The following is a 72,089-nucleotide window of genomic DNA, read 5'->3' on the forward strand; positions in this document are numbered from 1 at the left end:
CTGAGGAGTGCGCTATTTACTTAATTTCCCAGTTTGTTCGCATGTATGTATGTATGTGAGTAGACGGGTTTTCGTCAAAATTTAGTTGCGACTTCCGAGCTTCCGTTTTTGGTGGCTTGTTGTAAGCATGTTAGATATACAATAGGGTGTATAAAAAAATCCATTTGTCGTAGCCCCCCTAATTTTTCGTCATGTTCTAGGCATTTGTTGATCGATCAGACTGTTTTTATACTCAGCTGAGCAGAGCTCACACATTATATTAATTTTGTTCGCATAACGGTACTCTGTAACGGCATAAACTAATCGAGATAGATATAGACTTCTATATATCAAAATGATCTGGGCGAAAAAAGAAGTTCATTTAGCCATATCCGTCCGTCCGTCTGTCTGTCCGTAAACACGATAACTTGAGTAAATTTTGATGTATCTTAATGAAATTTGGTATGTAAGTTCCTGGGCACTTATCTCAGATCGCTATTCAAAATGAACGAAATCAGACTATAACCACGCCCACTTTTTCGATATCGAAAATTTCGAAAAACCGAAAAAGTGCGGTAATTCATTACCTTGACCTTATGACGCAGAATAGAAAATTAGCAGCTGAGTATGTAATGTTCGGTTACATCCGAACTTAGCCTTCCTTACTTGTTGTTGTAACGGTTTTAACATTCCCTTTTAAACTTGTTATACTCAGTTGAGCAGAGCTCACAGAGTATATTTAGTTTGATTGGATAACGGTTAGTTGTACATATATAAAGGAATCGAGATAGATTTAGGCTTCCATATATCAAAATAATCAGGATCGAAAAAAAATTTGATTGAGCCATGTCCGTCCGTCCGTCCGTCCGTCCGTTAACACGATAACTTGAGTAAATTTTGAGGTATCTTGATGAAATTTGGTATGTAGGTTCCTGAGCACCCATCTCAGATCGCTATTTAAAATGAACGATATCGGACTATAACCACGCCCACTTTTTCGATATCGAAAATTTCGAAAAATTGCGATAATTCATTACAAAAGAGAGATAAAGCGATGAAACTTGGTAGATGAGTTGAACTTATGACGCAGAATAGAAAATTAGTAAAATTTTGGACAATGGGCGTGGCACCGCCCACTTTTAAAAGAAGGTAATTTAAAACTTTTGCAAGCTGTAATTTGGCAGTTGTTGAAGATATCATGATGAAATTTGGCAGGAACGTTACTCCTATTACTATATGTACGCTTAATAAAAATTAGTATAATCGGAGAAGGACCACACCCACTTTAAAAAAAAAAATTTTTAAAGTAAAATTTTAACAAAAAATTTAATATCTTTACAGTATATAAGTAAATTATGTCAACATTCAACTCCAGTAATGATATAGTGCAACAAAATACAAAAATAAAAGAAAATTTCAAAATGGGAGTGGCTCCGCCCTTTTTCATTTAATTTGTCTAGGATACTTTTAACGCCATAAGTAGAACAAAAATTAACCAATCCTTTTGAAATTTGGTAGGGGCATAGATTTTATGACGTTAACTCTTTTCTGTGAAAATGGGCGAAATCGGTTGATGCCACGCCCAGTTTTTATACACAGTCGTCCGTCTGTCCTTCCGCATGGCCGTTAACACGATAACTTGAGCAAAAATCGACATATCTTTAATGAACTTAGTTCACGTGCTTACTTGAACTCACGTTATCATGGTATGAAAAATGAAAGAAATCCGATTATGACCACGCCCACTTTTTCGATATCGAAAATTACGAAAAATGAAAAAAAATGCCATAATTCTATACCAAATACGAAAAAAGGGATGAAACATGGTAAGGTAATTGGATTGTTTTATTGAAGCGAAATATAACTTTAGAAAAACTTTATAAAATGGTTGTGACACCTACCATATTAAGTAGAAGAAAATGAAAAAGTTCTGCAGGGCGAAATAAAAAACCCTTAAAATCTTGGCAGGTATTACATATATAAATAAATTAGCGGTATCCAACAGATGATGTTCTGGGTCACCCTGGTCCACATTTTGGTCGATATCTGGAAAACGCCTTCACATATACAACTACCACCACTCCCTTTTAAAACTCTCATTAATACCTTTAATTTGATACCCATATCGTGCAAACTCATTCTAGAGTCACCCCTGGTCCACCTTTATGGCGATATCTCGAAAAGGCGTCCACCTATATAACTAAGGCCCACTCCCTTTTAAAATACTCATTAACTCCTTTCGTTTGATACCCATATCGTACAAACATATTCTAAAGTCACCCCTGGTCCACCTTTATGGCGATATCTCGAAAAGGCGAACACCTATAGGACAAAGGCCCACTCCCTTTTAAAAATACTCATTAACACCTTTCATTTGATACCCATATCGCACTAACAAAGTCTAGAGTCACCCCTGGTCCACCTTTATTGCGATACCTCGAAAAGGCGTCCACCTATAGAACTAAGGCCCACTCCCTTTTAAAATACTCATTAACTCCTTTCGTTTGATACCCATATTGAACAAACGAATTCTAGAGTCACCCCTGGCCCACCTTTATGGCGATATCTCGAAACGGCGTCCACCTATGGAACTAATGATTACTCCCTTTTAAAATACTCATTAACACCTTTCTTTTGATACCCATATTGTACAAACAAATTCTAGAGTCACCCCTGGTCCACCTTTATGGCGATATTTCGAAAATGCGACCACCTATACAACAACCACCACTCCCTTTTAAAACCCTCATTAATACCTTTAATTTGATACCCATATCGTAAAAATACATTCTAGAGTCACCCCTGGTCCACCTTTATGGCGATATTTCGAAACGGCGTCCACCTATAGAACTAAGGCCCACTCCCTTTTAAAATACTCATTAACACCTTTCGTTTGATGCCCATATTGTACAAACAAATTCTAGGGTCACCCCTGGTCCACCTTTATGGCGATATCTCGAAACGGCGTCCACCTATGGGACTAAGGATTACTCCCTTTTAAAATGTTTATTAACACCTTTCTTTTGATACCCATATTGAACAAACAAATTCTAGGGTCACCCCTGGTCCACCTTTATGGCGATATCTCGAAACGGCGTCCACCTATGGGACTAAGGATTACTCCCTTTTGAAATACTCATTAACACCTTTCTTTTGATACCCATATTGAACAAACAAATTCTAGGGTCACCCCTGGTCCACCTTTATGGCGATATCTCGAAACGGCGTCCACCTATGGGACTAAGGATTACTCCCTTTTAAAATGTTTATTAACACCTTTCTTTTGATACCCATATTGAACAAACAAATTCTAGGGTCACCCCTGGTCCACCTTTATGGCGATATCTCGAAACGGCGTCCACCTATGGAACTAAGGATTACTCTCTTTTAAAATACTCATTAACACCTTTCTTTTGATACCCATATTGTACAAACAAATTCTAGGGTCACCCCTGGTCCACCTTTATGGCGATATCTCGAAAATGCGACCACCTATACAACAACAACCACTCCCTTTCAAAACCCTCATTAATACCTTTAATTTGATACCCATATCGTACAAACGCATTCTAGAGTCAACCCTGATCCACCTTTATGGCTATATCCCTAAATGGCGTTCACCTATAGAACTATGGCCCACTCCCTTATAAAATACTCTTTAATGCCTTTCATTTGATACACATTTCAGGGTTTCCCTCGGTTCATTTTCCTACATGGTTATTTTCCCTTATGTTGTCACCATAGCTCTCAACTGAGTATGTAATGTTCGGTTACACCCGAACTTAACCTTCCTTACTTGTTTTATATCTAAGTTGCCGTGGTCTTTAACCGATCCCGTCCATTTTTACTAGAAATATTTTCTGCTATAAGGAAAATATGTGTACACAATTTCATTACGATATGTTAATTTTTCTCCGAAACATAGAAAATTGCTTAGCCATAAAAGGGTCGGTGGCACACCCATTTTCAAAAATTTTAGTGTTTTCTAATTTAATGTTATAATTCAATTTAGAAAGTAAAATTCTATTGATAAAAAGCTCTTTTTCGGTTAGATATAGCTCATTATTTTCGTCCACAACCCTTTTAAAAATCTTTTATATAAAAGTGGGCGTGGCCTTAACCGATTTCGTTAATTTTTCTTCAAAGCATTCCTTATAGTAAAGACAACCTCTCTGCCGAATTTTGTTACGATAGCTTTAAAGATTTTTGATTTATGATTAATAATATTAGTAAAATTGATTTTATCACAAGTGGGCGGTGCCACGCCCATTTAAAAAATTTTTTTCAAATTTTTATCAAGAGTCGAAATGTCAGTCCACATGTCAAATTTCAACATTCTAGGTGTATTATTTAGTAAATAATCAGGTTTTTGTGTTTTCCAAAATGTTATATATATAAAAAGTGGGCGTGGTTATCATCCGATTTTGCTCATTTTCAATACCAATCTATTCTGGGTCCAGATAAGCCCGTGTACCAAATTTGGCGAAGATATTTACTCAAGTTATCGTGTTAACGGACAGACGGACGGACGGACATGGCTCAATCAAATTTTTTTTCGATACTGATGATTTTGATATATGGAAGTCTATATCTATCTCGATTCCTTTATACCTGTACAACCAACCGTTATCCAATCAAAGTTAATATACTCTGTGTGCAAAGCACGCTGAGTATAATAAAATGGAAAAAATTACTAACAAACTGCACAAATAATAAGTCACGTAATCAAAACGTATACAAAATAAAAAATTAAAATATCCAAAAAGTTAACAAATTCACCAACTCAAATAATAATGGGTTATAGAAATGGCGAAAAATCAATTGGTAGGCTATGGTATCGCAAAATTTACCAATTGCACTGACTTCCATAAGATCAGCTGTTTTATATGGATATGGATATCGAAAGTTCGCCACGGCCTTAAGCTAACACCCGATTGTAAAGCGCTCGTAAAGTATTATACGAAATTCTTGTTTAGAAGAGACGCATTTGATTACTAAAACTCATTTTGTTTACGCAAGAAAAAGCTAAGCATAAGGAAAGGCAAGATGAAAAAGAGGATTGAGTTGCATAATAAAATGCAGACAAGCCAATTCCTTCTAGTTTTTAACTAACCGTTCTGAATTTTTGCAAGACTAAAAAGACTATGCGGTGCTGTTGTTCTCTGAAACAAGTTCTGCCAGACTCTCGTACTAAACCAGTTACAACGTTGTGCCATCTTCAGTGTCTTTTTCGTTCTGATCAGTTGTTGTCGTTTGTCTTTGATGTATATATAGTTCGCGAGAGGAACGAGTTGGCAAACGGCAGTGAGCCGGGATCTCACGAAATCTCCGTTTTTAGAGATGGCTCTAGACGGAACAACAGAGTCGGCAGCGGAATATTTTCAGAAAAGCTCAAGCTAAGCGAGAGCTTACGCTTACCCGACCACTGCAATATTTTTCAGGCTGAATTTATAGCTATCTGGGAAGCAGCCCTCTATCTTGCTAACCTACAGGTGACCAATTCTATTTCAATTTTCTCGGACAGCTAAGCTGCCATAAAATCCCTGCAATACAGTAACACCTCGTCACTAGTGGCGTTGAAGTGCAGAGAAACCCTCAACAAACTAGCTGATAAATGCAACCCGTGCATTATATGGGTTCCTGGCCACTGTGACATCTCAGGAAACTGCGCTGCGGCCTTCCTCTAAACAGCTGCAAGCACTGCTTGCGATCTCTATTCACGGATCAAGCTAACGCCAGATGGGCTATGGAACCTACATGTAGAATATCCAAGCAAATCTGGCCTCAGCTGGATGAAAAGAGATCGCAATCGATGATACTGTTAAACCGTATCTCTATAAGCCCGACAGTGGGCCTTAATACAGGTCACTGTCTCATGTCCCTCATGGTGCCTATATGTGCCTACAGACAAATGACTTCTGTCGCAGCTGTAGGGACGACGAGGAGATAGAAAGCGTAGAGCACTATCTGCGTCACTATCCCGCACTGTCAAAAACTAGGTACCGATGCCTCCACAGACACTCCTTTGGGGGTCTTGCGGAGCTTGAATCTGCAAAAAAAAAACGACATCTTGCGTTTCATCAGGCAAACGCGCTGGTTTAGCCTCACTGGGGTCTAAAAATTCTTCGGAAGTAGGGAAATAGGAAATAGGTTCCCCCTCGTGGTAGCACAACGGGCCACAACGACTGACGTGAGTCTCCGCTTGGACAGCGGAGGCAGCCACTTCAACCTAACCTAACCTATATAAAGTTCGCAGGTGCATAAGCATGTATTGTCAAATTGGATGTTTGTGTATGAATTTGTTCGTGCTTGTTATGTGTTAATCAGAAACGGGGGTAGTTTTCACTGATCCACTTGCGTGGTTAGTTGATTTTTTTTTTCAGTTTTCAGATACGGTCTAATATGTACGCTCATATGTACTACTAACAAATATATATGTTTTCATATATGTATAGATAACTATCCCACCTGGCTTTCTTTTCGGCAGCTACGCTTTTCCTATGATATAAATGGCTTTGCGCGCTTGCCAGAGATTTATTTAATATCCTATCGTTGTAGCTGTGTTTTAACGGGTACTCGAGTACTTAGCTTAATAAACTTAAAACGGATGAGAAAATCTAAGTTTTTTTCAAATAAATATATAAAAAACAAACGCCGTAAAGATGACTAGAAGTGGGTTTTATGTGAGTGTAATAAAAGAAAAAAAAGTTTGTAACCCGTCAGTGTTGACAGTGTTAAATGTGATATACATCCAATGCAGAGGTAGAACTTCTATTCAAATTCATATCAACCGATCCTATTAGAAAGGCCGTAATTTAAAAGTTTTGTTGACGTTTCTCAGACATTTTGTTAAAAAGATTGTATTCCAGCGATCTCATTAACAGTTAATATCATCATAATTTATTTATTTAAGCTAATCAGCATACAAATCTTATAGGCTATTTAGACATATATATATAAACAATAATACTACATTTCAAATACTTTATTTATAAAGAGTAGTTAAAGAACTTAAAAAGCGATCTTTCGAACCTGAAAAACTATCTCGATAAATCTAGCAATTCTGTTGAACTCAATTAAAGCTCAAGTAATTGGAGCATTTTTCACATAAAGAGCTTTAGAAATACCAACATGGAACTCGGAGCTACGCAGAGCTATAGCTGGAATGTTTATTAGAATCCTTTCAAGGAGCACGGGACAATCAACAACACCCCGAAACAAATCAAAAATGAATGACAGCGACAAAATTGTTCTCCTGCTCTGCAATGATTTTAAACTAATCAATAAGCATCGCGCTTCATAAGTCGGAATAGGCTCCGAGAAACGTAAGTTGCGTAATGCAAATTTTAAAAATACCTTTTGGATGCGTTTAATTCTTACAATATGGCAACTGTAGTATGGCGACCAAATGAAGCAGGCATACTCAAGCTTGGAACGCACAAATGCCGAAAATAACTGCTTAAGCGTATAAGGGTCGGCAAAATCGGAGCTATGACGCCTAACAAAGGCCAGCATGGCATACGATTTTGAAATGCAAAGGTTAATATGGCTTGCAAAAGTAAATTTCGAGTCGAAAATTACTCCTAAGTCTTTAATTTCACTTACCCGCGACAAGGGCGTATTAGATATATGATATGAGGTATCAATGATATTCATACGTTTCGAAAAAGTAATATGAAAACACTTACTTATGTTGAGTGTTAGCCGACTGTTTTTACACCAGTTACTTAATTTATCCAAATCTAATTGCATCAATTCGGAATCATGAAGGCTATTGATTATAGAATATATTTTAAGGTCATCCGCGTACAGCAGAAATCTTACTGTAGAAAAGCAAGAGCAAATGTCATTTATAAACAAGACAAAGAAAATTGGGCCCAGAATGCTTCCTTGTGGAACACCGGAGCAGGCGACGAACGGGAGAGACCTAACATTGTCAACCACCACCATACAGTGACGATTATATAAGTAGGATTCAAACCATCTCAGGAAGACAGAATGGAATCCCATCAGGGCTAGTTTTTTAGTTAGAATTGAATGTGCAATCCGATCAAATGCTTTAGAAAACAGAATTGTAACAGAAAAACTATAATGAAGATTTAAAATCTTTTCACCAAAAGTAATGCCGCTAAACAATACAAATTGACGGCTGAGTATCACCCTACTTCGATTCGAAAACGCCCTACCGGAGAAAATTTTTCAAAAACACTATTTCAGAATTCGCTTCATCGCCCTATATTATTGTGTTGCAGTGCTTCGACCTATCCAATAGGCGCGATCACTGACAAATTGTCGTCAATATACTCTTAACAGGAAAAACTTTGCTGTTTCAACAGTTCCACATTGCAATTGAAAAGATGGTTGTTGTCATGTGGAGACAAGTTACCAGCGAGACATACATTGGATATGTCGGGGTTGATTTGGAATAAGTAAGAGTTCATCCTATAACAGTATCCAGATGGAAGTTTAACTAGAATGACGCGCGTCTCCCTGGGAGGTTGCTTTCCTGACGTGTCTCTGAGGGCCTTTTTGTGCTCCATTCGTTCATATGGCTGTTTTCTTAAGTTCCGAATTTCTTCATAGGGTTTACGGAAAGACAAGGGAGATAGTCTGCAATTTTATAGCACAGCTTATAAATGGATGGGGCAGAACCTGTTGTGATTATCGTGCAATCATTGGCGTTGAACACAATGGTAACTCCTTCTGGTGGGGAAGAGAGCTTTGATATGTAAAAGTTAAACAAACTTGGAGATAGGACCCCACCGTGCGAGAACGTTTGTTTAATTCTTCTGGAACTGCACTGATGCTTGCCACACATATAATTTTCAGTCCACCTTTTGAGGAAGAGTAGACCCTCCCAAGCCTTGCAGTAACGTGCTATGATCGACTGTGTCAAAGGCTTTTGATACATCTAGCGGTTCGAGTACTGTTCTATGGTGAGGTTCTTGGTTCAGTCCGTCGTCTGGATTTGTTGACCGAGGAGTGTATTGCGTATTGTCGGCAGAAAGCGCTCGCACATTTCTTCGCATCCGATACCACTTTATCGAAGAGGATGATTATTTTGTCATTGTCATTCTGTTCTGTCAAAAACACTCTATTTCAGAATTTGCTCCAACGCCCTATGTTGTTGTGTTGCAGTGCTTCGACCCATCCAATAGGTGCGATCACTGACAAATTGTCATCAATATCCTCTAACAGGAGTTCCGGGAAACTTGCTGTTTCGACAGGGTTGAACCAATGAGATAAGAGTGTTAGAGGCGTTGGTTCCACATTGCAATTGAAAAGATGGTTGGTGTCATGTGGATACACGTTACCAGCGAGACATACATTGGATATGACGGGGTCGATTTTGAATAAGTAAGAGTTCATTCTATTACAGCATCCAGATCGAAGTTGAACTAGAGTGACGCGCGTCTCCCTGGGGAAGTTGCGTTCCTGATGCGTCTCTGAGGGCCTTTTTGTGCTCCTTTCGTTCATATGTCTGAGTTCTTAAAAGCCGAATTTCTTCATAGTGTTTACAGAAAGACTAGGGAGATAGTCCGAAGTTTTATAGTACAGCTCATAAATTGATGGGGCAGGACCTGTTGCAATTATCGGGCAATCAGAATCGGATGAACGCTTTCACTAAGATTTAATTTTTTTAATACCCCAGCTAATATCAAAAACGATTGAATTTGAGCTCACATAGGCCGTTTTTGAAACAAATTCTGAAATCGGGCTTTATTCAAAAGCTGTCTGAAATAGAGCATTTTCGAAACGACAGCCGAGATAATATTCCAGTTAGCAGTCGATATACCATTGCGAACACGAAACTAGCAGTGAATATTTATAGCAAATTTTATCAAATAATTACATCTTAAGCTTATTATACTATACTCAGCTGAGCAGAGCTCACAGGGTATATTAATTTTGTTCGCATAACGGTACCCCGTAACGGCATAAACTAATCGAGATAGATATAGACTTCTATCCGTCCGTCCGTAAACACGATAACTTGAGTAAATTTTGAGGTATCTTAAAGAAATTTGGTATGTAAGTTCCTGGGCACTCATCTCAGATCGCTATTTAAAATGAACGAAATAGGACTATAACCACGCCCACTTTTTCGATATCGAAAATTTCTAAAAACCGAAAAAGTGCGATAACTCATTACCAAAGACGGATAAAGCGACGAAACTTGGTAGGTGGGTTGACCTTATGACGCAGAATAGAAAACTAGTAAAATTTTGGACAATCGGCGTGGCACCGCCCACTTTTAAAACAAGGTAATTTAAAAGTTTTGCAAGCTGTAATTTGGCAGTTGAGTATGTAATGTTCGGTTACACCCGAATTTAGCCTTCCTTACTGGTTTTCGTTAATTTTTGAAAACTCTTTAACGAATTGTCTTACTAAAACTTTGCAACCATCCTCAATGTTTTCAAAAAAATCGAGAAGCGTTCACAAATTTGCATATTTTCAATTTTTCATTTAGAATTTTCAGAGTTTTTTGAGTTTGCAGATTTGTAAAAAATAAATTCCCCCAGCCTCCTCAGATACGCCTGAGGTGCGCCTTTGTTGGCAAAACTTTGTAGTTTCGACCTTTCTAGTAGGGGAGGTCGATATAAGTGTATGGTTTGTTCATAGTTCGGAGTAGAGCTTACGATTTCTTCTCGAACACAAGCGAGATTTTCGAGGCCCGAAAAATGGAGAAGTCGGGGTTTACTACTTGTGGTTTTGCAGACATTTTGGCTTGTGCTCCAGAAGAAATCGTAAGCTCTATATAAAACAGCCAATGAATCGACTAAGTTGAATGTCGAGAAGTTCGCGAGCCTTACGAGTAATTCGAAATTCGAGAATCTCTGGAGCCTTACGAGTAATTCGAGAATCTCTGGATCCTTACGAGTAATTCGAGATTCGAGAATATTGCGAGAAGGCGAGATACGCGAGAAATCTCTTCTCGAACATGTTCGAGAAATCGTAAGCTCTAGTTCGGAGTACACAATCAAAAGCATTTTAAGGTATTTCTTGTCTCGTTTTCAAAACGTTTAAGAGCGTATCATAAATGACACACTGTGCACTACGGGGTTTGATAATTTAATAATGTTTAAATAAGAGTGTCTTTGTTATTCATTTCCGTTCTGCAGTTCTCATGCTATTTGCTATTCCTGTTTACCACCATTGTTGTAGCTGTGCCTACAAAACTTTCCGAGAGACAGCAATCACCAACAGTAGCACGCAGTGCAGCAACGACAACAACAAATGCAAGAGTTACAGTTACACCAAATTATCCTATTGAGGATATGCAATTAATGCAACCACATTTCATTACACTTGAGGATTTTGAATCATTGTTGCGACGTGCCGGTGAACTCTTCCGACCAAATAATTCATACCTTGTAGATGATAACGTTGCCGCCACTTCCACTGTGCAACAAAAAAATACATCCTTAATTGATAAAACCAGAGGCACGACCACGCCCTATCGACAAATTCAAACGCCTGCAATACAACCATTAAATTTTTATATGCCTTTATTCGAACAAGAAAATCTCAAATTGGATGCTAAAAGCAAGCGCATGGAACATATTGCACCACCACCAGCACCAACCACAGGTGATGATCAAACCAATTATTATGCTGCGAAACCAAAAAAATTACCCAAAAAATTCTACGCCAATACTAAGCAAGTAAATTTGAAATGGTTGAATGCCTTCGAGAATGAAGCTCTTACCAATTCTAATGGCCATTTGCCAAACGCAGTTTATTTATTACATGACGAACATAGTCGAATTAATTTTGATGATTCTTTCTTTGGTGTGGATATGCAAGTCAAAATTCCAAATAATCAACCACACAGAGAAGAACATTCGAGCAGCAGCAGAGGTACGCATGCGCAAGAGGATGAGTTTTTGAATCAAGGCGAAGAGGTGGGAGAAGATTTGATGGCGAGTGCAGCTAGACAAATGACGCATAAAGTGCATGGTGGTTAATATACAAAAACGTAGAGGTGTTTACAAAACAATTCAGTCATAATTTATTATTAAAGTTTGTAAGATTTTCATTTAGCATGTATGTTTATGTATAAGCGCGTGTGGTGGTCTTACATATATGTATTAAAAATAAATTTCACATTTTAAAAAAACAATCCGCAAACATTGACTGATGAATTGTAAAAGAAGATGATACAAAAATTTTAAGGACTACCCATGGTTCAATTATATGGTTGGCTCATCTCATCAGCTGATTTTATTTATTTCATTGCATGGCCGAAGGGATTGTCAAAAGGAGATGGCAATCTCAAAATGAAACCAACACATTGCACAGTGTTTCGTGTAGAACAAGCTAGCTGGACAAAAACAAAGTTCTTATTCCAAGAAAAGTGTAATGAGAAATGAAAGAAAACAAACAAAATAACGGGATTTTTGTTTTTTTTTGATATTTTTGCTCATATATATTCAGCCCAATTCTAAACGAAAATTCCGTGCGAGTTTTTTCCCTTCTCCCATTCCTCGTATTCTAAATAAAAATTCCTTGTGAATTTTTTCACTTCTCCCTTTCCTCCTATTCTGAACAATGTTCGAAAAAGCGGAAACCGGTTATGGGAGTAAAGTAGGTATTATGAATGTGAGGGAGAGGGAGAATTCTTTGCCATTTCATAGGAGTTTTTTCACTAGTTAAATTAAAGGGAATGCATCAAAATAGTTAAAGGAAATTGGTTATTTTAAGAAAGAACACTTATTTGTACAAATTTGTGCTAAAATATGTATTTATGTTCTACCACAATATTCTCACTGTTAATACAACAACAACAACAATCACAATTTGGCATATGGCGAAAGGCGAACTCAACTCGACTTGGCCGCCAGAAAATTGCTTTGCAGAATGAATGCAGGCAACTCCGGCGGATTTGTGTTATCCCGCCGGTCTTCTTCTTATGCTCCTCTGTTGATGTTGCTGTGGCACCAATTCATTACTCATTTCAGTGAAATGATGAATGAAAATGCAATAATTATTTCTTAATTTCAAACAAATTGGCAATAATAATTAAACTTTTCAATTTTTTAAACAAAATAAGAAATGCACAACGAAATTTCAATTGACAAAACAGCTGACTTCGAAAATTCGAAATTCCTATTCCCCAATTATTCTTCTCCCTAGGAGAACAGAATTGGAGGAATTTTTCCGCGGGAATAAAAAAATCCGCGAGAACAAAATTCTGCGAGAAAATTTAGAATTGGTCTGATTGAGTAATTGAAGTAAGAAGGCAGGAATGGCCGTAAAATGCATTGATTAATTTGTAAAATTCTCGTTGAATATTAAGATTGATGGTAGCGTGCTCCGCCTATCATACCGTATGCCCTGGGTTCAACTCCCGGGCAAAGCAACATCAAAATTTTAGAAATAAGATTTTTCAATTAGAAGAAAATTTTTCTAAGCGGGGTCGCCCCTCGGCAGTGTCTGGCAAGCGCTCCGATTGTATTTCTGCCATGAAAAGCTCTCAGTGAAAACTCATCTGCCTTGCAGATGCCGTTCGGAGTCGGCATAAAACATGTAGGTCCCGTCCGGCCAATTTGTAGGGAAAAATCAAGAGGAGCACGACGCAAATTGGAAGAGAAGCTCGGCCTTAGATCTCTTCGGAGGTTATCGCGCCTTACATTTATTTTTTTTTTTTATTTCTTTTAAGTGAACACTTTTACATAATTTTTTTGATGGATTCTAAGCTCGAAGGTAAGTAAATTTTTTTAATAGTAATTCTTTCACAATTAGAGTATTTTCAATATATTTAACATTCCGTTATTAAGAAGAAAAGGTATTTTTTCCCTAAAAAAGGTATTTTTTCCCAAAAAATGATGCGGATTATTACCTTCTCTTGTAGATTTACCTTTTGCGGCTAATACCTGTAGCGGGTTGTCAGTACGGCAAGAAATGCTTCTGCTGCTCTGATGCGGTGGTTTCCAAATCGAAATCAATCAACACTCGAGAATACTTTAATTCTTAACAACAAATAACTTTATTAATTCAAATTAATGTACTCAAAAATATTGGCAAGTATTAGCAAAAACGATTATTCGATAGCGAGCGGTATATATAAGAAAACAAAAAAGTTACATACATCCGCGGACATCCGGGCTTAATTTTACATATGTTATAGTCGCAAGTATTCTCTAATAGTCGAAAGAAAAAACCATTGCGAATTCTTTGCACATCTATTTTTAATTTTTTTTTTGTAGATTTAGTTATCTCTACATATCAAATAGGATGTATGTACGTACCAGCTCCGACGAGATATTTGAACCTTTAAAGCTGATCTACAAACGGCAAAACCAATTCCCTGGTACAGGGAACAAACACGTAGCCATAAAAAATACAAAAATAAACGCGAAAGGTCAACAAGATCACACCAAAAGCAAAAAGGCGAAGATCATTGACTTCAACCTGCCACAACCTACCGCACCAGTCACCAAGTCATAAAAACAGGTACATACAATGGTTTGATGAAGATAAACCAAAACCAGGTTTCGGCAATACCAATGACGGCAACACTGCGCTTCCCAAGGCAGTCGGTTCTATGTACCGGAGCGACTCGGGATTTTTCCCGACCAAGGACTGTCATTTCAGTGTGACCCCATTTAATTTGTTTCGTCCCTCCCACAAATTGTTATCCTCCCAGCAGCTCCTTGCAGCAGGACTGCTACATATTCTCTTACTCCGGGAAGGTATCGAACCCAATCCGGGTCCGTCTCCTGACCCCGGTCCTGAGAAATGGTTTTGCTGCATTTGCCAGAAAAGAATCTTTTTAGGACGGTCATACTCTGTTCAGTGTGTCTCGTGCAAGGGATGGTTGCATCGGACAGGTTGTTCTGGGCTTGATCCCAAAACCCGACGTCCACGTAACTTTTATAAATCTTTTGTGGCTCCTTGCTGCTCACGCCCAAGGGCGTCCCGTAGTCTACGCCTAAGCGCCCCTCCACTACCTTCCAGCAGCCTCGCTGCTCAGCAAGCCACAACAAGTACCCGCTGCTGCTCGCGCCCCATGGCGCCAACAACTCAAACAGCTGATACCACTCATAACTACTACCTTCGTAGTAGAGCTGGTAGCAATGCTGAGCATCAGCCCCTGCCCCGTCTTCTTCTCCCCCCCCCCCCCCCCCCCCCTCTTTTCTGGCAGCAATCGTGCAGGTCAGGGAAACAGACTCTTAGTCCCTACCTCCGTTTGCACCGTCTGCCAGCACAGAATATATAGGTTTGCGACATCCGCTCAATTCAGCTCCTGCCTTGGGTGGTGCCACTTTCCTAGATGTTCTGGTGTCCGCGACGGAAACCCCTCGACGGGTTTCATCGCGCCATGTTGCCAGGTCGCAAACCCAAATCATCCGGGTACCCCAATGCTTGCCCAAGGGCGCCCAGTCCCAAGGCCACAACAGCAATTGCGTCCTGGCCTTCCACAACCTAGGCGTAGTCACCCGTCACTTACCCCTAGAGTGGCGGCGTCACCCCTCATGCACTTCAGAATTCTGCAGTTAAACTGTAATGGACTAACTGGGAAGATTACGGAGATAGTCGATTTCATGAAGCGGCACAACATCCGCATTGCTGCGATTCAAGAGACTAAACTCACAGCAAGATCTACATTGCAGACCTGCTCTGGGTATAATGTCCACAGGAAGGACCGCGAGAGCGGAAATGGAGGCGGCCTCGCGTTTATTATACACCACTCTGTGCAATATCATATATTTGATCCTGGCATCGACCGCAGGGACAATGTCTTAGAACGTCAAGGCCTATCTGTCCGGTCAGGCGATGCAAATCTAGAAATCATCAACATCTACATCCCTCCTGCCACCTGTTGCCCCAGTGGATACCGCCCTAAAATCGAGGCCTTACTCACTGGCAACAATCGCATTATCTTAGGCGATTTCAATGCCCATCACGACCTATGGCATTCAAACTTGCGGGCGTACAGTAGGGGTGAGATGTTGGCGGATCAAATAGAAGAAACGACGTTCTGCACAATAAACGGAGACGCCCCCACACGTATGGTAGGAAGCTGTCATAGCTCGCCAGATATCTCAATCGTGAGCGCAGAACTCGTAAACTGCGTCAACTGGCAGCCGATGGTAACATTGGCATCCGACCACCTGCCCATACTTATTTTGTTCGAGCGTACCGCCGACTTCATCGTCACCGAAAAACGCACTTTCATAAACTTCAAAAAAGGAAAGTGGGAAGAATATAAACCTGCAACAGACAGCAGCTTTGCTGCCCTCCCTATCCCGACTGATGCCCGCCAAGGGGAGCGTGCCTTCCGTAAGGTCATTGAATCCGCCTCGGCACATTTCATTCCCGCCGGGAGAATTCCCGAAATCCGGCCCCACTTCCCGGCGGAGGCCGCGAGCTTAGCGAGGGAACGCGACCTTATAAGACAGCTTGATCCAGGCGACCCCCAAATAAGGGATATAAACCAACGCATCAGATTGCTTGTGTGTTATTTCCAAGCACATTTGCAGCTAGCCCCTCATCAGCATGGCTTCAGAAAACTCTATAGCACTACCTCCGCGCTAAATGTCATTAGCACCCAGATAAATTGCGGTTTGAATCAATACCCCCACCATAGAACAGTACTCGTAGCGCTAGACCTATCAAAAGCCTTTGATACGGTCAACCATGGCTCATTACTGCAAGACCTCGAAGGGTCTACCCTTCCCCCATGTCTTAAAAGGTGGACCGCAAATTATCTGGGTGGTCGGCAGGCATCGGTGCAATTCAGAAACGAAACATCAAAACCAAGGAGAATTAAACAAGGGGTGCCACAGGGTGGTGTCCTATCCCCACTTTTGTTTAATTTCTACATATCTAAGCTACCTTCACCACCGGAAGGAGTCACAATCGTTTCCTGCGCCGATGACTGCACAATAATGGCCACAGGTCCAGGCCCAGAGATCGATGAGCTATGCAATAAAATAAACGGCTATCTCCCTGATCTCTCCAGTTTTTTCGCCTCGCGAAACCTGGCATTGTCACCGACTAAATCTTCCGCGACCTTATTTACAACATGGACGCCCCAAATTTCGACCATATTGAACATCCACGTCGATGGCACTACGCTACCGACTGTCCTACACCCCAAAATCTTGGGTGTGACGTTTGATCAGGATCTACATTTTGGTGAGCACGCAACCGTAATTGTTCCGAGAAATCAGAGCCGTAATAAAATCCTCAAATCCCTTGCTGGCAGTACCTGGGGAAAAAATAAAGAAACGCTCATGACCACATACAAAGCAATTAGCCAGCCGATTACGTGCTACGCGTCACCCATATGGTCGCCAAGCCTAAAAACTACCCACTGGAAGAAACTACAAGCCTGCCAAAATACTGCTCTCAGAATCGCCACGGGCTGTCTTCTTATGTCCCCAGAACACCATCTGCATAATGAGGCGAGAATACTCCCCATCAGGGAGAGAAATGAGATGCTGACCAAACAGTTTCTGTTGAATACCCAGAAACCTGGGCATGCCAACAGACATCTGATTGACGAACCAGCACCGCCTAGGGGCCTAAGGAGTCATCTCCGTAAGCATTTTGAGGAAATACGGCACCTGAGAACCCAGCCGTATGAAGCGAAAAAACACAAGCAGGTCCTTGGTGAACTCCATAGACAGGCGTCGGACCTTTATGTCGGGAATTGCCCGGTGAATCCAGTACTTGAAGAAAAATATCCAGAACTCGCGGAAGAGGAACGCATACTCCCCAGGGAAACGCGTGTCACTCTTGCTCAACTTCGTTCTGGATACTGTAACAGGTTAAACTCTTACCTATCCAGAATCAACCCCGACATACAAAATGTATGCCCCGCTTGCAATGTGTCCCCACATGACACCAACCATCTCTTTAATTGTAATGTGGAACCAACGCCTCTAACACCCCTTTCCTTATGGTCCACCCCTGTTGAAACGGCAAGTTTCCTTGGACTCCCGTTAGAGGATATTGATGACAATTTGTGATCGGTCGCGGCTATTAGGTGGGGCGAGCATTGCTACAACAACAACAACAACGGCAACACTGCTCGTAGGTTTTTCGAAAATTCTGAGGCTAGTGCTGAGATTACGGGATTGGATATAACGCTCATCAAAAGATTCGACACTCCTTCGCGCATTAGCATATGGGTACAATATAAATATCAAAAAATTTGAAAAATTTGCGGTCGAGACTAAAAAACTATACATAGATCTCTATCCATGGTTTAATATTCCTGTTAAAAATAAAAAATAAAAAATAAATGTAAGGCGCGATTACCTCCGAAGAGATCTAAGGCCGAGCTTCTCTTCCAATTTGCTCCTCTTCCGTGCTCCTCTTGATTTTTCCCTACAAATTGGCCGGACGGGACCTACATGTTTTATGCCGACTCCGAACGGCATCTGCAAGGCAGATGAGTTTTCACTGAGAGCTTTTCATGGCAGAAATACAATCGGAGCGCTTGCCAGACACTGCCGAGGGGCGACCCCGCTTAGAAAAATTTTCTTCTAATTGAAAAATCTTATTTCTAAAATTTTTGATGTTGCTTTGCCCGGGAGTTGAACCCAGGGCATACGGCGTGATAGGCGGAGCACGCTACCATCACACCACGGTGGCCGCATATGCCTGTTACAGTTCATAAATTCTTAGTGCATAGTACTGATATTATAAAATCAGCAATTTTATCTATTGGTCAACTTTCCGAGGAAGCACAGGAAGCCCGTAACAAAGATTTGAGACGATTCAGGGCTGATAACACACAAAAGCAGTCGCGTGAAGCCACGAATAGAGATCTTATGAATATGTTGCTTATAACATCGGATCCTTTAGTTAACAGTTTTAGGGAGATACTTAAGAAAAAATTTTAAAGTCTGACTTCAGAAGTCTTAAATTTACTGTCCCCCGATAATGTTGAGGAGTCAATAAATACCCCAGTTGTTTCAAGCTTTCACAGTAGTGTTGCTAAAATTGCCTTCTATACATTTATATAAATTACACATTTATATAAAGGTAATCCTTAACATTTTTATATCATCTTTTTATTTTCAATTTTTTAGTAGTGCCTACAAAAAGGCAATTGCAACTTTAATTGGTAATTTAAGTAATTCCTAGGTGAAAATTATTAGCTGTGTTTTTTTTCACATCTATATACGTTTACGCTTAAACTTTATATGGACTGCTAAGCGACAAACTTAAATACACCTCTGAAATTGCTACGCATAAAATTAGTACTACTAAATTTCAATACGCATTATACTCAGATGTAACTGAAATATGTGTCTTATGTTTCACCCTCTGCACTAATTCTATGTATTCTATGCGCGTTAACTATTTATCACAACTGATTCAGCTATATGTTATACACTGAAATACAACAGAGGGTTGTGTCTCTGCTTTTCGGTACACCATGTGCTGTAGCTAGTTGTTTAACCACTGCCGCTAGATGGTCCCCTAAGCATTATCTAAGCGCAAACGAAACATATACGCGTGTAAAAACAACATGGCTATTATCTATATTTATTTGTTCAAAATAGCAAGATTTAAGAGAATTATTGGAATTTCCTCTGGCAACACTGGCGAAAACAACAGAATTCCATCTCGTTTGCCAGCTACTTATGTGCACAGCTGAAAATCGTGGTGAAATTCGCATACGCCTGAAAGTCTAAAAGAATCGTGGTGAAAGTCGCGTACGCCTAAAAGTATGCAAGGACGTGCATTGAGTTGGGCCTTCAACGAGGTGGAATTCTACAACGCATGCAACACTCAGGAGGCTAGCCATGAAGGTATGGCATAATCTTCTAAATAGTTCGACTTGTGCGTTACGTGGTTCAAATTTTTTGATCAAACATTGCACTGTCACCGAGTTTTAAACTATATTTCAGGTTTCAAGTCTCTAGATATCCAGGAAGTTAGTTAAAAATCGCTTGCAAGACTCCCAATTTAAAATTATTTTTCTCAATATCTCGATCCATGCGCCACCTAGCGGAATTTTTTTGATAAAATATTGCATTGTCACTCAAAAATTGATGCAAGATTCCCCCGTTTTTAAAGGATTTGCAGTTATCTTGACTAGCGCGTCACTTAGCGGAACTTTGTTTTCTATAAGTTGTATTGTCACCAGGCCTCTAACTGAGTGCCAAGTTTCAAGTCTCTAGGTAACCGGGAAGTTAGTTAAAAATGGATTGAAATATTCTCTAATTAAAATTTGTTTGTTTTTCTGTAGTTCACCGACAAGTTACTCAAAAATCGATAGCAAGATTCCCTTCGTTTTTCAGGGATTTGTAGTTATCTCAATTAGCACGCCACCTAGCGGAACTTTGTTTTCTATAAATTGTATTGTCACCGGGTCTCGAATTATGTGCTAAGTTACAAGTCTAGAGGTAACCGGGAAGTTAGTTAAAAATGGATTGCAAGATTCACAAATTAAACTTAAATTTCCTAACATCTCGATCCATGCGCCACGTAGCGGAATTTTTTTGACAAAATATTGCATTGCCACCGGGTTCCGACTTACCGCTCAAGTTTCATATCTCCAGCTCACCGGGAAGTTACTCAAAAATCGATTGCAAGATTCCCTGCATTTTTTCAGGGATTTTCGTTTATCTCGATTCGTCTGCCACCTGGCAGCATTTTGTTTTCCACGAATTGTAGTGCCATCGACTCGCAAACTATGTGCTAAGTTTCAAGTCTCTGGATCACCGAGAAGTTAGTTAAAAGTCGATCGCAAAATTTCCATTTTAAAATTAATTTTCTGTATATCTCGATCCGTGCGCCACCTAGCGGATTTTTTTTCACTTGCATTGTAATGTCTCACAGATCTGAACTATGTTCTAAGTATCAAGTGTCTAGTTCAACGGGAAGTTACCGAAAAAGACTTTTCCTTGGGTCCAAAATCGTATGGAAATGAGGAGACAAACATGAAAGCGACTTAATATAAAGGTAGAAAAATGGTAACCCATTCAGTCGTGTTTAGCCGTTACATTTCGTTACATTTTTCTTAAAAAACGCTGGAAAACTTCGAATACAAATTTTTTAAATTTTGTTTCATGTTTCTTCCCTGTTTTTGATCGTTTTACTACATTTTGGGTTACAAAAAAGGTTTTTTTTTCAGACGCATAGCTATTTCTAATGAAATCCGAAATAGTGATATTGTCCTTTTTCGAACTGGCAGCCGTGACATTCCTTTCAGCGGGCGATCTAGTCACGAGCCATGATTCAATCACAAGAGGTTTGCTCGGCTGACACATTTTTTAACAATTGCAATTTTGCTCCCAAATCGAGTTGACATCCGTTAACTGTGTTGTTTCTTTGCGATTTTTCGAAAAATATTAGTAGTAGAATAGGAAGCAATTAGTTTACATATACCCGATAAGTACTGAACTGCATAATTAGAAATTTTTTTTTAAATTTTAGGATGAATTTATTTACCATGCCATAGTCTATTAGTGTGGAACATAGGTAATTTTATGAAAAGTGAGGACACCAAGAAATCGTGCACTATTAATATACGAAACCTAAACAATTCAAAATTCATCGTTCAACGTCAAAAACTCGGCTAGTAAATCGATTCATGTAAGAATGTAATAAGTAAATAATGGAGATGCCATAAAATCTACTCATTGAGCGAGTTAACTTATTCATTCCGTATGTTTGTAACATTCGTCTGCATTTAATAATTTGTTGAGTCGTTTAATATTTGGAACATTATGTATATACTTATTTGGAATCTGTTCCGAATATTCTAAATTAACGGTTTATCCGGAACACTTCCATTAATACTTAAACGGAAAAGAGCTTTCCGAAATTTCAGAATAGAAAGGTAAATACTCCCTTTGTAGCAGGACCGCACAAAAGCTTAACTCTTCCGCCAAAGTCAAGGCCGAAATATAAAGTTCTAAGTCAATAAGCCATTTTCTTAAATTTTTTTTTCGTCATTTCATTGCGGATGCTGAGTAGAGTATCACCCTATGCCGGCTGCCAATTCGAAATCGCCCTATCTCAAAATACTTTTCAAAAATTTCCCATTTCAGGATTTGTCACAAAAACGCTCCTCTTTAGGTTGAAGAACGCCTTAACTCAGAATGATTTTTCTTAACTCCCTCTTATGTCAAAATGCATTGAACTTATGCTAAGATAAGGAGTTTTTGAAATAAATTTTGAGATATTATATATTTGAATAAAACCGTCGTACGGCATACTTCAATCAAATCCTGAAAGAATGACCAAACCAAGAACCCTCTATATCAATTCACGAAATATTTAGTTGAAAATGAATTATTTCCCTCAAAACCTTTTGGCATTTTCACATTTATTATCACTGCTAATATACTACTAAAGATACTTTTCTACAAACATTTTCGCTGAGGGGGGATTGAATTATTCCCCCTTTTCCTTACTGGGTAAAAGCAACCCGTCCAGATTTTTAAACTTGGGAGTGTCAAAGCTCTGTCATAATTGGAGAACAAACCTGTAGTAATTGAATCATAGTCACGAGCTACAGTTGTGAACAAGAAAATAGCAGCAAAATGTTTAACAAATTTTATCAGGTGTTCTTTTTTTATTTATTTTCGTGAAGTTTAGACGAATGATTACAAAAACTATTGTCTGGTTTTTTAGTACGAGAGTAAACTCTAGTTTAAGTTGCCTAAAGTTTAACCTTCCCAAATTGTTCAATGACATAAAGTTTTGCTACTCATCTCAGCTCTTAAGCGGACGAAAGGGCACGGTTATACTCTAATCAACTGTAACACCCTATCTCAGAAAGCTTTTGAAAAACTTCCCATTTCAGAATTCGTTTGAAGAACGTCGTGTCTCTGGATTTATTTCAAAAGCGCGCTATATCATATTAAAATGTATTGAATTTGTGCTGAGAAGGCGTTTTTAAAACAAATTCTGAGATAAGGCGTTTCTGAAAAAGATTGTGTATAAGGCAGTTTTTCAAAAGTTTTCTGAGATAGAGCGTTTTTGAAGCGGAAGTCAATCTAGTGTGATATTCCACTCAGCAATATAGTTAATAATATTATTACAGCGGGTTTTAAGCTTTTACAAAACCTGTTATTATTATCCGGTTCGGATTTGAGCGTTTTCGAATAAAAATAACGGTTACTGTTTCAGTTTAAGTTTTTGACCCAATCATATACAAATTTTTTTGAAATTATGAGGTTATTATTATTACTAGGAGTCGATATACTAGGACCTTTATTAAGATCTATTGTTAACTAAGCGTGGGGCAGTTGAGGGCGAGCAGTTTAGTGTGAGTTATAAGGGAGTAATTTGATGTGCTTGTAGGCGTATGAGTCGTGGCACAGTGGATGACGTACCCGATTCACACGTTTGGGGTTGCGGGTTCAAAGCCCACTGCAAGCAAGCATTTTTTTAATTTATTATCTTTTTTATTTTATAAATTACTATTTTAATGGACTGTATGTTATTTTACTTTGTTTATGGTGTATTTAAAATACGGGACGATGCAAAGCATCGGTACAGCTTATTTATGATATCTTTATTTTAATGTATTTGTTTGTTATTTTTAAATTTGTTTAGAGAGAGGTCACTATGTACCTGTTACACCTTGTATTTATTCATTGGGGGGCGAGCACTGGGGGCTCCAAGGTATTGGCTGCGGGATGAGTCATCTTGTTTTGCTTTGAAAAACCCCTTGTATTTATTCATTGGGGGCGAGCACTGGGGGCTCTGAGGTTTCGCTCTAATGAGCCACCTCATCTTCTATTTGAAGAACCTCTTGTATTTATTCATTGGGGCGAGCACTGGGGGCTCTGAGGTTTCGCTCTAATGAGCCACCTCATCTTCTATTTGAAGAACCCTTAAAAAATGTGATATGGAGGCGAGCACTGGGGGCTCTGAGGTTTCGCTCTAATGAGCCACCTCATCTTCTATTTGAAGAACCCTTAAAAAATGTGATATGGAGGCGAGCACTGGGCTCTGAGGTATTGGCACCCCATCTTCTACTCGAAGAACCTCTATTTTAAATTAAAAACTAAAACTATATCTTTAGAATATTTCACTAACAAGTTGAGAATTACAAGCACACTCAATGGCTAATGAAACAAACGAAAGAAAAAAAAGTCATAGTTTAAGTCGCTTAAACAATTGTTCTTGACCATTGAGCCTATTACTGTATGTGGAGGTCTTTAATATATTTAACTACCTCTTCAGGGTTTTTACTCCATATCAAGAGGGGATTAAGAGCTCCGCCACCTCGATGGGAGAGTATCCGCCTTGACGCATTCGCATAGAATATAAACTGGTGTTTAGTTCTCCAGCCTGGTTGATATTCTTGTTGCCGGAAGTATCAATAATTTGGCCTGTATTTGCTATGGGCATTCAACACAGGGTTTTATGAACTCCTTTGCCTCCCAGTTACAAATGGTTTCCCTAGTGTGTGCCTTTGTGGGTCTACAGAAGGGCTTTGGACTACAAAAGGCTGCTATAGCACCCTGCTTAACTAGGTATCCCACCTAGTTATTACCTTCATGAGCTTGATGCTCGGAAACCCACCCTATTAATACTTTGTTTTTGGCTCCCAGATCATTTAGGACTGCAATGCCTCCATCCACTAGCTTGGCAAGTAGTTTTGTAAGAATGCAAGGCACGCAAGGCTGGCTGTCTGACATAATGATACTGCTCAAGGATAAGCCTCTCCGTATACATTCTCTAGCGTAAACTTTTATTGCATGGATTCCTGCCAGAAAAGTAGTGGGGAAGCATCCCAATGTTATCGATTTCCTGAAACTTGGCCGATAGATACCTGCTCCCGTTTTTCCGTCATCAAATTTGACCCCCATTCGTGGACCAGACCACTGAGTCAAAGTCAGTATATGCATTCCTTGTTTCCCAAAGAGTTTTGTGAACAACGGATACCTCATTGCATCACTAGCATGCTTTAAGTGTTCAGGGAAGGTTTATAAAAGGTTCATCGATTTGTATATTTATAGTAGAACGATTTAAATGCACTTTTTATAAAATTCTACAGACCATTGTCTTTCAATATTTTGTTACTCACACACTTGAGTTGCTACGAACCAGTTAGTTTTTGTTGGTTGACATAGGCATTAACAGACTCCACGATTTTATCTAACAATCCAGATGCGCCAAATCGGAAAAGCTCAGGCTGCAACCAACGTGCACCTACAGTTTCTTTAACCAAAGTAAGCCAGGCAATTGCATCGGCCATAGTACGCACTCCACCGGCAGGTTTTAGTCCAACCAATATGCCTGTGCGTCGATTAAATTCTTGTATTGCATAAATCATAGCTAGACCAGCCGGTAGTGTGGCATTTACCGTCTCCTTACCGGTGGATGTTTTTATGAAATCTGCACCAGCCAACATACATGCCATGGATGCTTTGTATACCTGTAAAAAAATATGAAAACAGTTTTTAATTTGCAGATAAACTGAAATGGCAATATCTTTTACATTTTCCATATCCCCCAGTTCACCAATGGCTAATATAGTTTTCAAATGCGCCCTCTCACCACATGCTTTGCGCATTTCGCATACTTCACTATAAACACCTTGCCAATCGCCCACTAATGCTAACTGTCGATTAATAACAATATCAATCTCAGTGGCTCCCGATTCAATAGCAAATTCAATCTCAGTTAAACGCGAATCCAAACCATATTGTCCAGCCGGAAAGCCAGTTGCTACAGATGCTATTGCTATGACATCATATTTCTTCAATTCCTTTAACTTTGCTGCAGCATCAGCAACACGTGCTGGATATACACATACGGCGGCGGTGTGTATGTCAGGCAATAGTTCTGGCTCAACGCCAAGTTCTACTAAAATGTGTTCAGGTATTGGAAATGCAGCACGTTGACAAAGACTACGCACGTTCGCAGCTGTATCATCGCCACCCAAAGTTGTGGAATCGGTCAGGGTGAGTGCTTTCAAAGCCCATACTACTTGGTTAAGATTTGTTACACTTCCGCGCTTGGAAATCTCGAAAGCGATATGCTCCAGCTGACGATGCGAGATAGCACAATCGAGAAATGACTCCTCTAAAAATTGAATGTTTCAATTGGTTTAATAAGATTTATGACTTATTCTGAATTTATTATACGTACCAAAGGGTAAAATTTGGTTGACTTTCATTGATAAAATTTATGGTATTGTGCTTCAACCTCCAACGTTCACCAGTTGATGATAACAAACAAAGATGACATCAACAACATCAACAAATGATAACAAATATACTTAAGTGTTCTCAGTTAGAATGTTTCACTCCATTATTAGTTGTACTAAAAAGTACCTTTTTGTGGAATCTTACGGCTCTGTTATATTGTATAGCACTCTGATGGGAAATGGACCAGACTCATATACATATGTAATAATAATATATTGCTAATAGAAAATGCTCGCGATGTGTTTTGAATTCAAAATCAAAACAAGACAGCCTATAAAATTTTTGTGATTGTTGCCGCATAAGTGTGACAAGAAAAAATTTAAATTTAGGTTCATTCGATTATTGAATACAAAAACATAAACGTTTAATATATATCGGCACTCTGATGTTTGGGAATGTACTCAGCCTTTTGTAGTAATATAGGAGTATTACTTATATGACCAGACCCCTTTTTTTAAAGATATTTCGGCAATTCAAAACAAATTTGTATTTATGTGCGCGTCTGTTGGCCCTCCGTCTAACTTTGTCAACCGTAGAATGCATTATGTAATGTCGGAAGAAAGCGCTCGCGCATTTTTTCGAATCCGACAGCACTTTATCGCCAAAGGCGATGGAAATTTTGTCGTTGTGATTAGACGGATTCGATAGGGACTTTACGGTGGACCAAAGCTTACCCACACCGGCAGAGAGGTTACAACTCCTTAGATGCTGCTCCCATTTCGCCAGCTTGTGTTCATCCACTAGCAATCTGATGCGTCGGCTTATTTCCCTTATTTGGGGGTCGCCGGGATCGAACTGTCTTATAAGGTCACGTTCTCTCGTTAAATTTGCGGCCTCCGCCGGGATATGAGGCCGAATTTCGGGAATTCTTCCGGAGGGAATAAAGCGAGCTCAGGCGGATTCAATGACCTTACGGAAAGCCCTTTGGCGAGCATCAGTCGGGATAGGGAGGGCAGCAAAGCGACTGTCTGTAAAGGATTCGTACTCGCACCACTTTCCTTTTTTAAAGTTTATGAAAGTGCGTTTTTCGGTGGCGATGAATTCTGCGGTACGCTCGAGCGAAATAAGTATGGACAAGTAGTCGGATGTCAATGTTACGATCGGTTGCCAGTTGACGCAGTTTACGAGTCCTGCGCTTACGATTGATATATCTGGCGAACTGTGACAGCTTCCTACCATACGAGTGGGGCGTCTCCGTTTATTGTGCAGAACGTCGTTTCTTCTATTTGATCCGCCAACATCTGACCCCTGCTGTCCGCCTGCAAGTTTGAATGCCATAGATCGTGCTGGGCATAGAAATCGCCTTAGATAATGCGATTATCGCCAGTGTGTAAGGCGCTGATGTTAGGGCGGTATCCACTGGGGCAGCAAGTGGCAGGAGGGATGTAGATGTTAATGATTTCTAGATTTACATCGCCTGACCGGACAGATAAGCCGTGACGTTCTAAGACACTGTCCTTGCGGCCGATGTCGGGATCAAATATATGATACTGCACAGAGTGGTGTATGATAAACGCGAGGCCGCCTCCATTTCCGCTCTCGCGATCTCTTCTGTGGACATTATACCCAGAACAGGTCTGATGCGGATGTTGTGCCGCTTCATGAAATCGACTATCTTCGTGATGTTCCCAGTTAATCCATTAAAGTTTAACTGCACAATTCTGAAGTGCAGTGGGGGAGACATCGTAGCTTTAGGAGTAAGTGACAAATGCAGTTGTGGCCCTGGGATTGGACGTCCCTGAGTAAGCATTGAAGTACCCGGTGTATTTGGGTTTGCGGCCTGGCAACATGGCGCAATGAAGCCCGTCGGGGGGTTGCCGTCACGGAGACCAGAACGTCAAGGAAAGTGGCACCGTCCAAAAGGTGATAGGGACTAAGAGCCTGTTTCCCTGACCTATACGATTGCTGCCGGAAAAGAGGGGGAAGAAGACGGGGGCGGGAGCTGATGCTTGGCATTGCTACCGACTCTACTACGTAGATTGTAGTTATGAGTGGGAGCGGCCGTATGAGCTGGTGGCGTCGTAGGGCGCGAGCAGCAGCGGGTACTTGTTGTGGCTTGCTGAGCTGCAGAGCTGCTGGAAGGTAGTGGGTGGCGCAGAGGCGTAGACTAGACTACGGGACACCCTTGGGCGTGAACAGCAAGGAGCCATAAAAGATTTATGAAAATTGCGAGGACGTCTGGTTTTGGGATCTAGCCCAGAAAAACCTGTCCGATGCAGCTATCCCTTGCACGTCACACTGACAAGAGTATGACCGTCCTAAAAAGATTCTTTTTCAGCAAAGGCAGCAAAACTATTTCTCAGGACCGGGGTCAGGAGACGGGCCCGGATTGGGTTCCACACCTTCCCGGAGCAGGAGAGTATGGCGCAGTCCCGCTGCAAGGAGTTGCTGGGAGGATGACAATTTATGGGAGGGACGCAACAAATTAAATGGGGTTATACTGAAATGACAGCCCTTGGTTGAGAAAAATCCCGAGTCGCTCCGGTACATAGAACCGGCTGTCTTGGGAAACGAAGTAAATTTGGCAATTTGGTAACTTTCTTTGTTGGTGTTTATTCCAACCGCTTAGTTTTTACCGTTAGTTGATTATCATGGAAAGTCACGGTAAAATGTAACAGTGTTGGGTTGTGAACTGTTTTAAGAACCAGCAATAAAACTACTAGTCTTGTTATCAATCAGTCCGAAACACTTCTTTCCCGAACGCATGCTCTTACCCCAAACTTTCCGCGGCAGCACTACAAGCATATTTTGGGAAGATAGTATGAAATATAGCTTCTGAGTCCACCCCACAATCCTACCCTAAATTCATGTCTATAAGTTAGCTGTTTTCATTCTTTCACTTTTGCTATCCAGTTTGTTCCAATGTATTCGCTATAAGTATGTATGTGTTGGTGTAAGTACATTTTCTTTCGATGTATTGAAATTATATAAAAAGCCAAAATGCTACCAAATGTAATAATAAGCTCTTATCCAACGGTGGCGGCCACCGTGGTGTGATGGTAGCGTGCTCCGCCTATCACACCGTATGCCCTGGGTTCAACTCCCGGGCAAAGCAACATCAAAATTTTAGAAATAAGATTTTTCAATTAGAAGACAATTTTTCTAAGCGGGGTCGCCCCTCGGCAGTGTCTGGCAAGCGCTCCGATTGTATTTCTGCCATGAAAAGCTCTCAGTGAAAACTCATCTGCCTTGCAGATGCCGTTCGGAGTCGGCATAAAACATGTAGGTCCCGTCCGGCCAATTTGTAGGGAAAAATCAAGAGGAGCACGACGCAAATTGGAAGAGAAGCTCGGCCTTAGATCTCTTCGGAGGTTATCGCGCCTTACATTTATTTATTTTTTTATCCAACAAAAATAATTTCTTAAATATTTTATCATACCACATTGGGCTTTCATTTTTGAAATAATTAGAAGTTAGAGATTTTTTTTTATAAAATATGTACATATGTACGTTTTATTGCTTTACTTACAATCGCGCTACCTTTATATATTTTTTAAATATACAATTGGCTAGTATTGCTTTACTATATAAATATTACTGCATAATACTAAATACTGCTAAAGCTTGATTTATAATCACTTCGAAGACTACCTTTTACAAGGACATTTTTCTACCAATAAATAAATATACAAATTATACATAATTAAAACTCCAAGCACCATTCGTAAGCAATTAGTATAACTTTCGAACTTAAAATAATGACAAACTAGGCTCATATTAAGCTGGCTCGAATTTAATAATTTTAACTATGTTTATGTTACGAATTATAAATAATATGCATAAATATATTTTATTATAGCAATTTTGTGTGAACTTATTGTGTTATTTAAGACTTAAGTTATACTTAAAGTTTTGTACATACATATATGATTATGCATGTTGCGAATTTGGTTTAACTAAGATCGAAATTAAGTACATTTGAACACTGAATCAGATGTGTGTGTGTGAGAGTGTTGCACGAACAATATCCAAAACTTTTCAACGATGTTTAGCCCACTGCTCCCAATATTCCTTCTTCTGCATCTCATATAAACGTGATATTGTGCGATCGAAGGCGAACGCCTCTTCTTCACCGGTGAAATAGTTGGCCGCTGATTCTTGCTATAAGAGAAATGAAAATATTACTGACGATTTCTCGACTATTCCTTTGACCTATATTTATGGAGAGATTTAGCTTTCAAAACATAGTTATTGACCTTCGAGGTTGGACCCGATTTAATATATTTCTTTTTTATTGTACAAAAAAATGAGTAAAGCTTATAAGGATTCAAAACTTAGATCACTGAAAATATTAAAAGGCACATACGGCAATAACCTCATAACTATGAAGCTAACTTCGAAAAACAGAAATATAACTGTTTTGCTTTATCACAGACAATGACAATGCTCCATTCAAGCCCTACATCGCAGCGGAAAATTTTAAAGAAGTAAATCTAATATCCAGTTCACTTGCTTCAACAATGTTTCAAAATTTTCCAAAAAAGGGATCTGAAAGTTCATTTGAAAACTTTTCCACACGAGCGTTTCAAATTGAAGTCTTTAACCTCTGTATTCTTCTTTTTATACTCAGCTGAGCAGAGTTCACAGAGTATAATAATTTTGTTCGCTTAACGGTAATTCGTAACTTTATACTTCTTTATATCAAATTGATCTGGGCGAAAAAAGAAATTCATTTAGCCATGTCCGTCCGTCCGTAAACACGAAAACTTGAGTAAATTTTGAGGTATCTTAATGAAATTTGGTACGTAAGTTCACCTCAGATCGCTATTTAAAATGAACGAAATCGGACGATAACCACGCCCACTTTTTCGATATCGAAAATTTCGAAAAACGGAAAAAAAAAGGGATAATTCATTACCAAAGACGGATAAAGCGATGAAACTTGGTAGTTGGGTTGGCCTTATGACGCAGAAAAGTTATTAAAATTTTGGGCAATCGGCGTGCCACGGCCCACTTTTAAAAGAAGGTAATTTAAAAGTTTTGCAAGCTGTAATTTGGCAGTCATTGAAGATATCAAGATGAAATTTGACAGGAATATTACTCCTATTACTATTTGTGTGCTAAATAAACACCCACTTAAAAAAAAAATTTAAGTCAAATTTACATACCATATAAATAAATTAGCGGTACCCGACAGATGATGTTCTGGGTCACCGTGGTCCACGTTTTGGTCAATATCTCGGAAACGCATTCACATATATAACTAAGGGCCACTCCCTTTTAAAACCCTCATATTGATACCTTTAATTTGATACCCATATCGTACAAACACATTATAGCGTCATCCCTGGTCCACCTTTAAGGTGATATCTCGAAAAGGCGTCCACGTATAGAACTATGGCCCACTCCCTTCTAATATACTCTTTAATACCTTTCATTTGATACCCATATCGTACAAACACATTCCAGAGTCCCCCCTGGTCCACCGTTATGGCGATATCCCGAAATGGCGTCCACGTATAGAACTATGGCCCACTCCCTTTTAAAATACTCTTTAATACCTTCTTCAATTTGATACCCATGTCATATAAACCCATTCCAGAGTTACCCTAGGTTCATTTTCCCATATGGTGATTTCCCTTATTTTGCTCCAAAGCTGTTGTTGTTGTTGTTGTTGTAGCGATAAGGTTGCTCTCCGAAGGCTTTGGGGAGTGTTATCGATGTGATGGTCCTTTGCCGGACACAGATCCGGTACGCTCCGGTACCACAGCACCATTAAGTTGCTAGCCCGACCATCTCGGGAACGATTTATGTGGCCACATTAAACCTTCAGGCCATTCACCCCCTTGTTGTTGTTGTTGTTGTAGCGATTAGTTACTCCCCGAAGGCTTTGGGGAGTGTTATCGATGTGATGGTCCTTTGTCGGATACAGATCCGATACGCTCCGGTAACACAGCACCATTAAGGTGCTGGCCCGACCATCTCGGGAACGATTTATATGGCCACATTAAACCTTCAGGTCATCCCTCCCTCCCCACCCGCAAGTTCCATGAGGAGCTTGGGGTCGCCAGAGCCTCGTCTGTTAGTGAAACGGGATTCGCCGCTCGAAGGTGAGGTTGACAATTGGGTTGGAGAAGCTATATATTGCGCTACACAACCCCTTGAATCCCCATTCGCCCCCTCTCCACCCCAAGTTCCATGAGGAGCTTGGGGTCGCCAGAGCCTCGTCTGTTAGTGAAACAGGATTCGTTGCGGATAGGTGAGGTTGATAATTGGGTTTGGAGAAGCTATATATTGCGCTGTCAACCTGAAGGGTTGCGCTACACAGCCCCTTGAATCTGGTATTTTAGTCGCCTCTTACGACAGGCATACCTACCGCGGGTATATTCTGATCCACTAACCCGCTGGGGTTTTGCTCCAAAGCTCTCACCTGAGTATGTAATGTTCGGTTACACCCGAACTTAGCCCTCCTTACTTGTTTCAGTACGATTTTAAATACCAGTTAAGGTTCTTTAAAGTTTTATGAAAATAGCCAAAGTGGTTATGTTCACTTTTAGTTTAAACTCGCACTAAAAACCGGGCCTTACAGCTATTTCAAAAATGGCTGATAGTTTTTTTTTCGGAGTCGTATCTTAAGACACTTTACATACCGATCCATGTTTAATATTTAAGTCGTCCATCAATGTACGCTCTGAATCCGCTAGTGCTGTGGGTTTTTCGCTAATATCAAAGAGTTTTTCAAGCGGTGATTCAGCGCTGATGACAACACGCACTCTGTTATCGTACAATGTATCAATGAGCGTAATAAAACGACGCATTTGAGTCTTTTGGAATAGGGTCATCTTTGGTATATCACGTATTAGCACTGTATGAAATAGTTGAGCTACTTGCAGATAATCACTTCCAGCAAGAGGCTAAGGAAAAAAAAAAGTGATAATTATTTAATTTATTGCTTATTAAAATCAACTTTTAATTACCCGATCACAAAGCTCTTCAAAATTGCTATCCAATACACGCCCGCAAGTTTTTTGAAAAGTCAAATCACGACCAAAATGTGTTATTATGCGTGGACGTACAATATCATTTTCTTGCGTGCAAAGAATTTTGAACATGCGTTCCATTTCTCCATTAGCATCTGTTTCTGACCAACTGCAATTGTGAAAAAAATAAAGATTTATAGTGAAGAGATTTTAGAAGTTTTGGTTTCAATGTGCCTGTAGGCATATGATAAAAAATATATTTATTTTAAGAGTGAATAAAAGCGCAACGTAAAAACATGTACGTAAAGGTGCGGCAAAAAAATAGAGCGGCAGTAAAAGCTGAACTTATATATTTTCTCCTAAAACAAGTACCCATCGATTTATGCAATAAAACATGGACTTATCGTGGTTTTTCGTAAGAAACAGACACACCACTTGGGGTGGGGAGGGAGGGATGGCCTGAAAGTTTAATGTGGCCACATGAATCGTGCCCGAAATGGTCGGGCTAGTACCTTAATTGTGCTGTGTTACCGGAGCGTACCGGATCTGGATCCGGCAAAGGACCATCACATCGACAACACTCCCCAAGCCTTATCGCTACAACAACAACAACAACAACCTGATCATTCAATAAAGGGCAGTTTCAGGATCACTTCGAAACTATTTCGAGTCTGTTTCGGGACAATTTTGGGGCAGTTGAAGCAGTCTTTCGGGTGTATTTCAGGATTTTTTTTGGTATTTTTTCAACACAGCTTCAGGCTATTTTCAAGACTATTTCGAAACCATTTTTGGACAGTTACAAGATCACTTCCGAATCATCTCGAGTCTAATTTGGCACCGATTTGGAACCATTTCAAGAGAGTTTTTGGGTTATTTTATGATCCTGTAACTGCCCTAAAATTGTTACGAATTGGTCTCGGAAAACTTTCGCAATGGTTTGAAGGTTTCCCGACGTACATAAAATAATCCCAAAGTGGGTCTGAAATTGTTCCTATTTGATCCCGATATAGGCTCGAAATGATTCTGAAGTGATTCTGTAACTGTCTGGAAATGGTTTCCAATAGTCTTGAAATGATCCTGAAGTTGTTCCGAAATGATGCCTAATATAATCCGGAAACGATCCTGAAACTGTTCCGATATAGTCTCGAAATGTTCACGAAACGGTGCCGAAATAGTCCCAAAATGGTCAAAGAATATATAATGCAGCTCCATCTCTTTCAAAATTTTATCGAAGTCCATCAATCCTTTACGCATGGACAAAAGTGACCCTTAGCTCCACGAAGGCTAGAGGTGTTTCTCATGTGGACAGTCAAATGTGTGATCGGAATCTGCACTCCTTTCTCTGTGACCCCTCCAAACATCAATTCCTCTCATATCTGCTATTTCCAATTAAGAGCGCCACCAAAAGCGAAATAATGAAGGAATTTAGTTAGTGAAATATTTGTTATTGTTGTAGCAGTGCGTCAATTAAATTTGTTGGGTCCCTTCCACAAATTTTCTGATATTGGTAGTTTTTTTATAGTATAAGATGAAGCTAACTATAATTTTATACATACACAAAATAATTTGTTGAGCCCGATTGTGCAATGCGCCTGTAATCAATCCCACTATTCAGTTCGCTAACTATGCAACGATGTTGCAATATACCGATGAAAGGTAGAAAGGTACTACGCTGCAAACCGTTTTTGTACAATTCTTGAGGATGACGATTACTTGTGGCCACCATCACAAGACCATCATTAAAAAGATGAGTAAACAAACGCTTTAATATCATGGCATCAGCAATATCAGTAACTTGAAATTCATCAAAACAGATAAGCCACGATTCGGCTATAATTTGGTCAGCTACTGGTCGTGTGGGATCATAAGGTGCTGGGCTTTCCGAATTAAATGCACGTTCGTTAGGTCCACGATGTTCTTTTGCTGCGTGTATACGTTTATGTACATCCGTCATAAATGAATTGAAGTGAACACGTTGCTTTCGTTGTATCTAGAGAGGTGAAATTTAGATAATGCAATTTGAAACAACTTACAATGCAACTTATACTTACGCCCGTGCAAGCATCAAAGAACATATCCATGAGTGTAGTTTTGCCACCGCCAACGCTACCGAAAATATATAGTCCTTGTGGCACCTCATCACCTACACTCAATTCGACGCCACTTCGATTACTGGTTCCCTTAAATAAAGTGCTAAAAAAGCTAACATCGCTTACACTTGAAACCGGTTTGTACGACTGTATGCTATTATATAGGGCTTCTAAGCGTTCAGCGGTTGCCTTTTGTTCTGCATCTGGCAGCAGTTCTTTGTTGGCAACACCTTTTTTGTACACCCTTAATGGACTTATATTTCTTTTTTGCGTCAGAAATTGTGCATGTGATGCAATGAGCAACTGTTGGTAATCAGCTCCTCCAAACCTCAAACGTGAACACACTCCCAGCCACTTAAGCATTTCCCCAGAGAAATGATTTGGTAATTGTATTGTCAGCACTTATTAAATTTAGTTATCATCAAAAATTTAGTTTATTATATCTACAATTTAGTTATATATGTATGTTTAATTTTGTTTGTCACCTCGTCATTGTTATGTAAACACCTTCCCCTAAACGCGCGTAAAATTATGACTTTGACAATTTAGGCCAAATGCCAAAATTTACAGCTGTTTTTACATATGATTACAATAGAGTTGCTTTGTAAATACTCATGTGCAACAGTGGCAGGCAGATAAGTACGGAATATGTTACCTGTTATGTTATTTAAACAAAATACGTATCAGCATGTTGTTGTTGTTATCTATGTTGATGGTCTTTTGCCGGATGCAGATCCGGTACGTTCCGGTAAGAAGCACCATAAAGGTACCAGCCCGCCCATCTCGGGAACGATTTGGTATGACCACATGCAATCTTCTAGGTCATACCGCCCTCCCACCCCATGGATCCATCAGCAGTTCGGGGTCGCCATAGCCTCGGCTGTTAATGAAGCAGGATTTGCCACGGGTAGGTGAGGTTGACAATTGGGTTGGAGATGCTATATATTGCCCTGGCAATCCCTTGAGAGAGTTGCGCTACACAACCCCTTGAATTAATTTGGTATTTTAGTCGCCTCTCACGACAGGCATACCTTCCGCGGGTATATTCTAAGCCCCCTAACCCGCTGGGGTAATTCTAAAATTCTACGGATCAGCCTCTTGTTATTGTTGTTATAGTAGAAGACTTTGGAGTGCTTGGTTTGGTTTTAAACTTGGTCCCTTCGAAAGTAAGGAGGCCTCCCCCTACCTCAGCGTTCATAGGAGGGTGCCGATAACATACTTTCTGAGCAAGAGCATCTCTGATATCCGCACAACTTGGCCCAGCCATAATGGCAGCTGGGTTTTAACTCACTGAACTATATTGATGATATGCGTTTATTCTAGAAAAAATGGACGAGATCGGTTAAAGACCATGCCCACTTTTATATAAACGATTTTTAAATGGGCCGTAGACGAAACTAATAAGCTATATCTTAGCGAAAAAGAGCTTTGTTTCAATAGAATTTTACTTTTTAAATTGAATAATAACATTAAATTGGAAAACACTAAAATTTTTGAATATGGGCATGGCACCGCCCCTTTTATGACTAAGCATATTTTCTATTTTTTTGGGACCTATAACTCGAAGAAAAATTAACGGCTCGTAATAAAATTGGGTACACATATTTTCCTTATAGCAGGAAATATTTCTAGTAAAAATGAATAAGATTGGTTAAGGACCACGCCCACTTTTTCACTTTATATAAATGACTTTAAAAAGGGTCGTATAATCATTTGTATAATCAGAAAAAATCATGAAAAATTCAGAAAAGATTTACAGATTTAGTTCAGAATAGAACCATATGTATGTATAGGTATTATTGCGCAGCCTTGTCAAACTATTAAGCACACAAAACAAACAACAGCATTTCTAGTGTACAGCTGGGTATGTAATGTTCGGTTTCACCCGAACTTAGACTTCCTTACTTGTTTTTAGATTGTTTTTAGGATCATTTCATTCATATTCTGAAAAATTACAGATTTTCAATCAATCTAGCTGAATTTCCTGTTATGAGAACTGCTTTCATTGGTCTTTCAACATCGAACCACCATCAATGTTATGTTACAGGAGGGTGCATTCCTGTTGTTAGGACTACCCTGCAAAAATGCGGCTAGTCTAGGATGAATCCGGAATGAGTGGTCCCTTTTGTTTGAGCATGTCCTATGGAGTGACCAATTGTTTATGCTTGAACGGAGTAGTGTGGGACTGGTCCTCTTCTTATTATACCCATACGGGTACTGTCCTTTTTGTAATGTTCGACACTTCCTATTTTTACCCCTTTGAGTACTGTTCGACACTTCCTCTTTGTACCCCTATGGGAAGTGTCCGACAGGCCATTTTTGTATCCATACGGGTAGTGCCGGACATATTCTCTTCGGGCCCCGGCAACCAGGGTCACACAAGTCTATTTTGTTCGCCTATGGGTACTGTCGGACAAGTCCTCTTTCTACCCGTACGGAATTTCTTACAGATTTTATAATTTTTTAAACTCAGGTTATAATGCAATATTCTTACTTTTTATACCTTTCATGAAAATGAAATGGTATATTAATTTCGTCACGAAACCGAAAATTGTAAGTCCTTAAAGGAAAATAGATAGACCCACCATTAAGTATACCGAAATAATCAGGTTGAAGAGCTGAGTTGATTTAGCCATGTCCGTCTGTCCGTCTGTCCGTCTGTCTGTTTGTATGCAAACTAGTCCCTCAATTTTTGAGATATCTTGATAAAATTTGGTGAGCGGGTGTATTTGGGTGTCCGATTTTGTCGGAACCGACCGGATCGGACCACTATGGCATATATCCTCCATACAACCGATTTTTCAGAAAAAGAGGATTTTTGTAATATCTTACCCAATTTAACAGATTGAAGCTTCAAACTTCACCATATACTTTCGTATATTGCACGTATTGTTGCCTGAAAAAATTGATGAGATCGGTCATATATATAGTATATATCCCCCACAACCGATTGTTCAGATAAGGAACTTTTCGTAATTACTGCCCTATTTTAAGAGCTAGAGGCTTCAAATTTCAACGAATGCTTACGTATATAGCATATATTGTTGTCTGACCGATTGTTCAGATAAGAAACTTTTCGCAATTTCTACCCCATTTTAACAGCTATAAGTTTCAAATTTCACCGATTGCTTACGTATATAGCATATATTGTTGTCTGAAAAAATCATAGAGATCGGTTGTATATATAGTATATATCTCATACAACCGATTGTTCAGATAGAAACTTTTCGCAATTTCTACCCCATTTTAACAGCTATAAGCTTCAAATTCCACCGATTGCTTCCGTATATAGTATGTATTGTTGTGTCAAAAAATCATAGAGATCGGTGATATATATAATATATATATGATGGTATATATAGTATATATATATAGTATATATATTTTTTTTTGCGATTTCGGCCTCATTTTAACAGCTATAAGCTTCAAATTTCACCAAATGCTTACGTGTGTAGCATATATTGATGTCTGAAAAAATCATAGAGATCGGTGGTATATATATTATATACTTCATATAAACTGTCATTTTTGCCCCTTTTTTACGGCTAGAAGCTTCAAAATTCATCAAATTTCATCAAATAGTTACGTTTACGTCATATATTTTTGAAAGACGTTATTCGTAGTCATAGTTTTTACATGCAGACCACAAAAAACGTGAAGCTTTGCATCCTCACACAGATTACCTACCTATTTTTTATTTTATATTTATCTTAAAAATCGTTTAGATATGTTCAAATTTCACCAAATCTTACGTGTATAGCATATATTGTTGTCTCAGAAAATCACAGATACCGGTGGTATATATAGTATATATCTCATACAACCGATTGTTCAGATAAGAAACTTTGCGCAATTTCTTCCCCATTTTAACAGCTAGAAGCTTCAAATTTCACCAAATGCTTACGTGTATAGCATATATTGTTGTCTGAAAAAATCATTGAGATCGGTGGTATATATAGTATATATCTCATACAACCGATTGTTCAGATAAGAAACTGTGCGCAATTTCTGCCCCTTTTTAACAGCTAGACGCTTCAAATTCCACCATATGCTTACGTATATAGAATATATTGTTGTCTGAAAAAATCACAGAGATCGGTGGTATATATATTATATACCCCATATAAACTTTAATTTTTCCCCCCTTTTTACGGCTAGAAGCTTCAAAATTCATCAAATAGTTACGTTTACGTCATATATTGTTGAAATACGTGATTCGTAGTCATAGTTTTTACACGCAGGCCACAAAAACCCTGAAACTTTGCATCCTCACACAAAGTACCTACCTGTTTTTATACCTTTCATGAAAATGAAATGGTATATTAATTTCGTCACGAAACCGAAAATTGTAAGTCCTTAAAGGAAAATAGATAGACCCACCATTAAGTATACCGAAATAATCAGGTTGAAGAGCTGAGTTGATTTAGCCATGTCCGTCTGCCCGTCTGTCCGTCTGTCCGTCTGTCTGTTTGTATGCAAACTAGTCACTCAATTTTTGAGATATCTTGATAAAATTTGGTGAGCGGGTGTATTTGGGTGTCCGATTAGACATTTATCGGAACCGACCGGATCGGACCCCTATAGCATATATCCTCCATACAACCGATTTTTCAGAAAAAGAGGATTTTTGTAATATCTTACACAATTTAACAGATTGAAGCTTCAAACTTCACCATATACTTTCGTATATTGCACGTATTGGTGCCTGAAAAAATTGATGAGATCGGTGTTATATATAGTATATATCCCATACAACCGATTGTTCAGATAAGGAACTTTTCGTAATTACTGCCCTATTTTAAGAGCTAGAGGCTTCAAATTTCAACGAATGCTTACGTATATAGCATATATTGTTGTCTGAAAAAATCATAAAGATCGGTTGTATATATAGTATATATCTCATACAACCGATTGTTCAGATAAGAAACTTTTCGCAATTTCTGCCCCATTTTAACAGCTATAAGCTTCAAATTTCACCGATTGCTTACGTATGTAGCATATATTGTTGTCTGAAAAAATCATAGAGATCGGTTGTATATATAGTATATATCTCATACAACCGATTGTTCAGATAAGAAACTTTTCGCAATTTCTACCCCATTTTAACAGCTATAAGCTTCAAATTTCACCGATTGCTTACGTGTATAGCATATATTGTTGTCTGAAAAAATCATAGAGATCGGTTGTATATATAGTATATATCTCATACTACCGATTGTTCAGATAAGAAACTTTTCGCAATTTCTACCCCATTTTAACAGCTATAAGCTTCAAATTTCACCGATTGCTTACGTATATAGTATGTATTGTTGTGTCAATAATGCATAGAGATCGGTGATATATATAATATATATATGATGGTATATATAGTATATATATTTTTTTTTGCGATTTCGGCCTCATTTTAACAGAAATAAGCTTCAAATTTCACCAAATGCTTACGTGTATAGCATATATTGATGTCTGAAAAAATCATTGAGATCGGTGGTATACATAGTATATATCTCATACAACCGATTGTTCAGATAAGAAACTTTGCGCAATTTCTGCCCCGTTTTAACAGCTAGAAGCTTCAAATTTCACAAAATGCTTACGTTTATAGCATATATTGTTGTCTGAAAAAATCATAGAGATGGGTGGTATATATATTATATACTTCATATAAACTGTCATTTTTGCCCCTTTTTTACGGCTAGAAGCTTCAAAATTCATCAAATTTCATCAAATAGTTACGTTTACGTCATATATTTTTGAAAGACGTGATTCGTAGTCATAGTTTTTACATGCAGACCACAAAAAAGGTGGAGCTTTGCATCCTCACACAGATTACCTACCTATTTTTTATTTTATATTTATCTTAAAAATCGTTTAGATATGTTCAAATTTCACCAAATGCTTACGTGTATAGCATATATTGTTGTCTGAAAAAATCATTGAGATCGGTGGTATATATAGTATATATCTCATACAACCGATTGTTCAGATAAGAAACTGTGCGCAATTTTTGCCCCTTTTTAACAGCTTGACTCTTCAAATTTCACCATATGCTTACGTATATAGCATATATTGTTGTCTGAAAAAATCATAGAGATCGGTGGTATATATATTATATACCCCATATAAACTCTAATTTTTGCCCCCTTTTTACGGCTAGAAGCTTCAAAATTCATCAAATTTCATCAAATAGTTACGTTTACGTCATATATTGTTGAAATACGTGATTCGTAGTCATAGTTTTTACACGCAGACCACAAAAAACCTGAAACTTTGCATCCTCACACAGATTACCTACCTGTTTTTATACCTTTCATGAAAATGAAATGGTATATTAATTTCGTCACGAAACCGAAAATTGTATTGATTTAGCCATGTCCGTCTGTCCGTCTGTCCGTCTGTCTGTTTGCATGCAAACTAGTCCCTCAATTTTTGAGATATCTTGATAAAATTTGGTGAGCGGGTGTATTTGGGTGTCCGATTAGACATTTGTCGGAACCGACCGGATCGGACCACTATAGCATATATCCTCCATACAACCGATTTTTCAGAAAAAGAGGAGTTTTGTAATATCTTACCCAATTTAACAGATTGAAGCTTCAAACTTCACCATATACTTTCGTATATTGCACGTATTGTTGCCTGAAAAAATTGATGAGATCGGTCATATATATAGTATATATCCCCCACAACCGATTGTTCAGATAAGGAACTTTTCGTAATTACTGCCCTATTTTAAGAGCTAGAGGATTCAAATTTCAACGAATGCTTACGTATATAGCATATATTGTTGTTTGAAAAAATCATAAAGATCGGTGGTATATATAGTATATGTCTCATACAACCGATTGTTCAGATAAGAAACTTTTCGCAATTTCTACCCCATTTTAACAGCTATAAGCTTCAAATTTCACCGATTGCTTACGTATATAGCATATATTGTTGTATGAAAAAATCATAGAGATCGGTTGTATATATATTATATACCCCATATAAACTCTAATTTTTGCCCCCTTTTTACGGCTAGAAGCTTCAAAATTCATCAAATTTCATCAAATAGTTACGTTTCGTCATATATTGTTGAAATACGTGATTCGTAGTCATAGTTTTTACACGCAGACCACAAAAAACCTGAAACTTTGCATCCTCACACAAAGTACCTACCTGTTTTTTATTTTATATTTATCTTAAAAATCGTTAAGGTATGTAGATCTGTTCACTATATATTTCTTATCTTATACATCCGATTATTCGGAGATTACGAGCGGGATAAGAATATTGTTCAGCCCCATTCATGAAAGGTATGAAGTCTTCGGCTGTGCCCGTTTTTACTTGTTTCGGATTGGTCTCTTTTAGGTTCGGTATAGAGCTTCACACTTTTCTTAAATAATGCCATTCAATCACATTTAATCTTTTTATTTTATTCATCTCGCTGCTGTTTGTTATACTCAGCGTGTTTTGCACACAGAGTATATTAGTTTTGATTGGATAACGGCTGGTTGTACAGGTATAAAGGAATCGAAATAGATATAGACTTCCATATACCAAAATCATCAGTGACAAAAAAAAAAAAAAAAAAAAAAAAATTGAGCCATATCTGTCCGTCCGTGAGTTCGTTAACACGATAAGTTGAGTAAATATTGAGATATCTTCACCAAATTTGGTACACGAGCTTATCTGGCCCCAGAATAGATTGGGGCGCCCACTTTTTATATATATAACATTTTGGAAAACACAAAAAACCTGATTATTTAGTAAATATCACGCCTAGAATGTTGAAATTTTACATGTGGACTGATATTGAGACTCTTGATAAAAATACAATTTTTTTTAAATGGGAGTGGCACCGCCCACTTGTGATAAAATCAATTTTACAAATATTATTAATCATAAATCAAAAATCGTTAGACCTATCGTAAATTCGGCAGAGGGGTTCCCTTTACTATAAGGAATGCTTTGAAGAAAAATTTACGAAATCGGTTAAGGACCACGCCCACTTTTACATAAAAGATTTTTAAAAGGGTCGTGGACGAATAAAATAAGCGATATCTTTGCAAAAAAGAGCTTTATACCAATCGTGTTTCATTTCCCAAGTGGATTTATAACAATAAATAGGAAAAACTTCAAATTTAAAGAAATGGGCGTGGCACCACCCCTTTTTCGTCTAAGCAATTTTCAATATTTCGGGAGCCATAACTCGAAGAAAAATTTACATATCGTAACAAAATTTCCTTATAGCAGGAAATATTTCTAGTAAAAATGAATAAGATTGGTTAAGAACCACGCCCACTTTTTCACTTTATATAAATGACTTTAAAAAGGGTCGTGTAATCATTTGTATAATCAGAAAAAATCATGAAAAATTCAGAAAAGATTTACAGATAATGATTTTTGTATATGTATATGTATATGTATTATTGCGCAGCCTTGTCAAACTATTAAGCACACAAAACAAACAACAGCATTTCAAGTGTACAGCTGGGTATGTAATGTTCGGTTTCACCCGAACCTAGACTTCCTTACTTGTTTTTAGATTGTTTTTAGGATCATTTCCCTTTACATGGGAACATTTTTTAGTTTTTAGTTTTAGAATTTGGTACGGGGGGTCATGTTGAATAAAGCTCGAGTTGTTAGCAAAGCTGTTGGCGGACCGTGGTGTGATGGTAGCGTGCTCCGCCTACCACAGCTTAAGCCCTGGGTTCACACCCTGGGCAAAGCAACATCAAAATTTTAGAAATAAGGTTTTTCAATTAGAAAAAAATGTTTCTAAGCGGGGTTGCCCCTCGGCAGTGTTTGGCAAGCGCTCTGGTGTATTTCTGCTATGAAAAGCTCTCACTGAATACTCATCTGCCTTGCAGATGCCGTTCGGAGTCGGCATAAAACATGTAGGTCGCGTCTGGCCAATTTATAGGGAAAATCAAGAGGAGCACGACGCAAGTTGGAAGAGAAGCTCGGCCTTAGATCTGTTCGGAGGTTATCGCGCCTTACATTTACTTTTTGATTAGCAAAGCTGGAAAAATTAGCAATACACAGCTTTTAATTAAAGTTTTATTTGATACAAGAACATTTTTTGTTTTATTTTGGTAGTGTGGACGGAATCGTGAATTCCTTTATTTTCAAAAGTATTTATCTCGCAGAAAATACAAGATCATGAATGTAAAACACAGCGTTTTCATAAAACTTATACTCAGCTTTTCACCAGCGCTCACGTCTTCATATTCGGTATAGTTCTTAACCTTAATTTCTAGCCCGTTTGATTTGGACGCCTCTGTCGAATATGGCGACGGTAGTGGAAAACAATAAACACGTTCAATCTCGAGTTGACTTAGCTCTTCTATAATAGTAATGGGTACACAAATTTTCGGTTCTTCGGCAGAATCAGCGATTTCATAGGGTACACCCACTTTGGTTATATTTAACGGTATTTGAGGTAGCACAGTGTCTGCGATATTTCTGACATTTAAATTATTTAGACGGTATGAGACGTTTTTTTCAAAACTGTTGTTTAACTTTTTTGTTAAAAGCTTGTGGTTCTGCTTGTCTTGTTCCAATGTGGGGACAAAATCTGTTGGCCATACCTTTTGAACGTCTATAGGCAGTGTTACTGATTCAGTTATAGTTTCCGCTTCCGTTGTGCTTTCTTTAGGAAAGGTATCAAAATCATGCAAATTTGGATTTTTTGATGGCTGTGGCAGCTTTCTATTGGTTTGTTTGGAAATTTCCAATAAATTTGCATCAGTCCCATTAAAATTTATAAATTCCGAAGAAGAGAGGGTGGTTTTATGCGAAGGTGTTGTCGAACCGCGACTGCTTTCAATTTTACGCACAAAGTTGGGATCGGCAGCTTGTGTGTCAAAGTTTGCTGGCTGCTTTTTAGAGGAGGCTGTAAAATTAAAAAAATGGGTTAAACTCCTATTATTTTTCATAATATGTGAATAAAGCCCAAAATAGATGTGCAAACGTTCTGCATGCAGGGCTGTTTGTTTTACTGCTGCTCATTTGTTTTGTAGATACAGCAGCAAGCAGAAAAACAGCAGTGGCCCAACTTTTTTTAAAATTTCGTAAAGTAAATTCTGGTTTTTTTTTTTGTTAATTTATGGTATTTTACGCAAAAACTTCTTGAAAGCTTATAACTAAAACTATACAAACCAATACCATGTATGTTTTTGAAAAATCTCGTAAATACGTTTTCGAAAACATCAACGCGGATTTCGAGAGACCTACAAACTTGTACTTTATTAGACCAAAATTTATTGGACCAAAAAACAACATACTCAAAAAAACTCAGAGAACTCAAAATAAAAAGTTTGAAATTTTTGTAAAATTTTCACGGATTTTTGATTTTTTTCGAAAACGTTTTTGAGACTGGTTTGCATGGTTACAAAATTCATAGAAGTTTGTACTTAAAATATCAAAACTGAAAAAAAGGAGAATTCAAATGATTTTTGCTATTTTTTTCTCGCTGCTGTAAATGTGCTGCTATATCATGAATCTGGAAGATCCATGCAGTAACGAAAATTAATTTTGCAATCTAAAAAATATTGCATTGACCTTGAATTTCATATATGAGACACGCAAAAGTACTTGTTTTGAATTTTCGTTACTCAACATTGGTTCTGTGCAGCAAAACTTTGTTTGAATAGACCATACAGCCCCTCACAAGACAAGCAGTGTAATATTAGGGTGGACCTTATAAATAAAATAAACGATTTTTTCCTGCCTAACCAGTTGAAACGGTACCTAGGACAAAAATATCACATATAAATTTTGCTCCTGCTAAGAAACGGTTAAAGGGTGTCGCACATTGATTGAAGTTGAGGTTTTAATTTATCGAGTATTTATAGTGCCATCTTAGCTTCCTTAACATTTCCAACCAGAACCAAAATTTATATATATGATGTGTTTGACCTCGGCATAACCGTCTGAAAAGGTGAGACTGGAAAAAAAACGTTTATTTGATTTATAAGGACCACCCTAGCGTAATGCAAAAAATTATTAGTTTTTGCGCGACTTAATATTTAAAAGTCGACTGCCAAACAAGAGGAAATCCGTAAACAAACTAATGAAAATATTCAAATTTATCAAATTAGAAAAACTTCAAAATTGTCATAAACGGTTCTACCTTGTAAAGCTTTTATCATGATGTAGACCAATATACATATTTAAAATCTCTCTGCGCAGAACTTCTGCACATATAACTTACGTCGTCCGATTTTCTTAACTGTTGTCTTAAGTCTATCGGCGCGTGGATTGGGTGTACTAGATGCTTGCATTTCTTCGGGTGTTAATGGGCGTTCCGGTTTCCATGTACCATAAACAATTGATTCCAACAAAGGACCTTCCTCCAGTTGTGTACTGCTATGCTCTTTTGAAGTATCAATGCAATCTTGCATAGTCGTAGATTGTGTCGGTGCTACCATCAGCAGCATTGGAGTTGGCATACGCGTGATGCGGTGTGTAGGTTTCACAACATTTCCAACAATTGGCCGCCAACCGTCAAATGGATTATTTGGCGCTGGTGTTACAAAAGGCAGAAGCATTGGTTTAGTGGGTGCCTGTTGTGGTGTGAAACCTTGTGGGAGCGTAAGCTGTGCGCCAACTGGTAGATAATCCCCGACTGTTGCTGCTCCGCTGCAGTCGAAGCATATGCCAAGCAGCAGAAAGTACACAAATGGGTGTGTAAGATATTTTGATATTTTGCCAGTTTTAGCATTTTTTCTAGAAATATATTTGGTGGTATTTAATGATGAAGACTGGGTGAGGTTACGCAGTCGCATTGTTAGGCTCTAAAAAAAATAATAATACTTAATGAAATCTTATTGAAATTCTTTGTGTTTCTCTCTATTGTTTACTTTTGTGCCACTTTTTGCATATCAAAAACTTTATACCGTTAAAATTCTAATAATTTGCAAAATACTTTTATGCATTTCAATCGGTGCTTTGTTTTTTATTCATACTTTCTTTGTTTTTGTTCGCTTCACACCTTTTAACGGCTGAAAACGTGCGCGCATGCTCTATAAGCTAATCATCTCTCTGTTCTATGCATAAGCAGCAACAAAATTATTAAAATGATGATGAATTAGCCACACTTTGGATACAGCTCAGACATAATTGGCGTCAAGCAACAACAAATAACAAATCTGTTTGTTTCTCACATTTTTTTTTTCAAACACAATTCTCCGCCCGTTGTATTCTTTAGATCACTCGGTCAGTTAGCGTCCGTTTGTGCTGTGGTTTTGACCGTACCGTTTCGTATTTCTTGAATAACTGAAGCGCATCCATGGTTTGGCCCAACATCGAAGTAGCTGGTGGCTCATCAGAATGTATAGAAGACATTTGAGCATGCTTTTGTTGTTGTACATTTATATTTTTACTAAAGAAATTTGTATCTAATAGTTTACAAGCACGACAATGAACTAATCAGATGGTAGGTATTTTTCACTTTTCGTAATTTGCATTATAATACGCCTGGCTATTATCAAAATTAGTATCCAAGAGCTCGTCATCGACGTCGCTTGGGTTGGACATGTATCTGTGCATGTATGAGACAGACCTCACCTTCCTTATGCCTCAACAACAAGGAACTTAGCATTGTGAGAGGATTAAAGATTTTCCAACAGCGATGCGACTCCAAAAAACCCTCTCTAGAGATCACAAAACGTAATTGGCACTCTAATAAAGACAGATCGGAAGAGACATGTAACCTTTAACTTTCATGTGTTCCCCTTACCCATTCTAATAGTGAAAGAGGCAACACTTGCTGCACTTTGACTTTAAAATATTTCTGAGCTAAAGATCAGAAGCATCACAGCGTATTTGAGGATTATAAGGAAACTCATAAAAAATTCCATATTTCAACTACGTGATGCAAAGTTACGCTCAGAGCCTCACGGAATTTTGAGGTGTCCATTGTGGAAGCAGGAAATACATACACCGACTCTGGCTTCGAGGTCTGTTTCACGAAAAATCGGATGCTAGTGTCTATGAACCGAATTTCAAGAAATCGACATCAAAGAGATGTCACCCCACTATATTTCATGCAGAAATCCATGCAATATAAGTTTGGGGTAGAGAATGTCTACGAAGATACTTATCCTTGAGGAGTATCCTCGTTATGTCAGGCAGTCTTATGTCTCTAGCAGTCTTACACAATCACTTATAAGCTAGTAGATGAATGCGTGGCGTCCTAAATGATCTGGTAGCCAAAAATAGGGCTTTGTTAGGATTAGGCTTCCGGGCATAAGCGACATGCTTTAGCAACATTCTATGGTCCAGTGCCCTTCTTGGGAAACAAGCCAGTTTAGACAACACTGGATTGATTGGTCATCGCAAAGGCAGGCCAAATTTTTTATACTCTTAGCAACGAGAATATCAGCCAAACTCATTAATCTAAGCAGAGAGGACCTACAAACTCTCACTGAGTAAGTTAAATCTATCTTCAAAAATCTCGCTTTCTAAGGTAAAAGATGAAACTCCGGTTCACATTATCTGCGAATGCGTCGCTCTGGCAAAGCATAGCCTTTCCCATCCAGGTGGCGGTGCTTTTAATTCCTTCGTGATGCGATACATTAAAAGCCTCCACATACAGTTATAGTCGGAAAGGTTAAGCACTGTAGATCTAAGTAAAGGCCGCAGTGCATCGAGCTCTAGTAACAATAATAATAACTCAAGAGCTTTTGCGTAAAGAATGTCTACTACTAGCCTGGGATCTATAGTCATAAGCTTAGACTTATCAACCACTTTCAGGACACCAAGCGGCAAGTCAACGACACCATATATCACGATGGCACCGGGGAGTATATCTGGAGCTATACAAGAGTGGAAATTGCTTGAAGACTTTACTGGCAGCGATCTCCAATACATCCCTTCCAAGTAGGATCACAAGAAGTGCCTAGGGCGAACACAATTAGAAGCACACGCAGATGGAACGTGAGAAGCTAAACACTGAAGCCTTTATTGCTGTCACCGACACATACCCGGAAGGTACTTACCATATCGGGATAGGTTGAATTAAACCTCGATGACCTTAAACCAAAGGGGCAAGAAGAGGACGTTGATGTCACGACGAAGTCGTTGCAGGGAGGACAAGCAGCTCAGTGCTGCTTCGAGTCTGACGGATAAACCTTCAAGACAGTAAGGTGGCATCGAGCGTACTCCACTCAACCCTTGACGTGGCGCTGATCCAGGAGCCATAGATTTTAGCGGGAGGAAAGGTCTCTGGGCTCTGCGCGCGCCGATTTGGCGTTTACTATGCGCAATCGGAAGGAAGAATGCGAACTACAATCATGGTAACGAAAACATCTACACTCATAAATGCTGCCTAATGACACGTCGAGCAAAAGAATAAACAGGCATTTATCCTGGCATCATGCTATATGGCTCATAGTGCGGAGGCAGCACCGGGGGAGTGCAAGACGGTAGTGGAAGAGGATGGACGCAAATGGCGGTTGGTTATGGGCCCGAATGCAAATGCGCACTTTACAAATGACAGAGGCGAGTCTCTATTTTGCTAAATGCTAAGAAATTGGCAGATAGCCAAAAAGGGTAGCGCCATATGTAGATGCGGTCCAACAGCCAGCAATGTTCTTGATATTACATTGAGTTCTGAACATAATATATAAACGTATATTTGGAGGGTTCTTGATAAGCCTTCCATACTAGACCATGCGTATATCAGATTGAGAGCATAGAGAAGGTAAGAACCTTTAGAAACCCTACGTAAGCAAACTGAACAAAATTCCAGGAACATTTAAAAACAAAATTGGGACAACCCGAAGATATTGCCACTAAAGACGAGCTTGTAGAACCAATAAAGGACACTAATGACTGCGTGTAGCAGAGTTGCTCCCTTAAGAAGATTTAGAGGAAAGCAAAACCGCCATGTAAACGTGCAACGACGAGCATAAGGATCTGTTGAGAATCTGCAAGCGCGAAGTTCACGGGGCAAAGAGAGCCGTGTGGAAAAATTTCTTTGCGGACATCGAGTGCTCCAGTGAAACAGCTGGGCTGCGGAAATATAGTCCAAGGACTAATAAAGAAGGAGAACAGGGAATGGTCACGTAGTAGTGAAGACCTCCTTGACGTGCTTCTCGACGCACATTTCCCTTCGGAAGATGATGCAGAAGAGTCAGAAGACAACACTTATACTTCAGTCATGGAGTGGGTAGTGCGGGGATCTCTCTTATTGGATATTTAAAACGAATGTAAAGTCTATCTTAAACAATGGATTCCTTTCTTGGTGGACAGATACACAAAAAAGAACTTGCTTCAAAAGTTTCGAGGCTATCAATGCTAAGTATAACGGGAGCGTTGGAAACAGCCCCATAGGCTGTGCTGTATGCCATTCACTACCTGGGGCGAAGAACTTAACAGTTGCAACGCCACTAAATACCTCTGGGCAGCTTGAGCGCAGATTATACGTCCATAGCACTATAGCATACTTAAGTACTGGGCGAAGCGACTACCTGACTTCGCAACTGGGCTTCGAAGTGGCTCTTAGAGACACAACAGAGGTCGATGGTTTGCTCAAGGGTGCCTAAATGGCAGACCGATGATACCAAAGTAATAATTTCACGTTCACAAACTTCTGTGATTTCAACTCCAAGTTTGCAGTAGTAAATCCGAAATTCATATGCGGTGTCAGGGCGAAGCATACATCTACATATATTTGGTGCCAGGCCATATGGGGACAGATGGGAATGAAAAAGCGGATGAGCTAGTTGAAAAGGATCGCACAAAAGCCTGTATCGTAGACGTCCCAATAAGATTGGGCGAAATTAAAAGACAGCGGAAGTTACGCATGATCCACCAAGCATGAAAGGTGTAAACCCAAGCGCGTGGCTACAAAGTGTCCTTCATGTGCAGGTCTTAAACGCTTAAACTAACAAAGTTACTTGTATCATTAAAAAGATAGGACTGTAAGCTCATCATGGGTATTCTGACTGGACACTGCCTTCTGGCATCACATGCTTTGAAATAAGGCCTAGTTAACGATAGCACGTGTAGCAAGTTCGGGCTGCAAGATGAAACGATCGAGCACGTTTTGTGCTAGTGCCCTGCGCTCGCAGGCTAAGACTCCAGCCTTACGTTAGGAATGATAAAGCTATAAGATCTAAAAGAAGCAAGTGGCATACGTTCTAGAAAGCCTGTAATTTTTTCGGACGGAGTTATTTTTTAACATGGGGCCTGGTTTGTGATAGGGTTTTACAGTATGGTCGTTGAACAAACTTCTGGGAACACTACGGGTTCATTCAGTCTATGTGTGGTAACAATTGGTGCGGTCCTCACCTACCGGTCACTTCAACCTAACCTAACCTATTAATTTTTAGTGTATTGAGAAAATATCATTTAAACTTTGATGTACACTGAAAGAAAAAGACTGGTAAAATCAACCGAAATACTGTCAATTTTTATCCTACGCAACAAGATGTTGAATCAACTGGGCACAAATCGTTGATTCGTAATTGACCGCTTTAGTAGTCAAATAAACAAAAAAAGTTGTTTCATTATACTTTACCCATAGTTTTTTTAAATTAACAATTATTACTGTCGCTCTAAGAATACCAATCAAAACTTTTAATATGTTCGGCAAGTTTAATTCTCGTAACACTTTATTTTGAAACGATTCCAAAACAACTCAAACTTTTATGCTGTCGGAAACATCAACATTAAAAAAGGATACTTTTTATTATCTTATTAGATTCTTTCGCGCGAGTGAAAATTCGTAAAGACTTGAACAAAATGTTACTAACTTTGGAAAAATCTTGTTCGTTCAAACAAAACTTTTGCAGCAAGAGGGCGCAATTTTGCATTTCGCTTGTAGAAGTTGCAAAATTGTACCCGATAAATAGGTGTCCCGGTATCGCATAATTTGTTGCGGTGTTATGCACAGTAAATTAAAAAAAGGGTTTTTTCGTTTTGTATTGATAACTGAAAAACTAGATTTTTGTTGTTTTTCCATTTTTTGCGTTTTTTCGATTTGATCGTTTTCTTATTTTGGTGTTTTTTTTAACAAGTGGCGCCATCGTCATAAGTTCAAAGTAGAGAGTGCAGTGAGCATAAAATTCTCTTTGGAATTTGAACATGCATTGACTGGTGTTCGCTGTTGAAATGACCAGTGAGATAAGTTGTGTTAACAGAAAAATCAGTTAGATGGATTAGGAATCTGTCAATTTTACAGAATTTTGTTAATTTGTTCGCTTGACAAAGAACTCAGTCGTATTAACCATAATTCAGCCAATTTCGCCGAATCTCCGTTAAGTCAAGAACAACAGATTTGATTTGTTGATTTTACTAGCACCATTTCTTTCAGTGTATGGCGCTGCATGGAGCTGTCAGATAGAGAAGTCTAGCTGCAACATTAGCAGAGCTGCATGCAGAATTTATGCACATCTATTGGAGACTTTATAGATAGCTCTATATTTTTTTTTTTAAAAAAAGATTATTTTATGACGTTTGAAAATTTGCTCAATTATAAATAAATTTCTTCATATTTTTCAATAATCTTCTTTTGTTTTATTTTGGGTAAAAATAAACATATCATTTCTACATAGCTTTCATTTATACGAAATGCAATTCATTACCGGCAGTCAATTTCATGGCAATTACAACCCCGCTATCCATTGCATAGATGGATTTGGCAGTTATATTTATCCAGATGGTAGTGAGTATAAGGGGAATTTTAAGAAAGGAAAATTCCATGGTCATGGACAAATAATATTGAGCAAGCCATATAGTTTTACATTTGTTGGTATATTTGAGGATGGAAAATTGACAGAGGTGCATGATATGATTTACGGTGATGGACTACATTTAAAAGCCACTTTAGATGCGCAAACAATTGATTTCTCCAATTGGAAATATTGCTCAGAGAAGAATCGACGTTATGCTTATGAAATTTCCGGTGGACTAGGACCATCGGGTAAGGTGTATTTATGAAAAATTTAGATGCAAATAGTTATGATACCGGTGGTGGTATATACAAAGAAGATACCGAATTTATTGTGAAAATTCCACCACCATTCTTTTCGATACGCTTTTTAGCATGCGACAAAGAAAAAGATTGGATCATAAAAAATTGTCGTAAAGGACCTTGCGATCGTGATGCTATAGTATATAGTGGTATTGAACCTGCACCGGAAATAGGTCGCAAAATTTTGAATGCCAATTATTTGGCTACAGAAATATTAAATAATTGTAGCTGTAATCAACGTTACGATAGAAAGTTGTTGCGTGACGAATTGTCGGAATCTATAGAGCCATCAGCGTCAGATATGCCAACATCACATTCAACGAGTTTATCCAGTTTTAGTGAAAATACTTTGGAAATTACGGATCTTGCAACAAAATGCCGCAATGAAGTACGCACTTTGACATTAGATTTAACCGAAAAACAGCCTGGTGGCGAAGTGGAAGAGGAATTAGTGAGACCATCGTATGTGTATCAATATTTTGACAACGAAGATGCTTGACGAGTCATCAGTTTTTGGTTAAAATGTTCACTTTTTGGAATGATTTTTATTGCTACAATATACATCTTTTTTATGTACTACCGACTGTTTTTTTTTTATATTTACTGCAAATTTGTTTTTTTGGTTTCGGCTTTACAGTCCAGTAAATCAGAAAAACGCCTTTTTTTATTTTATTTTATTTTTTTCGCCAACGTTTCGACTTTTTATTTTGGTCTTCTTCAGGGCCTAATGGCAAAAAAATTAAGAAGACGAAAATAAAAGGTGGAAACGTTGGCGAAAAAATAAAATAGGTGTTTTTCCGATTTATTGGACTGTAAACCCGAAACCAAAAGACAAATTTGCAGTACAATATACATCATACTACCAATAGATAAATGTTGTATATATATTAATTTGCACTAAATTTGATCAAATTATAACTAAATCTAACTGCAATTTTCATTACTATAGTGTCAGTTGAAAGCACTGCGTCGAGTCAGAAAGATTTCTTGTATTGTCTATAAATGCGAAGTTCTGCGATAGTTCGGAACAAGTGCGATTCGCTGCAGAGTAGTTTATGCGTATAAAGAATGCCTGTTTTTGCTAAAACTTCTATGTCGACCTATCGAAAAAAGATACGAATTTAGTTTATTTTATTCCCTTTTCAAAATTAGGAATGGGTTTAAGTTGGCATTTACAATTTACTTTTCTCATTTCTATATGTCGCATTCGCATTTACAATTGACGCTTTCTACTTTTCTTATTCTTACCCTGTAGTTTAGCAGGTTAGCCACTAGGCAAGAGAATTGTGCCCTTTTTTAGCAGGGTCAACGATTGAAGTTATCAAACTTTTCTAAGATTTGAATTGAGAAAAAAATTGTTTGTTGGGAACAAAAATTAAAAAAAAAAACATTTTAATAGTTCTAATATTTTTACGAATATCGAATAAAGCGACTTAAGATATTGTAATGAATCTTGGGAACTTCTGCTTATTTGCAAAACCTCTGTTAATTGCTAAACTGTTGAATAAATAACTCCAATATTCAATAATGCAAAATGGTTTTTATTAGACTACTTTGAGTGTACTTCACAATAACTCTTACTTCAAAACTAATTGCGTGTTTAAATCAAACTGAATACTGACTACTCAGCTTTCACAGCTTTTATACTCTCTGTTGCCTCGTTCACCCATTTCTCCTAAGGTCTAGTAACTTCGCGAATTTCATGCTTGGTTACCATATATGTATATGTATATTTGTAGTTTATAGTCTCTCACATAGGCATATGCAAGTGTATATGTGAGTACTACTTCGGCTGATGGTATTTGTCTGCTGTCTTGTATGTACATGTGTAAATGATGATTAATGTGTTTATGTAGCTTGCTTTAATGTTGTTGCGCCTTTATTTAATAACCAAAGGAATGTGAGTATCAATTAGTGATGCTAATATTCCTCACAATATGTACGTATATTAAATATGAAGGACTATGCACAAAAGAGACTTACATAAATTTGCTCTAATTATTGAGAAATAAAATAATTACAAAATAAAATTTTAAGTTAAACGGTTTTATTGAAAACAATATGTTTAGGCCACCAGCCTAAATATTCACGACTACCCTAATGTACATTTTTAAGAATATTATTATTTACCGGTAACGGCCCTGCCGAGCGCTAACTTCAAAGGGGGAAAACTCGACGAAAGTTAGCTCTCGGCAGGTGGTGCGGACCTTTTACGTTTTTAAACTCTTTCACTTCTTATTTTGTTTTGTTGATTTTCCGACAGGGTGGATAAATGATGTATACTGGAACCATTTTCCCTCATTCCTTGTCAAATTTGGTTTTGGGACAAACCGGTTTCGGCGTTGTGCCATGAAGCACAATATCATGGACCAAAATACAGTAAGAACAAATAAGGAAGTCTAAGTTCGGGTGTAACCGGACATTACATACTCAGTTGAGAGCTATGGAGATAAAGTAAGGGAAAATCACCATGTAGGAAAATGAACCCTGGAATGTGTTTGTATGACATGTGTATCAAATGGATGGTATGAAAGAGTATTTTAAGAGGGCCATGGTTCTATAGGTGGACGCCATTTAGGGATATCGCCATAAAGGTGGACCAGGGCTGACTCAAGAATTTGTTTGTACGATATGGGTATCAAATTAAAGGTGTTAATGAGGGTTTTAAAAGGGAGAAGGCGTTTTCGAGATATCGACCAAAATGTGGACCAGGGTGACCCAGACCATCATCTGTCGTGTACCGCTAATTTATTTATATATGTAATACCACGAACAGTATTCCTGCCAAGATTCCAAGGGCTTTTGATCTCGCCCTGCAGAACTTTTTCATTTTATTTTACTTAATATGGAAGGTGTCACACCCATTTTACAAAGTTTTTTTCTAAAGTTATATTTTGCGTCAATAAACCAATCCAATTACCATGTTTCATCCCTTTTTTCGTATTTGGTATAGAATTATGCCATTTTTTTAATTTTTCGTAATTTTCGATATTGAAAAAGTGGGCGTGGTCATAGGCGGATTTCGGCCATTTTTTATACCAACACAAAGTTAGTTCAGATAATTACGTGAACTGAGTTTAGTAAAGATATAGCGATTTTTGCTAAAGTTATCGTGTTAACGGCCGAGCGGAAGGACAGACGGTCGACTGTGTATAAAATCTGGGCGTGCTTCAACCGATTTCGCCCTTTTTCACAGAAAACCGTTATCGTCCTAGAATCTAATCTCTTACCAAATTTCACAAGGATTGGTAAATGTTTGTTCGACTTATGGCATTAAAAGTATCATAGATAAATTCAATGAAAAAGGGCGGAGCCACGCCCATTTTGAAATTTTCTTTTATTTTTGCATTTTGTTGCACCATATCATTACTGGAGTTGAATGTTGACATAATTTACTTATATACTGTAAAGATATTAACTTTTTTTTTTTTAATTTGACTTAAAAAATTTTTTTTTCGAAATTTTCGATATCGAAAAAGTGGGCGTGGTTATTGTCCGATATCGTTCATTTTAAATAGCGATCTGAGATGAGTGCCCAGTAACCTACATACCAAATTTCTTCAAGATACCTCAAAATTTACTCAAGTTATCGTGTTAACGGGCGGACGGACGGACATGGTTTAATCAAATTTTTTTTTTCAATACTGATGATTTTGATATATGGAAGTCTATATCTATCTCGATTCCTTTATACCCGTTCAACCAACCGTTATCCAGTCAAAGTTAATATACTCTGTGAGCTCTGCTCAACTGAGTATAAAAACGGAGCAGGCGATTGTAGATGCGGAGATCGCAATATCATTGATACCACAGGAAGAACAGAAGCATGCAAGACACATGTGCAGGGAAATCATAAAAAAGGAGGTGAAAGCACAGGAGGGACAAAAATCTAATACAGAGGAGAAAACAATAAAGAGTTTACGGCATAAACTGAGGAAAAACAATATTGTCACAACGAAAACGGACAAAGGAAACACCACTGTGCTAATCGAAAAAGAGAAGTATATATCCAAAACCGAAGATCTCATAGAGGAAATAAAATGTCTTAGAATAAGAGAGGATCCCACAGATGAATACCAAAAACAAATCAAAGTTGCTATAAAAAATGCAACAAATATAGTAGATTCTAACATGGCACATAGATTGGTCCAAATGAACTCTTCGGCTCCTCCACTGATTGCGCTACCAAAAATCCACAAGCCGGACACGCCAATGAGGCCCATCATTAATTTTAAATCGGCACCATGTTACAAACTGTCCAAATATTTAAAAACGATATTGAAAGATACTCTGGATCTAAGGAACGAATATGCAACAGCTAAAACAACAGGGCTAATAGAGAAACTTGAGACGGTAGAGCTAACAAAGAACAGCAAATTGGTATCTTTTGACGTAAAATATTTATACCCATCAATACCACTATCGAATACTTTGGACATAGTTAGCTTAAAATTAGTTCATAATACAAAAAACAAAGTGAAAAATTTGCAAATCACAAATACGCTAAGAACCACTTTACGTCAAAACTATTTTCAATTCAACAATAAAATATATAAACAAACAAACGGTCTTGGAATGGGAAGCCCCACATCAGCAATTCCTAGGGAAGTGTTCATGCAAAATCTGGAAGAAAGGTACATACAAGAGATGAAGTCCAAATTAGGCGTGTCATTTTATGCTAGATACGTGGATAACATAATATGCGTTTTAACTACTAATAACGAAGAGCTTGTACTGAAGTACCTCAACAAGCAGCACGGAAATATAAAATTTACAATAGAAACCGAAAAAGACGGAGGAATCAACTATCTAGGCCTCACGATAAATATTGATAAAGAAGCCAAACGATTTAACTATGACATATATAGAAAGCCAACGGCCACCGACACAATAATACATAATACCTCAAATCACCCCAACAGCATAAAAATGCAGCATTAAGCCACTTGGTACATAGACTTGAAAGAACACCTCTTACACAAGAGGCATATAAGAGAGGTCATATATAATGTCGCTGCAAACAACGGATATAGAGAAGCACTAGTAGATAAGCTCAGAATTTGTTCGCTTGACAAAGAACTCGGTCGTATTAACCATAATTCAATCAATTTCGCCGAATCTCCGTTAAGTCAAGAACACCAGAACTGATTTGTTGATTTTACTAGCACAATTTCTTTCAGTGTATGGCGCTGCATGGAGCTGTCAGATAGAGAAGTCTAGCTGCAACATTAGCAGAGCTGCATGCAGAATTTATGCACATCTATTGGAGACTTTATAGATAGCTCTATATTTTTTTTTCAAAAAACGATTATTTTATGACGTTTGAAAATTTGCTCAATCATAAATAAATTTCTTCATATTTTTCAATAATCTTCTTTTGTTTTATTTTGGGAAAAATAAACATATCATTTCTACATAGCTTTCATTTATACGAAATGCAATTCATTACCGGCAGTCAATTTCATGGCAATTACAACCCCGCTATCCATTGCATAGATGGATTTGGCAGTTATATATATCCAGATGGTAGTGAGTATAAGGGGAATTTTAAGAAAGGAAAATTCCATGGTCATGGACAAATAATATTGAGCAAGCCATATAGTTTTACATTTGTTGGTATATTTGAGGATGGAAAATTGACAGAGGTGCATGATATGATTTACGGTGATGGACTACATTTAAAAGCCACTTTAGATGCGCAAACAATTGATTTCTCCAATTGGAAATATTGCTCAGAGAAGGATCGACGTTATGCTTATGAAATTTCCGGTGGACTAGGACCATCGGGTCAAGGTGTATTTATGAGAAATTTAGATGCAAATAGTTATGATACCGGTGGTGGTATATACAAAGAAGATACCGAATTTATTGTGAAAATTCCACCACCATTCTTTTCGATACGCTTTTTAGCATGCGACAAAGAAAAAGATTGGATCATAAAAAATTGTCGTAAAGGACCTTGCGATCGTGATGCTATAGTATATAGTCGTATTGAACCTGCACCGGAAATAGGTCGCAAAATTTTGAATGCCAATTATTTGGCTACAGAAATATTAAATAATTGTAGCTGTAATCAACGTTACGATAGAAAGTTGTTGCGTGACGAATTGTCGGAATCTATAGAGCCATCAGCGTCAGATATGCCAACATCACATTCAACGAGTTTATCCAGTTTTAGTGAAAATACTTTGGAAATTACGGATCTTGCAACAAAATGCCGCAATGAAGTACGCACTTTGACATTAGATTTAACCGAAAAACAGCCTGGTGGCGAAGTGGAAGAGGAATTAGTGAGACCATCGTATGTGTATCAATATTTTGACAACGAAGATGCTTGACGAGTCATCAGTTTTTGGTTAAAATGTTCACTTTTTGGAATGATTTTTATTGCTACAATATACATCTTTTTTATGTACTACCGACTGTTTTTTTTATATTTACTGCAAATTTGTTTTTTGGTTTCGGCTTTACAGTCCAGTAAATCAGAAAAACGCCTTTTTTTATTTTATTTTATTTTTTTCGCCAACGTTTCGACTTTTTATTTTGGTCTTCTTCAGGGCCTAATGACAAAAAAATTAAGAAGACCAAAATAAAAGGTGGAAACGTTGGCGAAAAAATAAAATAGGTGTTTTTCCGATTTATTGGACTGTAAACCCGAAACCAAAAGACAAATTTGCAGTACAATATACATCATACTACCAATAGACAAATGTTGTATATATATTAACCTGGCCTTATTTGATCAAATTATAACTAAATCTAACTGCAATTTTCATTACTATAATGTCAGTTGAAAGCACGGCGTCGAGACAGAAATAGTTCAAGTGCGATTCGTCACAGATTAGTTTATGCGTATAAAGAACTAGCTTTACCCGGCGTACGTTGTAACGCACAGAGATCGAAAGAATGTTGCGTTATTTTTTCTGTTTTATTTGTTGTTGTTGTTGATAATTTAGTTTACTGTTCTGTAAATTGAATTTTGAACGCATATTTGGTGAGATTTTCGTTTAAAACTTTTTATTATTGCATCGTACTGTAATGCATGTGGGTACACAATATTTTTGGTTTTTTCATTCGGTGCAAAGATAAAAATTTTTTTTTGGCGTTCCAACTCTAGAGCAAGCAACATATAGCTGTCCTTCCTGTTGATCGTTGAACCTATAGCCAAAATTTGGTGATGATTGAAGTGTGGGAAATACGTTTCCATAACGAACAGACACACAGAATTTCTATGTCGACCTATCGAAAAAACATACGAATTTAATTTATTTTATTCCCTTTTCAAAATTAGCAATGGGTATAAGTTGGCATTTACAATTTACTATTCTCATTTCTATATGACGCATTCGCATTTACAATTGACGCTTTCTACTTTTCTTATTCCTACCCTGTAGTTTAGCAGGTCAGCCACAAAGCAAGAGAATTATGCCCTTTGTAGCAACGATTGAAAATATCAACGATTGAAGATATCAATATTTTCTAAGCTTTGAATTGAGAAAAAATTGTTTGTTGAGAACAAAAATTACAAAAAAAAAAAAAACATTTAATAGTTCTAATTTTTTTACGAATATCGAATAAAGCGACTTAAGATATTGTAACGAATCTTGGGAAATTATGCTTATTTGCAAAACTTCTGCAAACGTTCGACTACTATGAGTGTACTTCACAATAACTCTTACTTCACAACTAATTGCGTGTTTAAATCAAACTGATTACTGACCACTCAGCTTTCGCTGCTTTTATACTCTCCGTTGCCTCGTTCACCCATTTCTCCTAAGGTCTAGTAACTTCGCGAAGTTACCAGCCATATATGTGCATGTATATTTGTAGTTTATAGTCTCTCGGATAGCCATAGGCGTGTCTATATGTGAGTACTACTTCGGCTGATGGTGAGTATTTGTCTGCTGTCTTGTATGTACATGTGTAAATGATGATTTATGTGTTTATGCAGCTTGCTTTAATGTTGTTGCGCCTTTATTTAATAACCTTAGGGATGTGAGTATCAATAAGTGATGCTAATATTTCTCACAATATGTACATATATTAAATATGAAGGACTATGCACAAAAGAGACTTACATAAATTTGCTCTAATTATTGAGAAATGAAATAAATACAAAATAAAATTTTAAGTTAAACGGTTTTATTGAAAACAATATTTACATTAAGAATTAATAATACTAAAAGCCAGAAAATAGTTCGGTACTAGTCATCGCACTCCTCTTCAATCTACGGCGTTGATCAGACAATTAAATAAAAGCTTGGACGAGTCAAATTTCTATTGATAGTCATAAGTAAGACCAACGAACCTTAATCAGGTTATACTACGTCTTACATTTTTAAAGTATTTCAGACTGGACCTGTGGAGACTTTCATGATGTCCAACTTCGAACTGAGCGCGAAACTCGAGCAAGACATAGGAAGCGAGATATTTGCGAAGTACTTAATTTTGAACAACTCAAGGCGCCCACATGCGACTTATCATGGCCTTTAATACATCAACATAATGTTAAAATGAAGGCGTATGCAAGCTTCCAAGTCTTATTTCAAATTCCGAGGTCGAAAACGGCTGGAGTAATTTTAATTTTCTTAATGAATCAATTTTGAATACACGATTTTTTCAGTGCCATAATAATTTTGAATAATTTTTAGTTTTCAATTTGCTGGTGTACATCGCATGGTGGAATAAACAGGTGAAGCATGATTCAATCACAAGAGGTTTGCTCGACAGACAAATTTTTTGACAATTACGGCCATTTTGCTCCCAAATCGAATTGACATCCGTTAACTGTGTTATTTCTTCGCGAATTTTTGAAAAATTTTAGTAGTAGAAAGAGGAGGCAATCAGTTTACAATTACCGGATAAGTACTGATCTGCATAGTTCCTTAGAACATTTTTTTAAATTTTATAGTAAATTTATTAACTATGCCTCGATCCATTAGTATGGCTGAACATTGAACATAGGTTATTTTATGAAAAATGTGGACACCAAGAAATCGTGGACTTTCGTAAACCTATGAATATACGAAACCTAAACCAATTCAGGATTCATCGTTCAACGTCAAAACCTCGACTATTAAAACGATTCACGTAAAAATGTCATTAGTAAATAATGGAGATGTCATAACGAAATGTACTCATTGAGCATGTTAACTTATTCAGGTAAAAGTCTAGAACAGGAGTCTACTGCTAGTACGCGTCCAAAACTCTTGAGAGAGGTGACCTCGACAAGAATAATCCGAAGACGGAAAAGAAAAATTGTATCTCTGTCAGCAGATATTTGCAGTTGAAGTTGGCAATTTTCATGTGTTTGTTGTAATGTTTTTGTGCACTGAAAAAGATTTTGTGTACAAAGGGATTTTGCAATCATTTAATTTTGATCCTACCTCATTGGTGGACCAGCCAGGGTTATTTTTTATAAGCTCGGCTGAAGGCCGCTAACGCAACCCGGGGTAATTTTTCGGGTTTTCGTCAATATCTTTTGAACGAGCTTAAATTTTTATTTCCGCCTTCGAATTATTGTTATCGAGGTCAATACGCGTCTTTTGACACTTCTCTCGATATTTTTGGGCGCGTATTAAAAGTCGACCTTCTGTTCTATTAATTCCGTATGTGCGGAACATTCGCCGCCATTTAAGAATTTGGGGAATCGGTTTATATTTGGAATATTTTGTATATACTTATTTCATATATTCGGATCTCGTGAGGTAGTATCAAATGAACGTATTCCGAATATTCTAAATTAACGGTTTATCCGGAACGCTTCCATGAATACTTAATGGAAAAGAGCTTTCCGAAATTTCAAAATAAAAAGGTGAATACTCCCTGTGTAGCAGGACCGCAGAAAAGCTTAACTGTTCTGTTAAAGTCAAGATAGGAATATAAAGTTCTAAGACAATAAGCCATTTTCTTTTATTTTTGTTTTTATCAGTTCATTGCGGCTGCTGAGCAGCGTATCACCCCATGTCGGCTGCCTGTTCAAAATCGTGCTATCTCAAAATATTTTTCAAAAGCTTCTCAATTCAGGATTTGTCACAAAACCGCCCTATATTAGAGTTAGATTGAAAAGAACGCTTCATCTCAGAATGCTTTTCATTAACTCTCACTTATGCTAAAATGCATTGAACTTATATTCATACAGTGAGTTTTTGAAACAAATTTTGAGATATTGCTTTTTTGAATAAAATTCTAACGTACGGCATTCTTCAAACAATTTCTGAAAGAATGACCAAACCAACAACTTTATCAATTCACGAAACATTTAGTATAAAATGAATTATTTCCCCAAAACTTTTGGCATTTACAAATTTATTATCACTACTAATATACTACCAAAGATACTTTTCTACTACAATTTTTACTGAAGGGGATTGAATTATTCCCCGTTTTCCTTACTTCGTAAAAGTAATCCGTCCAGATTTTTCAATTTGGGAGTGTCAAAGATCTGTCATTATTGGAGAACAAACCTCTAGTAATTGAATCATGCAGGTGAAGTAAGCCGTCAATTGTCTCGCTCTTAATTCTTCTTTGTTCTGTCATTCGGCTATCTGAAAATTTTTCACCAATGTTGTACCCGAAAAAATGTTGTTTTTTTTTGCATTTTTAAAATAATATAATAAAAATAAAAAAAAAATATAAAATATCCACTATTAGTACTCTTTTTCACATAAACTATTAGGTGAGTATCGATGGACCTTAACTGGATTTAATTACAGAAATTCATCATTGAGGGTATCTTTGGTGTTGGCTAAGTAAGGCCGTGCTAAACTAATACTTCCATATTTTTGATATTATCGTTATATACATATGTTTAATTTGTTCCCAAAAAAATTGATTCAGGTCTTTGTTAAAACAATCTATTTGCATTCACGTCATATTCAACCAAGGATCTTCCCCTGCACAGTACTACTGAAGGCTTTCGAAGAATGTTTTTCTCATTCCTACAAGAACCCCAAAATTGTCGTATTATACCTTATTTTGAAAAAACTTCGCCTAAACAGTGGTGTTCTATTGTAACTCACTGTTGCTGTTTAGCCCTAAAAATCAGAACACTAGGTTAGGTTAGGTTAAGACGGCGTGCGTTAGTGTTACCCACACTTCCACTCGGAGACATTTTTGTCCATTGTGAGTGCCCTCAGTAAGTACAGGGTGGCGGCAAATTCGTTTAGCCCCATTACCTCATAGTGGTCCTCAACGAACCACTTGCTTTCCCTGATGAACCCAAGAAGAAACGAGGCGTCCACCTTCCCAACATCTGCCAGGCTGTTGAAGAAGAGCCCAGAAATCTGAGCCTTCTTCTTTGCAGCGCCGGACATCGGCAGAGAAAGTGGTAGATCGACTCCTCTTCCTCCTGATCCTGACAGCTTCTGCAGAGGGAGCCTGTTCAGAACACTAAGATGAGAGGAATGTTACACTTAAGTTTATTATTATATATTAGAAGAGCATATGTTTTAATCCCGACTCTCAACGATAAATCAATAAAGCAGATGAATATGTCAATGAATTTTAAGGGACGGAAACACATTTAAGACTATCGCGATCACTTCCAAGTGTGACTGTAAAAATTTCATCGAACCCGAAACCCCAAAAGCAGAAAAGTTCATTTAATACTTTGGGAAAAATTTAAACAACGTGACATCAGGACGGACAAGGCGACAGCTGTTTCGATTTTACCTTGTAAATTTCTTCACAGCCTTTTCTCCCGGGGGTGGGATTTGAACCCGGACTCCTACGATGGTTGAAGTGTTACAAACACATTCAGCCACGTCATGCCTTAGTTTTTGTAAATAACTGACGTACATATGTCTTTATATGAATAACACATGTGTCTTTTATATCCGGTTTTTCAATGAAAGCTTCAACTACAGTTGAAATTGAGGTCAGTTAAAGTGGCCAAATTGAATTTTTTATTTTTATTCGATCCTAAAAGTAATGTTAACTCGCACTGTTGCTTTGTATTCAATTTTGCATTGGCATTAGGTGGCACTGATATGCTGAAAAAGGCAATTTCTGTAATGACTTTGGTAACAAGGTATTTATTTTTCTACTCTTATTTTTTCAAATCGGGTAAAAATTTTACTCCCTTCTGTCCGTCGAAAATACATCACTACCGTTTCAGATAGCGTACATCTTCGGTCTTTTTATACTCAGTTGAGCAGAGCTCACAGAGTATATTAAGTTTGATTGGATAACGGTTGGTTGTACATATATAAAGGAATCGAGATAGATATAGACTTCCATATATCAAAATAATCAGGATCGAAAAAAAATTTGATTGAGCCATGTCCGTCCGTCCGTCCGTTAACACGATAACTTGAGTAAATTTTGAGGTATCTTGATGAAATTTGGTATGTAGGTTCCAGAGCACTCATCTCAGATCGCTATTTAAAATGAACGATATCGGACTATAACCACGCCCACTTTTTCGATATCGAAAATTTCGAAAAACCGAAAAAGTGCGATAACTCATTACAAAAGACAGATAAAGCGACGAAACTTGGTAAATGGGTTGACGTTATGACGCAGAATAGAAAATTAGTAAGATTTTGGACAATGGGCGTGGCACCGCCCACTTTTACAAGAAGGTAATTTAAAAGTTTTGCAAGCTGTAATTTGGCAGTCGTTGAAGATATCATGATGAAATTTTGCAGGAACGTTACTACTATTACTCTATATGTGCCAAATAAAAATTAGCAAAATTGGATAAAAAACACGCCCACTTTTTAAAAAAAAATTTTTTTTAATTCAAATTTTAACAAAAAATTTAATATCTTTACTGTATATAAGTAAATTAAGTTAAAATTCAACTCCAGTAATGATATGATGCAACAAAATACAAAAATAAAAGAAAATTTCAAAATGGGCGTGGCTCCGCCCATTTTCATTTAGTTTGTCTAGAATACTTTTATTGCCATAAGTCGAATAACAATTTATCAATCCTTCTCAAATTTGGTAGGAGCATAGATTCTATGACGGTAACTGTTCTCTGTGAAAATGGGCGAAATCGGTGGAAGCCACGCCCAGTTTTTATACACAGTCCACCGTCTGTCCTTCCGCTCGGCCATTAACACAATAACTTGAGCAAAATCCGATATATCTTTACTAAACTTAGCCCACGTACTTACCTGAGCTCACTTTTTCTTGGTATAAAAAATGGGCGAAATCTGACCATAACCACGCCCACTTTATCGATATCGAAAATTACGAAAAATGAAAAAAATACCATAATTCTATACCAAATACGAAAAAAGGGATGAAACATGGTAACTGGATTGGTTTATTGACGCAAAATATAACTTTGGAAAAAACTTTGTAAAATGGGTGTGACACCTACCATATTAAGTAGAAGAAAATGAAAAAGTTCTACAAGGCGAAATCAACAGCCCTTGGAATGTTGGCAGGAATACTGTTAGTGGTATTGCATATATAAATAAATTAGCAGTACCCGACAGATGATTTTCTGGATCACCTGGTCCACATTTTGGTCGATATCGCGAGAACGCCTTCACATATACATCTAAGGGCCACTCGCTTTTAAAACCCTCATTAATACCTTTAATTTGATATCCATATCGTACAAAAACATACCAGAGTCACCCCTGTCCCACCCTAATGGCGATATCTCGAAAAGGCGTCCACCTATAGAACTAAGGATTACTCTCTTTTAAAATACTCAGTAACACCTTTCGTTTGATACCCATATCGTACAAACATTCTAGAGTCACCCCTGGCCCACCCTAATGGCGATATCTCGAAAAGGCGTCCACCTATATACCTAGTGCCCACTCCCTCTTAAAATGCTCAGTAACACCTTTCGTTTGATACCCATATCGTACAAACATTGTAGAGTCACCCTTGGTCCACCTTTATGGCGATATCTCGAAAAGGCGTCCACCTATAGAACTAAGGATTACTCCCTTTTAAAATACTCATTACCACCTTTCATTTGATACCCATATCGTACAAACACATTCTAGAGTCACCCTGGCCCACCCTAATGGCGATATATCGAAAAGGCGTCCACCTATAGACCTAATGCCCACTCCCTCTTAAAATGCTCAGTAACACCTTTCGTTTGATACCCATATCGTACAAACATTCTAGAGTCACCCTTGGTCCACCTTTATGGCGATATCTCGAAAAGGCGTCCACCTATAGAACTAAGGATTACTCCCTTTTAAAATACTCCTTACCACCTTTCATTTGATACCCATATCGTACAAACACATTCTAGAGTCACCCCTGGCCCACCCTAATGGCGATATCTCGAAAAGGCGTCCACCTATAGACCTAATGCCCACTCCCTCTTAAAATGCTCAGTAACACCTTTCGTTTGATACCCATATCGTACAAACATTCTAGAGTCACCCCTGGCCCACCCTAATGGCGATATCTCGAAAGGGCGTCCACCTATAGACCTAATGCCCACTCCCTCTTAAAATGCTCAGTAACACCTTTCGTTTGATACCCATATCGTACAACTAGAGACACTCCTGGTCCACCTTTATGGCGATATCTCGAAACGTCGTCCACCTAGGGAACTAAGGATCACTCCTTTTCAAAATACTCATTAACAGCTTTCATTTGATACCCATATCATACAAACATATTCTAGAGTCACCCCTGGTCCACCTTTATGGGGATTTCTCGAAAAAGCGTTCACCTATAGAACTAAAGCCCATTCCCTTTTAAAATACTCATTATCACCTTTCATTTGATACCCATATCGTACAAACACATTCTAGAGTCAGCCCTGGTCCACCTTTATGGCGATATCCCTAAATGGCGTCCATCCATAGAACTATGGCCTACTCTCTCTTAAAATACTCTTTAATACCTTCCATTTGATACACATGTCATACAACCACATTCCAGGGTTACCCTAGGTTCATTTTCCTACATGGTGATTTTCCTTGTTTTGTCTCCATAGCTCTCAACTGAGTATGTAATGTTCGGTTACACCCGAACTTAGCCTTCCTTACTTGTTTTATTTACTTCACCTGGTGATTCCACCATGAAAGAGATCTCGCATAAAAAAATGAGAGAGAAAAAAAAATCATAGTTAGCTGTGAAATAAATTTTCTCGCCGTGACGTCACGCTTTTGACAACATGTTTCATTGCTGACGCAGGGTTCAGCCTTTATTTCAATCGGAGTTTTTTACTCCGCTTTTACCTCCTACTACATTTTTTATCTCTAAGGTTTATTTGGGTCGAGTTGAAAACTTAATAGTATTACTACCTAATATCTTTTGGTTGAAGTTTTCATTGTATATGTATGAAAATTGACGATTGGATGAAATGACGTGAATTCATTGTTCGTATCTTCAGACATGTTTGTTCACATTTACTCACAGTTTTTGTACTTTTTTCGTACCAAATGAGAATAGAAGGAGTAGAATGTAAAATGTAAAAAATTTGTCCGGGCGCGATCTGTTAATCCTGCCAAAATTCAACATATAGCACTTCTTGAAGTTTTATAAAAAATGAAGTACATTGAGTCAGTGAGGTCAGCTAACCCTATTTTGCGATAACAGTCGCCAATTGGGAGCACCAAGCGAGGTCAAATCTTCCTCCAACTGTCTCTCCCAACTCAGTAAAGGTCTTCCCTTTCCCCTGTTTACAAACTGCCGGAGCGTATTCGTTCATCCGCATAACGTGACCTAGCTAGCGAAGCTTTCTGTTTTTATTCGCTGCACTATCGTAATATCTGCGAACAGCTCATCATTATACATCCTTCGATACCCGCCGTCGACATCACGGATAGGGCTATGAATCTTCCGGAGATGTTTTCTTTCGAATACTCCAAGAGCCAGCACATCTACTCTCGACACCTTCCCTGATTCCGAGCCATACATCAGGACAGGTATGATGAGTGACTTCTAGGGCGAGAATTTTGTTCGTCGAGAGAGGATTTTACTTTTCAATTGCCTAAAGAAGCACCTGTCGGCAAGAGTTATTCTCCGTTTGATTTCTAGGCCGACATTGTTTTTGCTTTTAATGCTGCTTCCCAAACAGACGAAATCCTTCACAATCTCGAATTTATATCCGTCAACAGTAACGTGGCTACAAAGGCCGCGATGACAGTAAATACCTCGTATTGTCCACATTTACTACAAGACCCATTTTTTTTTGCTTCTTTATCTTATACCAACTCTTCGCTTCCATGTTTGAACAGTCCGGCGGGTATCCCGTCATTACTTGGCACCTTGTAATTTTTTAGCCGTGATATTGTCATTCTCGCTTCGCCATAGTTGGATGCCGGAGCATATTTTTCATCATCGGCGATCGGGATATCGGTTTCGTCTTCTCCCACACTCTGTACGTCAGTTATTCAGTCCTTAAACCTTTTGCCATTAAAGGAGCATGAAATATGTATGGTAAATCGAAAATAATAATAATAATATTTTTTCGCGATAAATATCCGAGGAGATAGAGCCCACTTTTCTTTCAGTATGTAGTGTGCTAATGGGAGCATTAATTGGTCATCCTACACGTTTTAGGCCGACTCCATGTGCATCTGATAAGGAAGATAACTTTTTTGCTGAGAAACATTTCATGGCAAAAACACAATTGAAGGGTTTGCAAAGCCACCAAATCAATTTGATATTAGTTGTTAGGCCGCTTTCAAAAAGGAAGAAAAATTATACTCCGAAAATTTAATTTTTACTCAGTTAATAGTTTTAAATACTCCGAACACTGGTAGCGAAATATGAGAGAAATGTAATAATCGAAAAATTTCAAAAGCGCTACGTCATCAAACTTTTTTCTCAAATTAAATTACAAATACAACAATTACGGAATGCGGGATCTTGGCACATTTGTTTATGGTACATCATGGCTAAATTATATGGTAGGCTCATCTCATCAGCTGATTTTATTTATCTCATTGCATGGTCGATGGGATTGTCAAAAGGAAATAGAGAATGCAAACCGTAAACAAAGGTTACAAAAACAACCAAAAAGCTGTTGTTTTCATTTAAGTTTTTGACGTGATTTGTGTCTGTTTTGAAAATTAAATAAATTAATTTTCAAATTTAATATACATATTTACAAATAAAAAATTGTAATATAAATAAAAGAAAAAAAGAAACATGTCCAAGTGTTTGATAATTAGATAATTAGATCCCTCCTTGTCAAGGGTTTTAAGCATCGGTGAGGCTATACCGTCTGGGCATACTGCTTTAGATGTGTTAGCAAATGAATTCTTCAACCTCTGTGGCGGTGATGGTAATAGAAGACGCGCTATGTTTGCGTCCATGTGCGTGTCTGATGGCCTTTAGACTTGCAAACAGAAGAATCATTAAATTTGCTAAAGTGGCGGTACAAACTGATTTGTTCTGCATTCGATCAGCACCAGTTCGGAGGAAAATGTTTGCGTTGCGGAACTTTTTCCCATTTTTTTTGCAGGCATATATCGTTAGCTTAATGTGAAAACGTGCTAAGTCACTTTTTTTGAAAAATTGTTTTTTAATGCAGTTTTAAACATGAATTCAAAATACATGGATCACAAAAAAAAAATATATATATTAATTTTTAATTTTTACGTGCTGTGGGCAATGATGTGTAAATGTGCTAAGTCGTCATATGTTAAAAAAAATGTGCTAAGTCAACCTGTCAATAATATCAATCTGAATTACTAGTCATTTCTTTGTGCACGCATGCTTTGTTGTTGTTGTATTAACGATAAAGATATTACCCGAAGGCTTTGGGGAGTGTTACCGATGTTGATGGTCCTTTGCCGGATATAGATCCGGTACGTTCCGGTAACAAAGCACTATTAAGGTACTAGCCCGACCATCTCGGGAACGATTTATATGAAGACATTAAACCTTCTAGGCCGTCCCGCCCTCCCCACCCCCTAGTTCCATGAAGAACTTGGGGTCGCCAGAGCCTCGGCTGTAAATGAAACAGGATTCGCCACGGTTAGGTGAGGTTAACAATTGGTTTGGAGAAGCTATATATTGCGCTGGCAACCCCTTGAGAGGGTTGCGAACACAAACCCTTGAAATTGTATTCACCCAATTGAGACATGCCTTTGGTGTTTGATAAATGCTTTGCTCTGGCCATAATCTGCTTCAATTCTTACATGTCGATAACTACATGCTTTCTTACAGACTACATAGTTAAAAATATAAAACAATTCACGCTTAAATTTACATATTTATTAAAACTAATAGTAGTGTTATTTCGATGAATTGATTTTCTAGATGTACAGTTCTAGTTATAGGTTCATTCATAGCATAATTCGTTTTATGAGTTATTTCGATACATAATCTATTATGCCGAAGATCACGCAATGGAATATATGGAATGAACAAATTAGATAAATCAGAGTAATTCGTGCTAAAGTTTATTACATTATAGGCAAGCATGAGTGAGATAAAAGTTCTTCTGACATGCAAAGCCTGAAGACCAAGCAGTTTGTGCCTGCTGGTATATTATGGGAGGCCGTCTGGCCAGTGAAGCATACGTAAAGCAATTTTTGTAAAAATTTTTTTAAACTTTCTCAATTTTATTAGATTCATAGAAATGATTCCATATTATTAAGCAATATTCAAGACCTCTTCTGACCAAGGATCTATAAAGTGCCTTCAACGTCATAGGGTCCTTAAATTCACTTGTGTTACGTCTACTGAACCCAACCATTGCAACAAATTTTGAAACAATGAAGTCAATGTGACTAGAAAAAGAGCGTTTGGAGTCAAAAATTACATCTAAGTCCCTACTCTATTGACAAGGATTAAGAGATTTAGCATTTAGTTTGTAGATAAAGTATGTGGCAGTTGTCTTTTTGGCATTTGTTTGAATTTAAAAATATATTAGAAATAGTTTGACAGTTAAATAGTATTTTTTGTGATATATATAGTTTTAGTGTTATCTTTCAATCATTAAATGGGTGGAGTGATGGGGAAACATATTGAGTAAAAAGTGCTAAGTCGGGAGAAAAAATTTGTTTTGAGTGCGGAAATTGTGCTAAGTCATAAAATAGCTGAT

At 38.0% G+C, this 72,089-nt stretch overlaps 5 protein-coding genes across 7 annotated transcripts; 2 read left to right on the top strand and 3 right to left on the bottom strand.

The window, feature by feature from the left end:
• The first annotated feature begins 6,566 nt into the window (after positions 1-6,566).
• On the top strand, positions 6,567-12,133 carry LOC137247038 (uncharacterized). Its single transcript, XM_067778104.1, has 2 exons — positions 6,567-6,662; positions 11,103-12,133. The coding sequence occupies exons 1-2, from the start codon at positions 6,642-6,644 to the stop codon at positions 11,946-11,948; spliced, it is 867 nt and encodes a 288-aa protein (XP_067634205.1). The 5' UTR covers positions 6,567-6,641; the 3' UTR covers positions 11,949-12,133.
• A 12,759-nt stretch (positions 12,134-24,892) lies between these two features.
• Dera (deoxyribose-phosphate aldolase) lies at positions 24,893-26,475 on the bottom strand. The gene is made up of 3 exons (XM_067775689.1): positions 26,062-26,475; positions 25,409-25,995; positions 24,893-25,345 (listed from the first exon to the last, which is right to left on the bottom strand). The coding sequence occupies exons 1-3, from the start codon at positions 26,087-26,089 to the stop codon at positions 25,007-25,009; spliced, it is 954 nt and encodes a 317-aa protein (XP_067631790.1). The 5' UTR covers positions 26,090-26,475; the 3' UTR covers positions 24,893-25,006.
• A 3,079-nt stretch (positions 26,476-29,554) lies between these two features.
• On the bottom strand, positions 29,555-35,657 carry LOC137245288 (putative ATPase N2B). The gene is made up of 5 exons (XM_067775688.1): positions 35,092-35,657; positions 34,597-35,030; positions 33,038-33,209; positions 32,711-32,974; positions 29,555-30,221 (listed from the first exon to the last, which is right to left on the bottom strand). Exons 1-5 carry the CDS (start codon positions 35,491-35,493, stop codon positions 30,099-30,101), a joined length of 1,395 nt encoding a protein of 464 aa, XP_067631789.1. The 5' UTR covers positions 35,494-35,657; the 3' UTR covers positions 29,555-30,098.
• An 8,531-nt stretch (positions 35,658-44,188) lies between these two features.
• On the bottom strand, positions 44,189-47,371 carry LOC137247039 (uncharacterized). Of its 3 annotated transcripts, none has more exons than XM_067778108.1 (3): positions 47,108-47,371; positions 46,328-46,910; positions 44,189-45,007 (listed from the first exon to the last, which is right to left on the bottom strand). In XM_067778108.1, exons 2-3 carry the CDS (start codon positions 46,899-46,901, stop codon positions 44,241-44,243), a joined length of 1,341 nt encoding a protein of 446 aa, XP_067634209.1. In that variant the 5' UTR covers positions 46,902-46,910; positions 47,108-47,371; the 3' UTR covers positions 44,189-44,240. The 3 variants fall into 3 exon arrangements, with proteins under 3 accessions (XP_067634209.1, XP_067634206.1, XP_067634207.1); XM_067778105.1 differs by having other exon boundaries at positions 47,082-47,371; XM_067778106.1 differs by having other exon boundaries at positions 46,977-47,371.
• Positions 47,372-58,530: 11,159 nt separating this feature from the next.
• On the top strand, positions 58,531-59,433 carry LOC137246112 (MORN repeat-containing protein 5-like). Its single transcript, XM_067777206.1, has one exon. It carries the CDS (start codon positions 58,531-58,533, stop codon positions 59,431-59,433), a length of 903 nt encoding a protein of 300 aa, XP_067633307.1.
• The last annotated feature ends 12,656 nt before the right edge of the window (positions 59,434-72,089 follow it).

Source organism: Eurosta solidaginis, chromosome 3 (genome assembly GCF_040869045.1).
Source record: "Eurosta solidaginis isolate ZX-2024a chromosome 3, ASM4086904v1, whole genome shotgun sequence".
Classification (NCBI taxonomy): domain Eukaryota; kingdom Metazoa; phylum Arthropoda; class Insecta; order Diptera; family Tephritidae; genus Eurosta; species Eurosta solidaginis.

What these genes read in the sequence shown, in the direction of transcription:
- LOC137247038 (XM_067778104.1), top strand. Translation starts at nt 6,642, where the DNA reads ATGACTAGAAGTGGGTTTTAT. An exon ending in TGACTAGAAGTGGGTTTTAT is followed by an intron (nt 6,663 to 11,102) that starts GTGAGTGTAATA and finishes TCCGTTCTGCAG; the next exon opens with TTCTCATGCTATTTGCTATT.
- Dera (XM_067775689.1), bottom strand. Translation starts at nt 26,089, where the DNA reads ATGAAAGTCAACCAAATTTTACCCTTTG. An exon ending in CAACCAAATTTTACCCTTTG is followed by an intron (nt 25,996 to 26,061) that starts GTACGTATAATA and finishes TTCAATTTTTAG; the next exon opens with AGGAGTCATTTCTCGATTGT. An exon ending in AACTGGGGGATATGGAAAAT is followed by an intron (nt 25,346 to 25,408) that starts GTAAAAGATATT and finishes ATTTTTTTACAG; the next exon opens with GTATACAAAGCATCCATGGC.
- LOC137246112 (XM_067777206.1), top strand. Translation starts at nt 58,531, where the DNA reads ATGCAATTCATTACCGGCAGTCAATTTCATGGCAATTACAACCCCGCT.
- LOC137247039 (XM_067778105.1), bottom strand. Translation starts at nt 47,135, where the DNA reads ATGCGCGCACGTTTTCAGCCGTTAAAAGGTGTGAAGCGAACAAAAACA. An exon ending in AGCGAACAAAAACAAAGAAA is followed by an intron (nt 46,911 to 47,081) that starts GTATGAATAAAA and finishes TATTTTTTTTAG; the next exon opens with AGCCTAACAATGCGACTGCG. An exon ending in AGTTAAGAAAATCGGACGAC is followed by an intron (nt 45,008 to 46,327) that starts GTAAGTTATATG and finishes TTAATTTTACAG; the next exon opens with CCTCCTCTAAAAAGCAGCCA.
- LOC137245288 (XM_067775688.1), bottom strand. Translation starts at nt 35,493, where the DNA reads ATGCTTAAGTGGCTGGGAGTGTGTTCACGTTTGAGGTTTGGAGGAGCT. An exon ending in TCTTTGATGCTTGCACGGGC is followed by an intron (nt 35,031 to 35,091) that starts GTAAGTATAAGT and finishes TCACCTCTCTAG; the next exon opens with ATACAACGAAAGCAACGTGT. An exon ending in GGCTCAACAAATTATTTTGT is followed by an intron (nt 33,210 to 34,596) that starts GTATGTATAAAA and finishes TCACAATTGCAG; the next exon opens with TTGGTCAGAAACAGATGCTA.